This window comes from Anas acuta, chromosome 4, assembly GCF_963932015.1.
Source record: "Anas acuta chromosome 4, bAnaAcu1.1, whole genome shotgun sequence".
Taxonomy (NCBI): Eukaryota; Metazoa; Chordata; class Aves; order Anseriformes; family Anatidae; genus Anas; species Anas acuta.
The window spans coordinates 62,008,660-62,080,592 of NC_088982.1; the positions used below are offsets into that span (position 1 = coordinate 62,008,660).

Below are 71,933 nucleotides of genomic sequence, written 5' to 3' on the forward strand. Positions count from 1 at the left end.
GCAAACAGCAAGTTGCTAATCGGCAGTTCTGCCCCGAGCATTGTGGCACACAACTGGGGAAAGGGATTGAGCAGAAATCAGCAGGCTCTTACGGGTGAATTCCTTCCAAAAAGGGAGGTGGGTGCCCCAGCCGGTCTGGGCAGAGAGGGCTTTCCATGGTGAGCTGCAAGGCAGCAGAGGGTCACCTAAAGTTTGCGAGCCGTGTTTTTCAGTGAGGCTGCTGATTTCGTGTGCAATGGATTTGGGGGAAATCAGATTTAAATGCGTTACCAGCACAAGGAGCACGGGCTGGCGAGTAGCATCCTTTAGAGAGATTTGGGAGTAGGGATGAAACATCTCACTTTTCCCTGTTTGTCTAAAAAAGTCCACGTACTTCTCAAGGTAAGAGGCAGAGAAGGGTCAGAGGCAGAGAGGGCAAATATTCAGCATGGTCAGCAAAGCTTTCCTGCTTGGAGACCTCTATAAGCGAGCACTCAGCAATTGAAGAGTCTGAAACCAGAGGTCTCCGTCTCATTCTGAACCCATGCCAGGCAGAAGCTGTTGCAAAAAAATCCCTTCAAATAACAGCACAAATCAATTTGCCTTGCCAGACTGGAAAGTGCTTGAAGCTTTCCCCTCAGCTGGCTTCAGAAAAGTGGGGAAATAAACCCCAGAAAGATGTCAGCAAGGTGTTGCACAGCCACGTAGGCCTGTTTGCAATACATTTCTGCTCCTGTCTGCTGCTTCTCGCTTGGCAATATTGTGATGGGATTCTCCCATATTAATATTTTAAATGAATAAATAAATATCTGATGAGATACTGTGCATTTCCGCTATCTTTTCATAAATTCTGCAGAGGGTAAAAAGAGAATTAAAGATAAGATTAAAACTGCCTGGGTGATGTATTTCTGTGGCGTGTGGTAAACTCTCTAGGCGTTTATGCTGTGCTGTCTGCGTTACAAGTTACATCTATTTTAAAAAGCACGTGTACGTGTGTGTTTATGTCTCTGTAAATATATATGGATCCATAAAGGCCACGCAGGCTCTCTGTCATCAGGGAGGGTCCTGATTTCTGCCGTGTATCTGTTGTGATGCTAATAATGATAGGCTAGAGCAGCAAGCTGTTTTTAAAGCATCCGTGTGTCATACAAGCTATAGAAGCATGTTTTCACTTCATTTTGCTCTGAGTCTGCTTTAGGAAATAAGCCAGATGTATGGGGGTTGGAAGTCTTCTTTTGTTATGTTTGGGGGGAAATTTAATGCTTTTTCTTTTCTTTTCTTTCTTTTTTTTTCCCTCTGGCTCTGCATTGCAGAGCCCAGTTCTGGCAAGAGAGAATGCTGAGCCCTTGTTCACAGCTAGTGAGAAACGCTGGGCAATGAGAGATTAGGGAGAGAAACTGCCTGATCTCCATTAATAGAAGTGGAATCCCCAAGAGCCTGTCAGAAATGGTGCTGCACTCCAGTGCAAATATTAATATTACTCGCAGCATTACAACTACATTGTTCTGCTGTTAGCCTGGATCGTGCCTGCTGCACTGACTTTGCTCCTAGAGTGAAGCCCCCAGCTTCTGCAGGACCACACCGGGGTTCCCCCCACTGTCACGACTCCTCCTAAATCGGGGAAAAATCTCGCATCCTCCTTGCAGGGCCCCTTCCCTGCCCTCCAGGCACACTGGAAACAGAGGCTTTGGGGTTAAATTCTGTTCCAGCCAGGCTGTGAATGTCTCTGGAGGACCAGAATCTATCACAGAATCTATCACAAAATCACAGAATCTATCATATAATGTATCATAGAATCGGTCACAGAATCAGTCATAGAATCTGTGATAGAATCACAGAATCTGTCCTAGAATCTGTCATAGATCCAATCTATCCTAGAGTCATAGAATCTGTCACAGAATCGGTCACAGAATTAGTAATAGAATCATTGAATCTGTCATGGAATCATAGAATCTATCATAGGAACTATCATGGGAACTATCATAGTATTTAGAATCTATCGTAGAATCTCTCAAAGAATCTCTCCTACAAATCTATCCTAGACAGAATCTATCCTAGAATCTGTCACGGAATCATAGAATCTATCCCAGAAGGTGCCGGCCGGGTTAAAAGCACAACACAGTTGTCGTGCACCCCATGCGTTTGTGGACGATTGGTGAGGACTGATGGCTGAAGACCATGTAACCTGCTTAAATTTGTATATTTAGAGGTATTTCTGTTGTGTCAGCTGAGATTTCTTTTAGTCACTGTATTACACGTGTGGTTTGTGACATGTGAGGATGGAGCTTTGTTCAATATTTCTGAATGGCCAACATTTTTCCTGATGGGTAACATACAGCCAGAAAAGAAACTGCTATCGGGAACAGCAGCATTATTTTTACCTGGAAAGCTCTTATTAAGAATCAACTGTGACATCGGATCATTTTTCAAAATGTTTCTCTCTGAAACTTTATTAACTTCCTGCTGGCTCTCGTAAGTCATTCCTCAGCACAAACCAAGAAGCTTCCTGTCGGGTAGCTCCGTTCTGCGGGCAGGTGGAAAATTCTCACCATGTCTTGGCCAAGTTCTGCCCTTGACCTTCAGATTCATGCAACGGGAAAGCTCCTGGCTAAGCCGTGGAGTCACCCAGCCCCTGAAACCAGCAGCTCCCACACAGCAGTCGCGGAGCCACGGGAGGAGATAATTGCATTGTAGTTTCCGAAACATTTTTCTTCTGTCTGCTCCTGTATTTGTGCACCCCGTTCCTGGCTACCTGCATTCATCAACTTCACTGTTGTAATAGGCTATTGCCTGCACGCTAATAACCCCCTGTTCTTTAATGTTCTCTTTCTATTTAATTAATCTATTTATGATAATAGTATGTCTCATTTTGTGCTTTCACTCTAGAGGGTGTGTTTGTATTATCCTGCTGTATAGTGTTGACTGGCCCTATTATCATTTATCATTAAAGGCAGCAGCAACACTCTGGCCTGGCCTGCCAATAATTTTTCAATTAATTGCTTAGTGCTTGCTTTTTCTTTGCTTTTGGTCTTTGCCAGTGCCTTATGAGGTCTTTAAGCTTTCTGATTTATTTTTTTTCTTTAACTTAGCAGCTGTGCTTGCTGTACACCAGGGGATCTGCAGCAACCTGCGGTGTTACGGGGGTAAGTGGACGGCTGTGAGCCAGCAGTGCTCTGGTCCATGCCTGGGTTTGCTCCTTGGGGCAAATGGAGGCCACGAGGGGCAATGTGGTGTGGCAGGGACAGATCGAAGCAGCCTGGCTCAGGCCTGGGGACAAGAGAAAAGAGAAAAAGTGCAGGTGGGATGGCATTAACCTTTAATGGTGTCATTTCTGAGAAAGGGACTGCTGAATTTGACTGAATTTACAGGCTCCTGATGCCCAAATGGGTCCCCCTTGCGATGGGGAAGCTGTTTGCACCCAGGGTTCCTCTAAACATTGGCACCACAGAGGTCGTTCCCATTGCCTGCACCCATCGTGAATTATTGCAGTGTTAAACGAGGGCATGACACCTGAACCACAGCACGTAGCTCCCAGCTTCCACTTTGCCACCACGGCACGCGTGCTGCAAGGACGACAGCTCTCATCCCACGCATCTGTGCGCACTCTGGTCAGGCTGCTTGTGTTTGCCCACATTTCAGCCCTCTGGAGCAGGTGAATTTAGAAAACAGAATAGCAGCAGACCACTCAGTGTGTATATTGAGGGGGTGAAACACCCAGAGCTGATGTTTTGTAGGAACGTTCAGGTTTTCTTTGTTTCCAAGTACTTCTTTGTAGGCTTGACCTGCTTACCTTGAATTATTTTTTTTTCCAGCCACATGGCTACTTGTTTCCTTCCAGATTCTCCCAAGTGTTTTATTTTTAAGCAGATGCTCTTCTGGATCGCATTCATGCCAAGTTTTGTCTTATGTTCTTTATCAGTACAACAACATGAAATATTTAATAAGAAGTTATCGCTGTGGCCAATATGAAAGATTAAATAGGTCTGTCGGCCTCGGTTCCTGAGGAGGAAACCTGGTATTCAGAAAGTCAGAATAAACAGCATCAAATACACAGATGCAAAAGCAGATGAAAACATGGGAAGATCTGCTTGGTGCTCAGCAGCTTCTCCCTTCTTCATGCCAAAGGCAGGGAGAGGAAGGGAGCTGCATTTGGATCTAAATTTGCTGTGTTTTAATTTAAATCAGCGTTCCCCTGCAAAAGAGGGAGCAGACAGCGAGTGCTTGGGTGTAGGAGCCCTGTTTGTAGGATCAACTTGCCACCCAGCTGGCCTGTCTCTGCTTTTATCCTGCCTCCTGCATGCCCTCGGCCTTTCCTTCTGCCCATGAAACCAGCCGGCTTTTCCCCACGCTCCCCTGGGTCCCTGCACGTGTGATTTGAGTCTTTTTGGTTTCCTGCAGCAAGGACTTGCTGAAACCACCTCCATGCTGAAAGCACCGTGCCCGGCAGCTCCCGGCATGTCAGCTGGAAGCCCCTCAGGCTGGTGGGCAGGAGATGGCTGGGGCAGCCTCGCACAAGCACAGAATGGTTTGTCTAGACAGGAGACATGCTGAAATAACCTTCCCGGCAGCAGTGCCGGTGCCAGGTACCGGTGTGCCTGACCCCACTGGATGCCAAAGCCCATTTTCCTGGGGGTCACGCTCTCTGGGGCACACGTCTGCCTTTCCCGGTGGCTCATTTCAGCCAGGAAGGGGCTTCTGTGCTGGCTGCCCCACTCGGGAGAGCTGTTCCTTCCCAAAATAGCTGAAGACGATGCGCTTGGCGTGTGCTGGTAACATGAAACAAGCAGATAAAGGATGGGGACGGCTGTAAGAAGCTAGCAAACAGTATCAGTACTCTGTGGCTATAATAGTGTTTTAATTCCTGTAAAAATGTGTACGTGACAGGCAGAGGTGGTCTCCGAGGGGACTGATAATCCCCGCAGTGTGATAAGGCACGTGTATTTTTCTTCTCGTTTTGCTATCCGTATGATTCATAGAAAGACCAAAAAAAACATTTCATTTCTCACGCACGCACTGCACTGTACAGTTTTTACTGTGAAGGCCCTTTGATCATCCGCTTAGCTGCTACTTGCTTGCTAACATCTTCACGGGTTTTCCTTTGTGTGCTAATAAAAGCTGAAATTTACTATTGGCATCATTACATTAAAAAAAAAAAAAAAAAGCATTAAACAAGCAAGCAGGGCTATAAAGCTACAATGATTTAAAATTGCTGCCGTGCAAATTGATCTTGTAGGTGCACGAAACTAACGCAACGTGCTTTTGTTTTATTTAGGTCAGTGTGTCGTTGTGAGAGCGTGTCCATGTCAGATCGCTGAAGGATGCCCCGGCGTATGGAGTGCCCTGTGTACGAGGTGTGTACAGGACGCAGTGGATAAGGTATGTGGTGAGCCCAGCTGGCACATGCCAGGCTTGCAGGGTTATCTCGTGTCTTCTGGTAGCCAGTATTTGGAAAGAAGTGGCCTTGAAGGATGGGGAGGAAGCATTGCTGCCAACATGGCTTTCTGCGACAAGAAACTGAGGCTAAAGCAAGGCTGCTCCAAGTCTACAGGGGACAGGTGCCAAGAAACAAGGCAGCTGAGGCCAGGCCTACTGCCCCCTCCCAGTGCAGGCATTTTGGGTTTCTTCAGTTCCTTCTGGTCAGGAAATTACAATCCCTGCCAGTGAGCAAAGGCCCTGGCACTAATCAGCAGTGGCCAGCCCTGCCTGAAGTTCTGCCATCGCCCTGAAATACTGCGAGCAATAGAGACCCCGCAATTATGTCTTCTGCTTTCCAGAGCTGCGAAGTCTCTCAGCAGATAAGAAGCTAAATTCATTGAGTAAATTATTCCACTGTAAATTATTCTCTCAACTCTACTGATTAGTTCTTACCTTGGAGCCCACTTCCTGCCTGCCTGCCTGAAGAAAAGATAAAATATTGAATTATACAGTTCACTTCACAGCACTATGCATTCCTAATCTTATAGGGATATAGGGGCAGATCTTCAGATGATGCAAATCAATATGAATAGACAAAATCAAGTCCTCTCCTGAGCAAAGCTTCACTTCTAAACTCTTTGGACCTGAGTTGCTTTATGCTAGCTCAGGGGCTAGCCCATTATTCTCGTAGCGGAGACTCGGTTTGCTTTTTCTTTTTCTGCTGTTGTAGAATTTTCGGTAATTACATTGATTTTACAAAGCAAAAGTACACCGTCCTCTCCAGTGACCTCCAGGTAGAGTTTGTGATTTATTTTCAAAGGGTGAATAAACATTAACTCCTTTTAAAAAGTTTTGTCTGTCCCTAGGAATATCAGATTCTGCTAAAGGTGATACTCTGCTGGGTTTGATCTGATTTAATAATGCAAAACTTGAATAGCAGCAACAAATGTTATTAGATCCTAGCTCATGCTATCTGTCCATCAAAATATTATGAAGTCCTGAAATTATTAATAACGTTATTATAATACCCAGGAAGCCGCAGCTGTGAGCAGCTGCTGTTTCTGGATGCTTATTTAACTCTCCGTGACCACGCTGCCAGTGTTGTTTTTTCATTTACCCTTAGTGGTTGCATCCTGCAAGCTCTCTTCCCATTCTTCGACCGCGGCTTTTCCTCCCTGTCTCAACTCCTGGTCACATGTGTCTATCAAAAATAAGCACTCCCCATCTCCTTACATGTGGATGCAGAGCCCTCTGGGGGATCCATCCCCCAGGGAACACTGGCAGCACAAAATACTCTGGCTTTTACTCTCGTGGGGCATCGTAGTGGGACTGCAGGACTGAAATACTACTGGTTTGGGCTGCAGTGCCTCAGTGTTTCCAGTTTTGCTGAATAAGCAGGTTTCTATTAGGAGAAACGTTGTGAATCTGCCATATTTCAGGTGCATTTGCACGTGCAGTCATCTTCGGTGGAGGCTAATAAATCCCGGGGAGAGCATTTGCAGTAATTGCAGCTGGTGGCTTCGTCGCTTGGCTTGTCCCTCTGCTTCCCTCTGTGCGGAGGGATGGGCGCCACAAACTTGCTGCCAGCGACACGCAGGCACAGAGCAAGCTTTTTTGCATTTGCGTGGGGAAAGGCTGTCATGAGTTGCTTCAATGGTGAGATTTTCTTTTTTTTTTCTTTCTCCCAAGTGCTGCTTGTACAGTCAGACAAGTGACCTTGGCCGGAGCGGTGTGTGCGCATCACGAATGGGAGGCTGGCAGCTTTTGTCTGGTAAGCAAATCCTGACGGAAAACGGCAGTGGTCAACAGCTTGCACCGGTGGGCAAATCCAATAGGCTTTTTGAGGGGGCAGGAAAAAGATTGCTAGAATCGACCCCAGCACCGCACTCCATCAAAGCTCAATATCTGCCTCATTCTGCAGAGGCCTTTGGGCTCTTTCAATAAAAGGTCCCACTCCCCCCACACTCATGGTAATAGAGTCCTCTCGGACTAAAACCCAGGAGCAAATTGGAAGGTCTTTTGGAGTCAGTCCCAACTTTTTTTTTTTTTTTCCTTTTTTCCCCTGTATGATGAGCATTTGGTTTGAGGGGGGGACACTGGATGAGATGAGTACTGCTGCTACCACAGTCTCAGAGATGATTCTGTATGCGACGTGCTAAAGCCTCGCATCTACTGGCTGTGAGTGTGCAGCAGCTGAAGCACCATGAATAACCTCAGAAATTTGGATAATAGTGGCAGATAAAGAAGCATTTTTCATTATTTGAACGCTTTTCTGTGTTTCCTGGGACTGCTGCTTCTACCCTGTGCACCAGGTTTGGTTTCAGGTGTTCTCCACTCAGGGACCATGAGCACAGGAAGCAGAGCGAGCCAATTTTTGCAGTGGTTAAGCACGGGCACACAGCTTCAGAAACTGTTTTCTTCATCTACAAGTCCCTCAGGACTTTGCACACTTGGACCTGGTGGGCCCAGGGCTCTTCAGCCACACGATTCCTGTCTGGTGTAGCTGCTTGCACACTGCTCTTCTAACAGGCCCGCTTCCCATACCCATTTTTCATGAAACAAGGTGCTTTGGTGGTGTGTTTTTTTTTAAATCATCCATCTTCAGCACACACAGCTGCAGTGCTTAGTATTTGTATGGGCCGTGGAGGCTGCAGTCATGCCACAAAGTCCCACTCTAGACCAGGACCCTGAGCATTTGGTAATCCTCTTAACAAAGTTAATATCCCCTGTGCTTCTACGATAAGCAAGAGTGAATAGAAATTCTCAGTCTGTTCTATATCTTAAAGTTCAGGAGAGAAATTAACATACTTGTATAATGAGCTATATTTAAATAACAGCATTGTTTTTTAACTGGAGAAATTTTTGTGCTATTTTCCTTCCATAATGGTATCTCCATTTACCTCTGCTTTTCAAACTTTCCATGGAGTCAGACATCCTTTGATGCTAATTCACAAACGCTCGGTAAATTCCCATCGCTCCTAATCCCTTCGCCTCTCATTCTTTATAAAATGTCTTAATGCCTTCAGCTAGGCCCATTAGCGCTGGAAACATGGGTCTCGTTGGCCCCTGGCTGTATTAAAAGGAAGCAAGCGAGGGCCTATTTATAGGATAATCTCGCCAGCCATCTAATCCTCTTTCATTTGGGTTTATTTCCTGTTGGTTTTGTTTTACCTCTTAAATCAGTGCATTCTGGCACTAGCCATTCAGGGCACATTTCCACGACTTGGCCCCGACACCTGTGATGCTGACCCCATTACACAGCTCAGGCTTTCTGATCAGACATCCGTCACCGCTGCTGTTCTTCACAGGGGCAGGAGCAGCACGTCGGCGTGGCCAGAGGGAAAGCTGCTCATCCAAAGAGCTCGCCTCCAACGCAAACGCAGCCTTTCTTCCCTCTTCTTTCTGTGCTTTCTGATTGTTTTACGGTTGTACAGGGGATTTTTAATTGTCAAGGGTTTGCATTATGTGCAGTTTATGAGCAGCTCTTGTTCTGGAAGGTGCGATAAAACGATGCAGTGTAAACGTTGCTCGTTTGAACAAACGAGAAATCAGTGTTGACACCAATTTAGATGCCACCGGTTGAAAATGAGTGGTTTCAAATTAACTTTAAGAAGTCAAAGCTGTTCTGTAAAAATCAGCCTTCCCTTCTGGATGTAACGCAAACAACAACAACAAAAAAACAGACTTCTCCACTATGTGCTCAGCACATAGTTTTTATTTTTCTAAAATATCATTATGCTCAGTCAAGACAGCAATTTGTAAGTGCTTACAGGTTGCAGTTATGGACCCTCTTAAATGTCTAGCCTGGTACTGATTAGTTAGCACTGATTGCTTCTACTTTAAAGGAAAACAACCCTCCTCTGCACACAGAAACGCCTTGATTTCAGGGGCAGAAGGGACAATTGACTTGCTTTTCCCGTTCTGTAAATGGACCGTTGTATTTTTCTGATTTGTTACTTCTGTGAAGTGGTTAATTTTTCCTAATTAAAAAAGATCCCTATTTTCTAAACAGATATTCTCTGGCTTCAGCATCCAGATGTTTCATGTCACGTATTTCTTTCCTGGTACTGAGTTCTCCTGGAGATTCGTATGAAGCAAAGACACGATCCTCTTCCCATTCCTGTTTCAGAAGACTCTGCAGGACATCCATTGTGCCATAATAATGTGACAGTCATTAGGAACGCAGCTGGTATCACGTAAGTTTTATTGGGTTTCTCCTGTTAGAAAAGCTTTGCTTTAGCACAAGTTAGTCAGAATAAGCGCAACAAAGCTGCCAGTTTAAAGGACTAATAGTGGTCAGGAACCCGCCGGCTGCTCATTGCTGAACCCCAGTGTCACGAAGCCACGCTCTGCTCCATTAGTGATCGTGTTTGCATTGTATATGGTGGCTGTGGGGTGGAGAATGGTGTGAATCTGGTAGTAAGACCATGGATTTAACACCCTGGCAGGGGTTTCAGCCTGGCTTCACCACAAAATGGGACTAGGTGCCTTCAGAGCAGCTTATCCAGCACCCTGAGGAGGCAGCGCTCCCTCTCTGTGCCTGTCTTCTGAAACCTTAACCTCTAAAGCTGGTAGGAGAAATCCTGGTCCCAAGGCTGTGTCTTGTGGCAGTGGGATGTATGATCCAACTGGATTTTTAATCTGTGCATCTAATTCCAGGAGTTCTGGTTGATCCCAAAGTCAGAAGGCTGCCAGGCTTGCTGAAACAGCAGCAGTGCTCTGTTCTGATGTGTTTGAATGGAATATGGAGAGGTTTGTGTCTGGACACCTCCAGAAGGACAAATTTAACCCGCTCAGGTAAAATGGATTAGGGCAAGGTTCGAGTTGTGCAGAATTCCTTTGAACATCTAAAGCTCCTGTTGACAGCGGTGTGCTTTGTACATGAATTTGGCTCAGCAAGATGGGGATTCTGCACTGCCGTTTCCAGAGCTCGTGCTGCCCGAAGGATGAAATGAAGCTGTCACGGACGGAGCCCACCAGGTTAGGTGAGCACGTATCCTCTCTCCTGAAGTGTGACACAATTTTTAATCAAAGCTGATGCTTTTTGTAGAGTCCTGAATTTTGCCAGCTCTGTAAGGCTGCAGACAGCTAACGTTCCCACCTTTGTCAAACTAGATTTAATGTATCTGGGAAAAGAGGCAATCTGATAATGCATTGCTGCTATTGACTTAGAGGACGGAGCAGGAGGCTTGCTCCGCTCACGTGGATCTCCCAAGGAACTCGATATTTGACTACAAAAGCTGAGACCTCTTTCATCCAGGCACACTTGATTTTAGAGGTGATAGGAAGAGCACCAGCCTTGCTTTACAGCTCAACTTCAGTGATTTGTGTGTGGCTGTTGCTCCTTTCTTTGCTCTGCCATGTGGGACCGGTCACTGCTTGAATTAAGGCATCAGTAGCTGTGGACTAAACCACCAGGACACCAAATTTCTGTCCTGTCCGCAGAAGTGTCCCCTCTGCACTATCACAAAGCTACACATGTTCCTGCCAGTGCCTTGAACAACAGCTCCCAGGCTGCCAGGGCTTCCTTGTACGACAGACACTTAAATACTAAGGGGTGGCAACTTCTGTGGCTTCCTCTGGGGCTCAGGAATCACACATAAGATTCAGAAAATAAGTAGTGGGCTGACATGAAATTCAATGACAAAAAGTATTAGGCTAAAACTGAAGTGATCTGAGCCTGCAAGCGTTCTCTGGGTATTTTTATTTTTATTTTTTTAACCAGAATACAATGCTGCTGCACCTTGTCGCGAAGCACTAACATGCAGCAAGGGCTCTGTCAGTACACTGCAAAGCCTTTGTAAAGTGTTTCCCTGAGAGCTGTTTTCTGAGGAAAAAGTCTGAGCCTGCATGAATAAATGATGCGCTGCTAAGTTTGTCCAGCAATACCTGCTCTGCAGTACAGCAGCCCTCGGTGATCAGCTGGAAGCCAGCGGGCCCTCCAGAGGCTGTTGATGCCCAGGGCAGAGTAGCAATTGTTTCTTCCCCTCTGCTCCTGGAGGTGCACGATGCTAAAAGCAGCGCTAGGAATGAGATGCAGGCTGGAGAGCAAAAACGTGTCAGGTGTGCCCGTTCCTCTTTCAGATCCTACCACCACCTGTAGCGGTAGCATCCCGTTACTCCAGGACAATTCCCTGGATGTTGAGGCTCATAGCAAAGCTACTGATAAAGCACAAGTCCATCAGACTGCTTTGGACATCAGCTTTGCTTCTCCTTCTTGAAGTGCAGCCAGGGGATCCCGTTGGCTGCTTCTTCCAAATGACTTCCTAACACAATGCAGTAGTTGAGCACATTTCCAATTAAATGCAGCTCCTTTATAAAACAACGTTCAAGTTGCTGGCCTAAATTACTCCTTAATTAGGTCATTTTTTCCTAATTGATTAAAAATAGGATTTCAAATTAAAACAGAAAGATTGAGTAACATCACACAAATGATATTATTCAAATTTGAAAGGAAAAAAAAATCATCAAAAAGAAAGAATCATTATATTGAATTGCAGATCAGCTGTAGATAAGACATTTGGGATTGTTCTCCAGAAAATCTATTATTTTCCAGCTTTGAAATTAGGGCAAGGATGCAATCAAATAAAAAAAAAGTTTAAAGCCCAGAAGAAAAAAAGCCATTACAATGCAGCTGATCACATACAAAATTATTATTACATATCATTTGTAGTCTGGTAGTACCTAGAGACCCAGCCTAAGACTGTGGCCCAACAGGCACTGTAGAAATGAGCCCTGCCCCGGAGAACTTGCAATTAAAGTCAACAAACCAGATGATGGGACAAAAATTAGAGAGCAAGAGTTAACTTTCAAAGCCTGCAAGAAAAGCTGAAGGTAGCTCTAAAAATAAAGCCAGCAGGTCCATTGGCCTCTTCTGTTTCTGAAAAGCCACAGCTGCATGCTGTTGTGGCTGCCAAAGGCAGCTCCAGCACAGAAATTTGGTGATGGAAACACTCTGAAATGAAATGTGTAAAAAAAATAACGCATTTTACTCTCTACTCCACTAACTTAATTCCTGCCAGCATCATAAACCAGAGCAACAAAGCTCAAATTTCTGTTTTTGCAGGGTAGATTATTTTTGTTTGTGTGTTTGTGTTTTTTTTTTTCAGGGGGCTAGTAGTGGGATGCTTGAAAGACAACAAACCTAGACAGACTGACTGCAACTCCTAAAACCAAACACAGGTAAAATGATGTCTGTAACACTAGACAATTTAGGGACATCTGTGTTAAAGGATATTGACTTCAATGAAGGTCTGTCAAATACCAGATTCTCTGGCTTTGCAACTGCCACCCTGATTATCTGAGTTGGGAAACTAGTCCTGGGTTGAAGTTCTATCTGTAGATAATGTTTCACTGAATAATTTCTTTAGGAGAGAAGTACAGCCTGTGTGCTCCTGTTTTCCTTCTCTTCCAAACAGTTCTCTCTCCCAGCTCTGTCTTCAGTTTGCATCCAACACAGCACCTGTGTAGGTGTCTGTTTTCATGTCAGGATTAACACTGCATCTCTGCTGTACTCGTGCTTTGCCTGCATTCTCAAACAGTGTATCAAAAACGGGTGTCCATCTGTTCCTGTCCCCTTCAACTTCCCATTTTTTCTGTTAGGGTTGGCTTCTTACTCTCCTTTTTCACCCAAAATGGTGTGTGGCACCACACTGGACAGCTTTCTGCCACCAATCTTGTTATGTCTCTCTCTTAAGAAAGTTTAACCTATTTAGAGTGTGCAGCTACTCTTATTTAATTATATGTGATTTGACTTCGCATTTGTTGAATTTAAACTTCATCTTCCATTTTATCTGTCAGTTTCTGGCAGCTCCAACTATTTGCAATCAACTTTTAGCTTTAAAACCTTGAATAATTTAGGAACATAGGCAAGCTGTGTTACCTTGTTATGCACAGCCTCCCACCAGAAGCTGAACAGGTTGGACCCAAAACAGCTCTGGAAGAAGACTAGCACTAGCCTGCCTCTATTCATTCCTGCTTCTTCTCTCTATCAATTACTTTAATCAGTGATCTATGAGAAGACCTTTTGTTTATTACCACGCCTGCTCAATTTTCTGAGCTGTCTGTGAAAAGCTTTGTCAGCAACTCTTTGCCTACCTAAGGAGAACGCACCAATGACCGCTCCTACCTGCATGCTCACCGATGCCTTCAAATTGTGGGGCATGAGAGTCCTTCCCACTTCCAGGTCTGGGCACACAGATCAGCTTCCCCTGAGGGTCAGAGCAGAGCAGCCTTTCCCATAACCAGGCCTGAGGTCAGAAATGAGTGATGTTGTTTGGTAGCAGCTTGATGCTGGCTGGACATGTGCCAGGGAGAGGATTTCTGCTGCTGGGACACAGCTTGATCTGGCTGAGTGTCCTGACTTCCTTCAGCAAAAACATGTCACCACTTCCTTCTTTCCATGTATCATTGAGTTGTTTCTGTAGCTTCTCAGAGTTTTCTCAGAGCTTGCAAGTCTTAAATATCTGCATTCCCTTTGTCTCCCAGGCAGCAGCTGAACATTGATCAGACAGAGGGAGTACAAAGTTCTTGTACTGCAAACTGTTCCATAATCCTTAAACAATAATGTTAACATCTGAACATCTTTGATTATTGCAAGTGTCTCTGTCAATTTCTATTTTCCTGTGAATTTAACTCTCCTTGTAAGCTGTCTTTGCTGACTATTTCTAGTCCAGCTATGAAATGTGAGGAAGAACGTTGTAATAGGAAAGGCTGTGGCTGTGGTCTGCCTAGATTTCAGTAAGGCTTTTGACACCATTTCCCACAGTATTCTCCTCAAGAAACTGGCTGCTCATGGCTTGGACTGGTGTACATCTCATTGTGTTAAAAACTGGCTGGATAGCCGGGCCCAAAGAGTCGTGGTAAATGGAGTCAAGTCCAGTTGGAGGCCGGTCACTAGTGGCGTCCCCCAGGGCTTGGTGCTGGGGCCGGTCCTCTTTAATATCTTTATCGATGATCTGGATGAGGGGATCGAGTGCGCCCTCAGTAAGTTCGCAGATGACACCAAGCTAGGTGCGTGTGTCGATCTGCTTGAGGGTAGGAAGGCTCTGCAGGAGGATATGGATAGGCTGCACCGATGGGCTGAGGCACATCATTTAGTCTGGAGAAGAGGAGGCTCAGGGGAGACCTCACTGCTCTCTACAACAATCTCAAAGGATTCTGTAGCAAGGTGGGGATTGGGCTCTTCTCCCAAACACCACGTGATAAGATGAGAAATGGCTTCGAGTTGCAGCAGGGGAGGTTTATGTTAGATATTAGGGAGAAATTTCTTTACTGAAAGGGTTGTGCAACATTGGAAAAGGCTGCCCAGGGAAGTGGTTGAGTCACCATCTCTGGCGGTCTTCAAGAAATGTGTAGATTTATAATTTAGTAGCATGGTTTATTGGTGGACTTTAGTACTAGGGTAAAGGTTGGACTAGATGATCTTACAGATCCTTTCCAACCCGAATCATTCTATGATAATAATTTGGGGTGCCTCGTAGTCTGTTAACAGCCAAGAAGGTAGAAGCTAGAGAATAGAAATGTGGATTCGCTTGCTGCTGGAGGGGTAAAAAAAAAAATTATTTTAATTTGGAAATGCAGAGGATCACCCAACTCCTGTTACCTTTTCATTTTTTCTCTATGGCAGTTCATGACTTCTGGGAGCACATCCGTGCAGCCTGAAAGTATGTGCGGGAAGTTGCCAGTTTCCCAGGCAGGAATTTGCTAGGCCTATAACTCAGTGAATGTGGTATCTCAAAAGGAGAAGAGCACACCTCTCGTGCTGCAGTTTTGAACAGGAGCTCCCATATGCTGAGTTCTACGAACTTTGTTATGTATTTGCAGTGCTACCATCTATGTGTTTGCTGTAAAGCTGTTACAGAAGCTGTTTTATAGCAGGATGATATCCTTTTCTTAGTTGTTTCTGTTCAGTATGAATCACACTCTTGTACCAGCAACCAGCTCTCCTTTGCCGCTGCTGCCCAGACTTCTTTCATTGACACCTTTCATTTATTTCCACCACTCCATCCTATGGTAAATGTGTGTCACTGCTTTCTCTCCCACTTTTCGCTTTCTCTTTTGGTAGGTGGGTATCACGCTCTACAGCACTGACCCCTTCCCTGGCAAAACCATACCTGCTACCTTGTCCCAGCTGGCTGATCCAACAGTAGACTGAAAAAATCCAAGGACGTGGATTGGACTGGATCTTCTCTGCCTTTTTTTCCAGAGGTAAAATTAATTCTGCAGAACATTTTGACTAGCCCCCAAAATAATGCAGTTTAGAAAACTGTTTGAATAAGACTGTCATGATTTAATTTTTCAAGCCACTCCAAAAATAAATGATTTATATTTTCAACACAAAGGATTTAATATGCTTTTCAGAAAGATATTTCCATTTCAAGCCACTGCTGAAATGCAACCTCTGTTTAACAACTATATTAGTTTACAGTATGAGGCAGGAAAAAAAGCTTCTCTGAAATGCAGCCATTTTCACTCAAAATTATCCCTTTTAGGAATCAAAAAAACCACAACACACACATGAAAATCTGCATGATTTTGGTGCATGAAATTGGGCCAATTATATGACATTTAGGGGGAATATTAACATTTCTCATCCTGAGAGCTATAAGTACTTTTCAAATGTCTCCTGTGGCATCTTTAATTCATCCTCTCGTCCTGAGATTTCTGTCACCTGAAATGTATTTTTACTGTATTTGTTGTAGCTATTCAGGAAGTTTAACGCTGACTTATAAGAAGCTTTCTTTATAGCATCAGAAGCCTCTGGGCTGTGGGTAATGTGAACTTGGTAGTACAGATCAGGCTTTGTTAAATTCTCCAGTGCTGAAAACCGTGTCTGGATCCAAGTATGTTTAATAAAATTGAGTTTCAGTAAAGGTGAAGTATTCCTATCTGATTATTATTTTCTGATAGGGTGGATTGAGAATAAAATTTTTAGTAAAGATTAGGATTATTCATTGTATGTTTAGGTCTTTATGTCCACTCATGCTCAAAGTAAACTCAAAGCATGCACGACTTTCGCTGCTCGTGCAAAATGTTGTCACAAGAACATTTATGACAGTGATTCTGAGGGTGCTGACTTACATGATGTCCTCATTTCTATTTTAACAACCTGATGGGACCGCAAATGAGGGCAGAATCTGGCCTACTGAATCATGTACATTGGCTTTTATTTAGCGCTGGCTATCCCTCCAAATCTTTTCCTACCTGCTTGATAATTGGATTTAAATTATCTTTAATTACATTGTCTGGGGCTTTGTTAATATCAGCCTCTAACTAATTGTACTGTATTTTTGGGTGCCCACTTAAGATTCCATGAGGTGAGCAGGGCTGAAGGGCAAACTCCAGAAAGCTGCATCACTGCAGTCTCAGAGTCATTAATTTTGTGCAATGATAACTTTGTACTCAGAGAGCAATATTCATTATAGGCAAGAGGGGAAGCATGCGAGTCCTTAATTAACAGTAGGATATCATCAGCATAAAGTAATAGTTTAATGTTCTACAGAATCAGTGTTATAGCCTTTTAGACTGTTGGTTTTTCCATTTCAGACAAGGCTGACATAAGATTGTAATTGTCTGGCTGCCATTACCCAGCTCTCATTACTCTCCAGGCACTGGCACATCACCCCATTTCTTCTGAGTGACCCACACCTTCCATTCAAGCACCCAGATAACTGCCCAGGCTTCCCAAGAGACCTCCATTTCCAACGGGTACATCAACAGCAACTGAGTTTTTTTCCCCAAATCCAACTCAACCTGCTGCCCGGCCTCTGTTGCTGCCTGGTGTGAAATGAATGTATTTTATTTTCTTTGTAGGACTTGAGGCACCATGGAAGAATTATCAGAAAGCTTTCTGGAGAGCTTGGACCTGCATCCAGCCCCAGTTTCGGTCCAGGAGCACGCAGCAGCTGCAGAAGAGCAGCCTCCTCTCCACTGCCACTGCACAGCTAAGAAGCTGAATTTCTGCCCCTGCCTATCCCCAAGGAAAAGAAGGTAAAGCAGCAGCTGTTGTCATGTCTCCTTTTGGGGGATCTAGCTTCCAGAGATTACAGTACTGCTACAGTTTGATGGCTGAGTTCTTCCCAACAGCAAAAGGGTTCTGCCTGGACCAGGCAGCAAGGATGGGTTTTGACCTATGTTATGTTACACCTGCGTTAGTCAGGAGCAGCACCTCTAGAAGGACACAGCTTCCTCACTGAGGCCAACCCTGGTGGTGGCCCCCTATACCCAGCAGGCAAGGAGTCTCTTTGCCAGCACTGAAAATAGCTGAAGGATTCACTTTCGGGGAGGCTTCCCAGGGAGACTGACCACTCTGGATGTTCCTGTGCAGCTGGGGCTGTGCATTAGTCAGCCTTGGTGGAATTACTCTCTGAAAGCAAGACGCTATCACCACTGTCTCCTCAGCCTCACAGCTGAGGGCTAGGATTCCAAGGCTAATTTTCATTGAGGCATAGGAAAGACAAAAAGATGTTTCAAGGTTAAAATATTCGCTGTGCGTGCCAGTGAGGAAGGAAGGAAAATAATTCCCAGAAGACTAATTCTATGTGAAGGGAAGCACTAATTTTGGAAATGGCATACCTTTGCTCCATGGGGGGTAAGTAATACTCACAGTTCTTCAGGTGAGCTCCATACTGTGCTTCAGGAAGAGAAATGACATTGAATCCTTCCTTCCCCTTCAGTCTCAAGAAACTAGTGCCTTCAACAGAGCACTTAATTTTCACTAATGCCAAAGCCCCTGTGAGCACAAGTTATCGGTATTAAATCATATATTTCTTCTTGCATCTGGGCAAGATTTAGAGTAAGGAAAGCAAATGTCTCAGACAAGACTAAATGTGCCTCTTCTGCTTCTATGGATGCCTCTTCACGGTAAACTAAATGAGTCTTTTCTTTTTTATTTCCTAGGCTGTGAGGTCTCTTAAGGAATCTGCTCCTATGTATTTGGCCAACGTGTGGCACTTCTCTCTTCACTGAAGCAGACTTAAGGTATGACTTGCTCTGAAAACACATGCTCTTTAATAACAGAAGCCAGACACCAAAGAAATTAGAATAGGTAGTCTCTCTGTGTCATTTATTAGACTAGACCATTGAGAATTGCTTAAAATAGAGCTTTTGTTCCTCATTTAAGTCAAATTAGTCTATTATCAAGTCACTGTACTTCATACATGCATTTGTGAATGCTTTGATTCAGGTATTTTTTTCTGAGACTATTATTTCTTAAGTAAATCCTGTTCATTTTTTTTTTTTCTGAAATAAACCACCAGAGCATATTGACATAATGCAGTATTGCTTTCACTCCTCCATGAGCTCTGCTATAAAGAAAGCATGTTATGATTAGAAAGCATATTTATACTTGACTCTGCCCAAATGGTTTCCTTACACAAGTGTGTAATGAGAAGAGGACAGAAAAAATAAACATCTGACCTAAAATTAAAATTCTATTGAAATTGGAGCGTTTATCCCAGCTCTTAGAAAGGACAACTTCAAATAAACTGCGAGTTAAATGAACAAATTGCTGGGGCAATCTGCAGCAACTTACACCTAGCACCCCCAGCAGTGAAGCAGAATACCCTTGTGGGGAAGGCTCTCCTGAAAATGTAGTTACCTGCGTACAGAACCAAATATAAGCCGAAAAGTAGAACCGCTTTTACCTGTGACAGGCTTCCTGGAGATCCCTCATAGATAGCTGGATGGAGCAGCAGTGACAACTCTTCTGTGTCCAGCAGGCAGCAGTAATTAATCTGTTTAGTGATGTGCTCTGGGTCAATGGCTTTGTCCTGCAAGAAAAAGGTAAGGGCTAACTTATGCAGGAATAACCGCAAAACTTAATGAAATGATGAAAAAAAAAATCAATTTTTTTCAGCAGAGTCTGGTTAGGCCTGGGGTAAACTTGCATCTCACACAGAGCTCACACTGCAGGGTGCAGTTAGCTTTGTCCAAGACTTCACTGCCAACTTGGCTCACTTGTTTTTGTTTTCAAACCAGACCAGAATTCTTATGAAGCTTTGGCTGCAGTACTGCTCCTTCAGTTCTTTTACCACCTCGTTCTAAGCCCATTCTGTTTTTCTGGATTGTTTTGAAATGTTTCATCTCCCTAACCCCAGATATCTGGTCAGCACTTTGCCCAAGTTCACTCTAACCTGAGGAGTGTATGATACTCGGCGGACTTGGCATTTATGCTGTGCCCACTGCAGCTCAGTGTGCACTGAAAGTGAAACCAGTGACAAAATCCCTGAACTGCGGCTTGACAAGTCATTTTAAAAATTTCTCTTTAAACCTACCTTACAGCAGTCCCTATTGCAGAACAAGTTCATCAGCATCAGAGGGTTGTTTTATTTTTTCATGTTCTGGACGGTTAATGAATACATCTGTTTTTTGGAATTCAGATGTTCACAGATATAGGAGATGGATTTACATCTGCAAAAAAGAACCAGCTTTAGAAAACACTGAAAATACCTTGCGTGATCCTTGCTGTTTGTAAACACCCAAACATACCCCACTTATTTGAACAAAGGCAATATCCAAATGCAAATTGAATGAATTGCACTGTTTCTTTTTAGGAAAAGAATGTATTTATTCCCCATATGAAATGGATTTTTTCTCTCTGCCTAGTCACGATGCATCAATTTAAATTTGTACAATGCATTCTAACATTCACATATTTACATACAGAGCCTCAGACTTCTTTCAGACACCCGTGTTGTTTGAATAAATGTGCCTCCTTGCTGACATGGCTATTTGCGGGCTGCAATGCAGGCCAGAGGAGACAGGTTAAGAATGCTTCTAAGAAAAGCAGTAGAGGCAGAAGGAGCTGCAGCACTGGCAAACTATAGTCCCAAACTGAGAATCTGACAACTCTACAAACAGTGCTGCATCTAAGCCACGTGGGGGATGACAGACCACTAATGCCATCCCACAGTCACTCTATCAGCCTAGAGGAATATTTGTTCTTTCAAAAATTCACTGGGAAAGAGTCCAAGAGTCTGAACCTTGTGACCACTTCCTACAAACGGTCCTGGACGATGGCAGCATCCCTCAAACACAGGCTGCACAACATGCCCGCTTACCTGTGTTGAAATACAGTGGATACGTGCAGTGGGTTGTGTTCTGAAAGGCCTCCATCCATGGCTCACAGCTACCTAGCTTCATAAGTCACTGGCACAACACGTTCATGTTCAAAATGCTCAAAGGTATCACTGAAAGAGTGAATTAAAAGACGTTCTCAGGAAAAGCAGTAAGTGTACTCACAGAGCTGATCACAGCCAATACAGCAGTGTATCTGGATCAAAAGGGAGATACTTTCTTTTTGAAAGGGCCCCATTTCTTAACAAAGCAACAAAACCACAGGTGTTTTGTGAATATTCTTACAACAGCTGTGATTAATACATCCTGCTGGATGTTAGCAGGGTGCTAGGCTAGAAATCAGGGGGCTCTCACCTGGGTTCCTCTGACCTGGCCCTGAGACATATCCAGGATTTTCCAAGAGCAACTAACACTGGATAGCCAGCTTGCAAAATAGTGCCTGATCTTTCCTGAACTGTAACAACAATTCCTTGTAAAGAATTCTGAAGCTGCAACATGGAAATAGCTATTAAAGAGACTTTTTTTTTTTTTTTTTTGACATTTTCTATTTCTGCTGCTCTGGTGTTTGATTACATTTGAGACATGGGAATATACAAAAGCACATGCTTATTGTGGTGCATTGTTTACAAGGTCATTCTCATGCGTGCCTGCTCCCTCGCTCCCACATAGAGCCACGCTCCCATTACTGTTAACATTTCTGAGGCAAGGAGATGTGCTGGTTTATGGACCATCTGTCAGGCAGTGCTGGGGCACCGTATATTGATGCCATGTTTGTAGCTATCTCTTATTTGAAACAAAGTTCAGTTCAAAGCACTTGCAAGTACAGAAAGGGGAGAAAAAAGATGTTAATGTGTTTAGATTACATTAAAGTTTTAAGATTAACTAAAAGAAAGGGAGAAAAAAAGTCTGCTAATGGGTAGAGCTCAGTGGAGAGGCATTATTATATTACTTCTAATGCACATAAAGCATCTCCTATTAAAAAGGGATGGCAGTTTTACATCCTATTAAATATATCAAAGCTGTACTTCAATTACAAATCCTTTCATATGCATGTTTTAACAAATATGTCTTTGATAATAGAGTGCAGCAGTAGCTTTTTAAATGCTAAACAAGATCCCTACAATACAGCTCAAAGATAGAAAAGGAAAAGTACCAGGAGAAGGAAGGCCTATTTGGCAGGGAAGGGAAGGGATGTATTTCAATATTTTCATTTCCTTTGTAGCTCACAAGACAGAGTTTACAAACCATTCCAGTGTGCATAGTAGGATGCAGATAATATAGCACAACCTGCAGACTGTATACCGAAGGAGTTTGGCAGGATGCTATTGTTTTTTCCACATCGTTATCTTTGAAAACAAGCTGTGTGCTAATAATGCTAGGAACAACAAAAATAAAAGCAAGCCATGCTTGGCTGAGACCTGCCTCGGAAAACGTGAAATCTCACCCAGGCTCCCCCAGAAATACCTTCCCTAAGGCGAGGAGAATCTGTGTGCCCAGAAGAGGCCACAAGGTGATGATGCGCATGGTCCTAGCCAATGAACAACTCTTCTGCAAGCCACCAAATCCTGATGCTGCCCTAAGAAAACCCAGCAAGTGAAACAGTGCTGTGCTTGAGGCAGCCTGGCATTGCCTGACCCAGGGGGAATCGCAGCATTAGAAGGATCAAAGCAAACCAAAGAGGGACCCAACATGACCCTGAATTCAAGTGAACAAGCCCCTTCTGTCCCTACAAACAGTGACGAGGGCTGGGCAGTGCACTCCAGAGCTCCTCCTAGGTTTTCTTTTTTAAGCAGTCTGCCTCTGTCATCACTTTCCTATATCCGGACCCCTGGTACCAGAGGGTTAGCATTGCAGAACTGAGCCTCCAAGATGCTGGAGTTCAGCTCCCTGTTTCTAATCCTGCCTACCCCCAGTCTTACAATTATGCAAAACCCAAGCTCCCTTCTTGCTCAGGGTGGACCAGAGTCACGACGTTAATTAGCTCAGGCAGCAGGCTGCCACAAGCCAAGCTCCATTTGCACGGATCAGGTATTATTGACATCTGGTAAGGGAATGAGCCCCTGCCTATGGAAATGCATATGAACCCACAATTAGCTTTTTCGGTTTCCTGATGAATTAATTAAATAGAGGTTCATAAATCTTAAAAAGGAGGCAAAAGATTTGATAATAATAAAGAGCAATAATAAATTCTGCTTAGCCTTTTGTCCCCGTGGTGGTGGTGGTTTTTTTTTTTTTTGGTTATGGAGATACGGAAAGCTGTAGAGATTTAGTAAATTAAGTCACTTAGCTAGGAAATAATGATGAGCAGCAGCACGGTAGTGCCATAACTCTGATGTTGGCAGTGTCAAGCACCGGGACTGCCACAGCACTCACGGTGACAGGCGAAGCTGGGGCTCCAAAGAGCGAGGGAGGCATCGTGCATGCTCTGCTTCCTCTTCAGCAGAAGGGAAAGCTGGGTCCAGCCTCCTTCCTTCCCTTTCCCAGAAAAACACTAAAGCATCCACAGGGAGCAGGACAAAACCCACTGGCGCTGCACGTGCCCTACACACCGCTTCTCGGGCAAGCAGGGTTCACAGGACAGCTACCGTCCACCTCAGCCTGCAGCAAAGATGTCACCCAAAGGAAATGCTGCCTCCCTTTGTCTCCGGGCCAAATCCTCTGGGTGCTATAGATCAGTATCACACCGTAGAAGTCAATATTACAGATTCCAGCTGGTTAAATTGGCTTCAATCCACTCAGTCAATGAATCAGATGCTCAGCAGGTGATATACAGTGTTTGACTTGCCTAAGCAATCATTATGTCCGGAGACTCAGAGATCTATTCTGGAGTCTAAGCAAACAAGATAAAATGTGTTCCTCTCTTGGCCTCATATATATCATTTCACATTAAAAAGATTTCTTGGGTTGGACGCATCAGCATTACTTCCAGCAGCTCCTGGTGCTGAAAACTGACAGTACTTAATAGTTGTGTTTATTTCTGCTGATTTTTTTTTTCCAGCTGCCTCTATTAGCACAATGGCTAAATGAAAATTCAAATCACTATGGTGATTAGCTACAAATATTGCTTTTTGCAATGGGTTGGGTGTCCCAAGCAAACAAAGGACCATTCTTCAGTGTGCTGCAGACAGCACAACTGCGTACCTCACAGATGTTTTAGTGCAATCAGCTTTTCATTGCTGGACTAAACATAACTTGTGCTACAGCTGAGAGAAACAAGTGACCTGGGACAGGAAGCAAAGGTTCCCTTACCTGGCACACCGTATTTCCTCCCCTGCAGACACATTGATTACCGAGGGGCTGGGTACTGAATGAGGTCCTGCTTAGCACGAGTGTGGCTGGAACAAGTCCTGTGTAATTAAAGAAAGGAACAAATGATCTGTCTCAAAATTTAGTTACTAACCCATAACACTGTAATTCACGGCCAGGTGCTTTTTCTGCAGCTTTTGTGCATAGGGGGAAAAAAATAACAGCTGAAAGCTTACCGATTACGCAGAAAAGAAAGAAGTTGTTTCTAGAGACACTGGGAAAACACTGCCGTCTCCTGAAGCAGGAGCTGGGGCTTCAGATGTGAAACCTACCTCTAGGACAACAGCAGCTGGGGAAGGCACAAGCTCCTCAAGAACTGGAACAGGTCTGCAGAAGAGAAAACACAGCACTGACCATGTAACAGTTTGGAGGTTTGCAAAAGGCTCTTGTGGATAGGAATGGCAGAGCCCGTTCCGTGTGCGCTCAATGGGCAGTGTAAGTCATGGCTGAGGGAAATTTGGATTAGACACGTTCTAAACATCAGAGAATAATTGCTGCAGTTCTTCTGTAGCTTATTTCTGAGGCTTGACAAAAAACATCAGACAAGGCAAAGATGGAGCTGGTGTTGCTTTGAGGAACAAGACATCAGACGAACTCTTAAAGGTACCCTCCCATCCCATCGTCTGTTAGCTTTGAGGATAATCTAGTAATTCATTGGTAGGGCCTTGGCCCCAGGAAATCCCAAACCTTGCATCCAGAAAGAACAGAAATCACTCGTAAGCAAGCATTTGAACCACTTCTCTGTTGGTTTTCTCATGAAGCACAGTATTTGTTCAAAGTATGGAAGAAAGGGGCAAAGAGCAAGCACTTAAGAGCATCCTTAATCATATCAATTGAAATCTGTGGTGCTTGAGCACATCCTTATGTGCGTTGCTGAGCTGGAGATGTAATTTTTAAGGCATGAAGTTGGAATACTGGAAGAAGAGAGGCAACCCTGCACGGAGAACAGGACCACTGCAGGGCTTCGAGATAACCCAAGAAGAAGAACAGCAAATTAAAAGCAGGGAAGTATTTTAAAAAGGCAAAGTAATAGGAAGGAGAGTTTTAAATACATAGCCTTTGACTGCAACACTATGGGAGAGGAGAAAAAGACTTTCCCAGGATTATTTCCCATGAAAAATCAAGAAAGATACAATCTATTCCCGATTTTGTCAGTAGCTTGCTGTGATGCTGTGCAAATCGTTGCCTCTTTTTTTTTGGCCTCATTTTCCCCACTGTCTGTCTATATTGACTGTGCAGAGAGTGATCAAATCAATAAATGAAGCGTCTGAACTACCTGGGAGGACACAGCACAGGGCAGAAGCCCAGCCTCTGCCTAGACCTGGTCCACGGGAGTGTTATGAGGGTCCCACCCTTATTAAGATTTCTTAATATTAATAAAAATTTTGGCAACACAAACCGATGCTTCAGTATCAAGAGAAAACCGTGGCTACAGTAAAGACCTTCTCAATGCCTCAAGGTCTAGGCAGGCTCTCAGACACCTTTTTCTAACTCCCCCTTGTCTCATAGCCCGTAACAGTAAGGAAGTGAAAAGGAAAAGACATGATCAATAATTAAAAGGCTGGAAATGAACAAATGGAATGAATTGCTCCAAAAAGGGGGAGGAAAGAAACCTGAGAAATATCATCTATCTTTATCTCTCAATCTGGCGGAAGATTTGCAAACCATCTTTAAAAAGAGAGATTCTGAGGTTACACATTCACTGGTTCAGGTTTCTGAGAGATGCAGAGTTTTTTGTTGTTGTGTTTTTTTTTCCTTTTTACATTATGCTTTCTCATTTTATGACACTTCTCCGACTTGAATCACTCACAGCAGATGGCTCCATGAATACTGGATATTTCCATAAATAATGACAGATTTCCCTTCAGTCTCCCCACCCTCCTCCACTCCACATGCCCAAGTCTTTTGTGTGCGAGCTGCAGCTCCACATTCAAATTCCGGTCAGCAAACAAGCCCATCTAGTACCATTGTCATTCCTGCAAGCCCACTAGAATCGGTAAAACAATGAACTCATCATCCCATCTGATTCAAGAGCGTTTTTTTTTCCCAAGCAATCCTTAGATAGAAGGGAAAAAAATGCATGCATTTAATGGAATTGAGTGCTTTGATGAGTGGCACCAGAGAGACACTGCAGGAAGCATCCTGGTGCTGTGGATGCCAGGTTACCTGCTCGGTGATGGCAAGGACACGTCCTCAGGTTCTCTGAAAAGCTTTGCCACCAAGGAAGCTCTGAGAGGTCACAGCAGGTGAGGAACCGGCCCTGCATTTAGTCTTCTTGGCACAGGAGGGATGGCCAACAAAACGAGGAGCCTCGAGAGTAAAAAAAGGCGTGTGAAAATCCTCGCTGCTGAGGCATGGCTTCTGTTTGATCTACCTGCGATAAATGCTGTGCGGTGCTACTGTCTTCCAGAGATAAAAGCAAGGTGGCTTTTAATTCAGGACATGAAGAGGAAAATATTAAGAGATTCTTATCGGAGCAATAATTTATGGTTAACTTATTGCTTCAAGTGCTCATAATCTGCCATCTATATACATTTCTATCAAATGACCCTGTAAATAATTAATAGATCTAATTCTGCCAGTGTTGCCAGGGCAGGTTTCCCTGCAGAAGGTTAATGCTATGATTTAATTCTTTATTTATGTGATTAGCAGCCCCAATCAGGCTGTTTTAATGAGGTCGCAGGCAGCGGATCATCTCAGCTGCCTTGCCTGGCAGGAGCCCCTGAGCCCCCAGTGCCTGAAGGATCCTCAGCTCCACCGTGCTGCCTGTGCAGGTGCCTCATGTCTCATTCTGGCTGGTACAGGGGAGCAGATTTGGTGCCCCAGCAGAGCGATGAAGGCTCTCTGTCCCTTTCCAGGTGGCCTAACCCATATAGGACAGCTGCAGCAGTCCGGGTGAAACACAGAGACACAGGAACTGCTGCCGCACATCAGCCCCGAGGTGCGCCTCTGCCACTGCCTTTTCTCAGAGCATCCAGAAGAGGCAAAGACAGGAATAGCGCTATAGGGAGACGCAGGGTAATATGTCACTCCAGCACTGCCTTAGGCTCCTCCGTAATACTTAGGGGTTGGATCAAGTCCAAGCGACGATCCTCCCCGCGCCAACAGGAGAACCTGCTGGTTATTAGATGCTTCGTGCTCAACGCCAGGGAAGGCATTGATACGAGTGCAAGATCTCATAAATCTGCATTTCTGTGGACACAAAAGCTCGAAGCTCACAACGAAAGCAGAACCAGAGTGCATTTCTTTCATTCCCTCAGCCATTTTTTTTTTCCCCATGTTTTTCCCAAACCCAGCGAAAAGAAAGCCTCTCTCCGCGCTGCTCAGGGAGTTAAGGGCCAAATCCCAACGCTCATTTTCGGAGGGGCACCTGAGGCCAGAGCATTCACCCTGCCCCCTAACCTCCCACCTGACCGGTGGCCTCGCTCTAGCTGCAATGGGGTGGGCAGGAATAAGGGAGCAGGGAAAAAGCACGACCCACCTGTGTAGGACATGGCAAGATCTCTGTATTTGTTATGCACAACCTCCGTTCACGCTGGTTGAGAACAGCTTGGACGTTGCTTTTCCTTCTTTTCCTCTGTCAAAGGTGTCTTTCTTTCTCTCTGCTGACCTGCTCTTTTTGGTTGTTTTTCTGCATATTTTTGTTGTTGCTGATTTTGTTTTTAATTATTGAGCCTTGTTTCCCCAGCCAAACTGCCTTCAGCTTCCTGTTCTGTTTATTACACTCGGCGCAGAAAGGGATGAAAAGGAACGAACCTTGGAAGAGAAACAAAAGCCTGCAATAAGCTGTATTCTCGCTTACCCTGTAGCATGCTGACTGGGAACAAGGAGAGTTGCCACGCTGACATATACGGCCCAAAATTGGGTTTGCCACGTACAGAGATGTTAAAAGAAGCTTTTCACTACTTCCCTCGCGGGCTGCCACTGCGCTGTGCCCTCCGTGAGCGCTCTGCCACTTATCAGCATGGGTATAAAAATGTCCTTTGGACAAGAGGCAGCGCAGGTAAGCTCTGGAGAAATCAAGGCAGGAAAAGCAGATAAAAAGCTAGCAATATTTCTGTCACTAGCTCACAGGCAGGTTTATTCTAACAATTTCCACCTTGGCGAGAGCTCCAGGTCACTAAAACAGCATCCAGAGCAACGAGGTAAAGTGAGCGAAAAAGCTGACACAAAATTCAGTGATCTCACAGAAATTCACAAACTTCCTCCACTTCCGTGCATCGGGCAGAGAGCTCATGCTCAGGCTGAGCTCTCTTCTGCTTCACTCACACTTGCTCAGTTCCAGTGCTAAATCCTGCTAAATAATAAAGAAAAGGAAATGCACAGCGTGTAAGATAAAGACTGGGCAATGCAAGGCTGCTCTTTTGATGCATGACTGCTCCCCCTTACCCAGGCAGGGAACGTTTGCCATTTGTTTCAATACATCCATGCCTGATGTCACTTCAAAAGGAGCCGTGGAGGTGAGGGCAGTGTTCTCCCCGAGCAGGCAAATAAAAGCGAGGGAAGCGCTGAGCCCACCAGCACTGCCTGCCCAGGCTGCGCGGTACCGCGGGGCTCAGGGGAACAGCTCGGAGAGCTCTGCTAAAGACCCCGCTGAGGCGGTGTCACGTTCAGAGGAACATCCTCGTTATTCTCCTGCAGCAGCAGCAGCTGCAGGGGACCCGGGGGACGGACAGGGAGGGAGGGAGCAGAGCATCCAGCGGCCTCCCGGACATCTTCACCTACGGCAGCAGGCAGGAGGCCGATGTTACCCACTCCGTTTGTGCTGGGTGGTTTGCTGGGGGATGGATTTTTTTTCATTTCTATTTGTTTACTTATTTATTTTTCAGGAAGTATTTATCTTCTGACACTTTTCTCCTTGTTTTATTTACAAACAAAATCTCTCTGCTGAAAAATCTCTTGCCCCCAGGAGATCTCTTTGTGTTTTTTTTTTTTTTGCTAGGAGAAAAATTAATGCAGAAAGTGCAGACGGATGAGACTGCCTTTTCCCATACCTGCCACTAATTCATAGGGCACATTCCCCTTACCCTGTCATATTTTTTACCAGTGTTGTTTGCAAAGTGCTGTTCTCTCTGATAGTACGTCTTAAAACATCTGTTTTTATCCCCTGAAGTTTCCCTCTTCAATTTTGCATCCCGATTCTCTTAAAAAAACTGCAGCCAACTCTTCACACTTCCGTATCTCCTTTCGGTAAGGTGCTCGCCTCTGTGCCTGCCTTCAGACTGGGAGCGAGACGTCTCCATGCAGCGCGGGACACTCTGGAGGACAAAGCAAACCCAGCTCTTGGATCTGCGCCCAGGCTGACCTACATCACAAGGTGGGAGAGCTGCTTTTTATTTTGGGGGAAACCCTGCTTCTCACACGACCCAGGGCTCTGTGCCACTGCAAACATTTCACAGAGGAGCCACCAGAAGAAGGGAGACCACAGAAAGGCTGGTTTACCAGGTGGTTTGACCTGTAAGTGATTGGGTTTTAACACAACACCAGGCAAACAGAGGCTCCTGATGAACCAAAGGTTCAGGTTCAGCAGCTCGTGGAGCTGAGCTGGACGGAGCAGGCCCTCCTCCCACCTGAAGCAACGTGCTTTTCTTAGCTAAGCTTAGCTTAGCCCAGATTTTAGGAGCTAGGGAGGAGAAAAAAGGCTCACACTGCACTTTTTTTCTTCTGTATCCAGCTGATTTACCCAGGGCAGTAGTGATGGCTCGGTGTCTTAGGGAACGCACAGCCCACATACTTTGCATAAATAATGGATGGTGCATTATTAGTACTTAATATTTAAGTACATAAACAAGTAAAAGAAAATTGAATCAAAATATCATGATGGGACTGACTTGTTTAAATACTGCAGAAGGTAAGGTTACTTCAGCCTTCTTCTACTTCCAATTTGTCCACAGATCCCAAACGAAAACCCCGAGGTGTTTTCCCAGCCACACTTCTACTGCCACACAGAACAAGAGCTCTGCCTAGTCCCGCACTCTGCCTCCCTCTGCACGACGAGCAGCCCAGCTGCCTGGGGGACAGCACAAAGCCAGGACGAGCTTGTGGAAGGATGTTCCTCCAGGCTGTTCTTCAGCCTGAGAACTTACGGACCTAAAGGTGACGTCTTCATATTTTAATCATCTTTAATGGATTTTTTTTCATCCTTGAATTTTCCAGCTCCTTTTGGAAGCTAACTACTGCTATAACCTAATGTACCATGCCTCCTGTGACAAGGAAGTCCCCAGCCTGGTTATATTTCAGTTTACCATCTGACTGCACTCCCCATTCTCCACACGGTTTATGAGCATACTGAACCCTGTGGGCCTGACCGATCCCTACAGAACCAGACCTGTGACCCTCCTCCACTGTGAAAACCTAAATCTTTCATTTCTACCTTCTGCTTCCCAATTTTAATCAATTTTTTTTTGAAGCACTTCATTGCTATTGCACGGCACCTGCACTTCTTAACTGCCTTTGATGCTTTTTATCTCCCCATGTATGTTATATCATACGTCTGGCCCATCCACTCCTCCAGGGCTACCCGACAGATTAGTATGCCGTGATTTTCACTGCAAAACCCTGGCTGGCTCTTTGTCACTGGTGTTTGTCGATGCTCCCACATTTTTATTATTACAGATCCTGTCAATTTATTTATTGTAGATACCAGGTTTACCACTACTGAGCTCTGGGAGTCTTCCAGGAAACACTTTAAAGTGCTGTTACACTGGCCCTTTTCCTCTGGTAGCAGTGCATGATGTGAGAGATGCACACTGGAGTCACCACTGCACCTATTTCATCCGTAATCTGCCAGGAGAGGCATTCCACTGTGGGAACCTCCCCACGCTCCCCCATGGCAAGCATCATGAAACATTTCATTTTTCTGAACACTCCTTCTGCATATTTATTGTTTATTGGTCCTACGGACTCTGGCAAGCTTCCTGCTTCTCATGTATTTGAAATGGGATTTAATAGGGATTTTTTTTTTTCCTTTCTGTAAGTTTCTCCAGTTCTTCTGAACTTCCTTATTGCGTTTTTCTGTATAACCTGGGTTTATGAGCCCTTCTACTTTTCTCATTTGTCAGACCCAAGCTATTTGAAGGATGCCTTCTTGCTTTTAGTAATATGCTTTTCCTGCTGTTTAGCCATCTTACTTCCTTCTGCGTTTTTGTTTTGTTTTGTTTTTCTTTCCTCAAGGTGATCTTTTCTGATAAATGGGATGCATTTGCTCTGGGACTCCATCACTGTCTTTAAATAGTCTTTCTGTTACCTCTTAGGACTGAACTCTTCTAGCCTCTTCTAGCTTCTCCTGTTTGGAATTCAGTGTGACAGCAGTGGATGTTTGCTTTTCTTGCAGGAATGCTTCGTCTAAATGTGTTACGGTCCCTGTGGCAGAGCAGGCCTTTGACAAGAACGTGATGAACTAAGCACACTCTGCTGGCCCGAATTTCGGGGGCTGCTTCAGCTCTGTGGCTTCCATGACATGGTCAGTGATGGTCTCAAAGGACAGACTTGGCATTGTACCCTGGCAGGGCACTTAGCCTAGCTACAAAGGGGTCATGGCAACTGTTCATCTTGACTGTGTTTTCTGCCCTCCAAAGCACTCCGAATGTCACAGTCACCATCACCATCGTGGTCAGTCCACGGATAATTTGGGCCTAATGCAACATTTTTCCTATTTAAGCCTAAAACTGAAATTTGAGTTACTGGCAGGGCTGTTCTATTGATCTGATTTGATTCCAAGCTTTCTTTAGCACAAGGCACCACAATCACACCACTACTTGACTTTGTCTTTCATGAACGTTGTGTTTCTCAGTCTTACAGTGCTCCATGACCCTCCCTCTTCCCTCTCTGAAGCTTTCAGTAGGCTTGGCAATTCAATACTGTGGCTTAGAGCTATTTCTTAGGCATTTATACAGAAACACACGACCTATCGCTCTGGTTCCATACTTCTCTGTGGCCTGCTTAAACAACGCATTATTGCTGCCAACTGTTGATTACTTTTCTTGATTGATTGTTGCCTATTTCTCCCCTGACCTTTAATTTAAGGACACAGAACTGTTACGGTTTCATCTCTAGGCAAATGTAACATCTCAGAGTTCACCTGTGTTCTAGAAGGAACGAGTTCTGACTTAGCTCCTCATGCTGCTGTGATGTTTTCTGTATTCTGTAGGCTCAAAGTCTGACAAAAGCCTGTGTAATAATTCCTGGGGACATCAGTGAGAGTTGCATCTTGTACATGCATCACAAGTACAGATCGCATCTTAAAATCTTTCCTCATCTCCTCTTTAACAAGAAAAGGGCAAAGAGAAGAGCTCATACCAAACAACTTTGTTCCTATCAAAGACCACGATATACACATACACTCTCATGTGCCCACTGATAATAAACTTGTATCACACAGCCAGCTCTAAAACAGTGCTATGAAGTGACATTTAGGCTGGGAAGCCTTAATTTAGGCACCACAATGATTAGAGTGTTTTAATATCATAATAACTGATAAATAGACTATGTGTCAGACATTTCATTCCCTTTTAATCAAAACTCCTAGTCTGCTAAATTAATCACCCCCTTGGGGTACAGTAGCAGATTTCCAATTTAGTCATAGAGCATCATTAATAATGAAAAGTTCTGCAGGCAAATTCTTCTATTCATGTTCTTTTGTATGATCCAGCAGGTTTAAAGAGACAAGACTGAGAACACAGAAGACATCAACACCTTCCAGCAATCCAAATAAATAAACATCATCTTTGATGTCAATCCTGTAACGACACTCCTCCTTGAATATTAGGGATATCACAAAACCTAGCAAGACAGCGGGAAGAGTTTTGATTTTACTAAACGGTATTTACAAAATTAAAGCTAAAATGCATGAGAAATGGAGAGTAACGTTGCATTTTGAATAGCTCCTCTATTGTGGCACTGTAAATTTGGTTTCATTAGGCTGACTAATTTCAGAATTAAACTGCATGTGCACAAGCATTCCTCATGTGGTAAGCATTCTTTTTTTTTTTTTCCACTAAAAACTTGTAAGAACATTTTTTTCTGTTCTGCTGAATTTTAAACAAACTTCTGTGTAAAGAAGAAATTACGCCCCACCCACTAGCCGATGTGTTTCATTTTCTGCTCAAGTGATCTCTAACTACATATATAAGTCCTTGACTTGTTTGATGATTGTGGTATTTGGGGAGAGTGACTGGCATCAACTATATGCAGGGCTAAGGGCAACACTAATTTTGCTGCATTTTAGGGAAGCGTGTTCCCTTAACAACCCCATTTGCAACTTCTTCTGTATGCAGAACGGCGGGCTGACACTGAGACAGCGGTATCTCCTACGGACACAGGTCCCACTACATTTTTAACTGCCCATGCAGTTCTGCCTGCCTACTCTGCTACGTGCAGCAGTGGCACAGGGACTTAGTAAGTCCATGTAGCCCTCTTTTGCCATCCCCACCGCTCCCCACACCATTATCTTTCCACACTCTTGCCAGAATCAACACAGCGAAGGCACTTTCAGGCAGCCACCAGCTACCTGGGATTTACGAGCTGACAATCTACAAACACTCCATTGCTTGCAGCATATATTGGGCTATCACACTCAGTGTGCCAAAAAAGCAAAACACATTCACCTCGCTTGTGCTGGGATGACAACCAAAGTAAGCACATTGCTTATTCACACAGACGGGGCTACAACTGTTAGCACAGCAAGTTTCTCCATATATCTGTCTCCGCATCTCTGTTCAGAGATCATCTCTGCCTAATGCACTGCTTAACTTTACGCCCCACGAGCAGGCCTGTGCTCCCTGAGCAGGAGAGCTCTAGCTCGGAGCAAAGAGCTGATTAGAAGATTCCTCTCTGTTCCTGGGGCTTGGAGGAGTTTCTCCAGGTGTGTGAAGCTATCAAGTAAAAACCCTTTGGCAAATCACTCCGGTGCGCTGACAGCCCACACCACTCCTATCCCTCCTCCACTGGAAGAGCTGTAAATGTCCAAGGCCAGAGAGTGCTGCTGAAGCAACAAGCAGGAAGGATTTACGGCCGACAGTAACACCTGACCTCATCAAACTCCACTCCAGGCCATTTATCACTCCTCTGCAGGAAAGCAAAAGCATGAGAACTGGGGAGGGATCAGGAGAGAAAGAAGGAAGGGAGAGGGAATCACAGACACTTTAGCTCCACTAAAAGGTACAGAAAAAAAAAACACCAGCAATTCAGACAAGTGCCTAAATGCCCTTGAAAGCCAGTGTCTGAGGGAAAATAAAACAAACCTAGGCATTAAGTGAAATGGATTTAAAACAAAAGCTGAAATTTATCAAAGAGCCAAGTAACCCCTTGTCTCTAAAGCTCCACGGCAAAGAAAAAGGATCTGTCTGGGACAAGAAGCAGATATATCTCCCATAACAGGTGAGAGAATGCAGAAGTGATGTTACAAAGCCCTTCTGTTGAGTGGCAGCCCCAGGGAAGATGACAAACCTACCTTTGTCCTGGGGGACGGAGCCAGCAGAGCCTTGTGCAGGGAGTCATACGGGACGGAGTCTGACAGCTGCGGGGCTTTGCTTCCTTCCAACGGTGGTGTAAAAACCCAGCAGACACACAAGTGAGGGGACAGCTGGAACTACGTGGTTCCAGGTGGAACAGAAAGATCTTGAAACGACAGCTGGGGGAAACTCGAGCACTCTGATCACCTGGGCCTTTTGCTCGAACAAATGTTGCTCCAGAGGAACATTTCTTCATGTTTGGCTCACTGCTGACATGCACCCTGGTTTCTCTCCCTCCGCTCTGTATTTCTGAAAAGCATACACAAAGATAGGTCACGAGAGGTTCCTTCAGAGCAGGAGCAGAAAACCTCTGAGTACAGGGAGTAATGAAGGAGAATGAAGACTTCATAGGAAACGTGTGATTTGTTTCAGTCTGCCCTTCCAAATCTCAGCCCCCCCGGGGATGCATTTCAACAGGTGCCTAAGAAGAAAAGCACTCCAAACCCTTCTGAAAAACCCGATTTTATCAAAACAACCTGAAGCTGAGAGGCACCTTTGTTTTGCCTGGCAGGAACAGTGCTGAGAAGAGGATTGCAAGAGCACTTACCAGCCTTCCAACCACACACATCTGCCTAATTAAGGCAGCTGGGACCACAGTGGCCAGTGATACCACCAGGAGGCAGAGAGCTGTGCTGCCTCGTAGCCCCCGTCCCTTCATACTGGTGATTTCTGCTGAACCAATGTCTGATGTCACAGTGTGAACATGGAAATCTCCACTGCAAACAGCCTCGAGGATGGGTACTCTACTCAAGGTACAGCATGCCTCTTCCACTGTCTTACATTTTATATTGCTACTGATTTATTTATTTTTATAAATAGTCTTATAAAAGCTATTTCTACTGACTTTCTGCCTCTGGAGAACCTAACACATTTCTTGCACTCCCATTAGTTTTTGCTCTGTTACATCTGCTTAACTTAACAAACTCAGCTGACTCATATTCGTCAAGCTACTGCTTACTATTTCTCCCTATTCTGTTGCTGACAGATGCTGTACACCATCTCCTGTCTTATCTTCAGCATTACTTTGAAGCTGTTTCTCTAAAATCAAAGAGCATATATGAGTGGAAATAAAAAAATAATAAAAAAAAAAAGGTTTTATTTTTCTGTGAGAGGAGTTTGGGGTATGAAAAGCAAGTGGCAAAGAATTGGGCCCTAGAACTGAAAGCTGCCCAGCTGGAAACAGCCCCTTGGGAAATGCAGTTTGCCTTGGTCTCTTGCTGATTCTTGCCGGTGGATTTGGTGAGACCACGTCCTCCGTGCCCAACACAGCCCTGACTTGGAGGGAGTAAAGCACAGAACAAGGCAGGGTCTGGGGGTGCAGCACAGCAGGCACAGCCCCGCTTCTCGGCTGAATGAGATTAAGGCTACAGAGCTGCAGCTTCCAGCAAGCACCCTCATTAACCAAAATTTCTGAAAAGCGCACTCTCTTCCCGAAATGTGTTATTTATTAAAAAACCAACAAGATATTTTCCATCAAAAGACAGCATTGGCTGACTTTTCAGTAATCCTAGCACCAGACAAATTACAACATTCCTCAACCACAGCTTTCCAACCCAGTAATCCTACAAAGAACTGCACAATCAGAATTTTAAATGCCCTGGGAACTGAGTTAATACCAGATGGTATCCAGCTATATTCATCATTATAATTTCCTAATATTATATTAACATTTACTAGTTTAGCACTTGAATCATCCAGCACGACACTGCTAAAATGTATGTCCTGAACTCCATACTGAGCAGAACAGTTTTGACTCTCTCTCCTTGGCTGTCATGTCTTCAAGTTTTTAATAATCGTGATCTTTTAACATTTTATGGCCTTATGAAAAGTGCAGGCTTCCACATATAATATTATTTTGTCTTTTCAGTTACAATCACAGCATTAGATCAATCTATAGGCACTTCTGCCTTTTTAATAGCTTCTAGGTTTTTAATAATATCAGGATGAAAATGTTACTTTCTTTTCGATTGAGTAAAATATGGTTCATGAACAGATCAGGCAATTTCTACACGGGTGAATGATCAGAGCTGCCAATTTGCTTACGTTGTTATCCTTCCTGACAGCACAATTGCAAGCAATGTTGGAAATTTCCTCATATCCAACCTCACAGTAAGGCTGTTTTCTAGTACCAATGCAGTAAAAGTTATACGTGGTTGCAGAGATCTGCAATGGTTATTTTTATGGTGTTGTTTTTTTAATGTGTAACATATGTTTTCAAACTCTGTTGGTGCACGTTTCCCTTGGAAGAATTCTGCATTTTTTTTTTAGTGTTCGGCAGTAAAAAGCAGTTTCCTCTCCCACTCTTCCCACTCTGTGCCTCTCGTGTGGGAAATACAACTGACTGACCAGCTGACCTAATCCCTGCTCTCCCAAGAAACGAGCCCTTTTCCAAAGAAAAAAAGAAACAGCTCACCAAGCAGCGTTTTCTTGGCTTTCCAGTGAGTATTTTGAACAGTGAAACTCTTTCTCTTTTCACTGCAATATGAAATAAATAACTCATGGAGAAACATTATCTCGGTGGCCTGTCTTTGCCTTCATACTTTTATTCTGGGCACTCTTACACAGCAACCTCCCCAGGCAGTGGAATTGAAGGTGTATCACCTAAGTCTGACCCTAATATGATTCCTCATAAGATGAGGCATTTACCTGCATATGAAAACAATCCAAAACCAACATCTCCAGCAGAAAACACTTTGGAACAGCTATTAGCTGTTAACTTTAAATTAACCGTGAGCCAGCTCTGCCAGCCCCAGTCAGGCCTTACCAGGACTTCTTATTCTGTCAGAAACACCATTGTTCTTTTAACTTTTTTTCCAGTTATCCTTCTGCCTTCCTTTTTGCCTTTCTTTGCTCCCTGCACCAAGCAAAGAGGAATAAATGGCCCCTCTGTGGCAAAACCTGGCCCATGAAGAAACGGTGGTCTCTGCCAGTCTGATAAGCCGCAGGTCAGACCCCTGCGAGGGATGCTGGATGAGCTGGTGGCTGGCATCCCTCCATAATGCTATATAAAAGGAGACGCACCCTTTAACCCTGCCAAGGTGACATCAAGGCTGGAAGATACTTCTGTGATCACTCAGTCTGATGTCCTACGGATAGGATTTCGCTCTGTGCTTCTTAGATCGCGAGGAAGCAATGTACAAAAGATGGCTTTGAAAGCATGCAGCAGTTTCTAAAACACCTTTCTCAAAAACACCATTAATTAAAAAGAAAATTGACAAAAGTGCATGACATCATATTTTTTTTTCCTCTGAAATGGGGTTATCAATAATGTATCATTTGTTTTAAAGGAATGGATGCAAAAGTACACAGGTAAATGGCTACAGTAATTTACTGTGGCTCCTTATTGCAAGGCAGGCTAAATATACTTCTCCAGAGGTTTTTTTTTCCTGCCAGCAAGCATCCTTGTTAGTGTGCCTCCTATCCATCATATCAGGGAGTTTGGCTCCATCCCCCACGACACAAGCAAGTGACCAACCTGCAGTGAGCACCCTGCAGTATCCAGGAGGACATTTGCTGTTCTCTGTTGTAGTCACAAAACATGAATGGCAACGACCTCAGTGTGCCCGCACAATGTAGGAGCTCAGCTATCATTTTCAAAGTGGAACTGGGTATTTGGGTGTCAAAAAATCAAAAGGATTCAATTGCAAAAGTGCTGTCTAGTCCAATTCTCACTGGACACAGCAATATTTAGACATTCAGTACTGTCTAAAGGATCCTAATGCCTCAGTGTGTGCTGAGTCCCATGCAAACGAGGTGTCTATAAGGATCAAACCCCACAATAACTCTAAAAATGGCACACCTGGGGTGCAAAATTACTTGGTAATTGCAGAAAATATGTTTTGGAAACTGTTATAATTTGGGACTAAAGCCATGTCAGCCCCTAGCCTCCCTGCCACGGACAGCAAGTGGCAGCAGCTGGGGCCTGATGCCATGCCAGTATTTCACTTCGTTTTTCCATGCAATGTATTTTCGGTGTGGTAAAATGAACAAAGAAATCACCAATCCCAAAGGGCAGCATCGTGAGGACAAACTGTTTACATTAACCATAATAACCGTGATCTTAGTTTGCCTACCCAATGCCTTCTGCAGCTACAATTTAATGTCCAGGAGCCTCCTGAAAGTCTCTGCTTTTGTCCCGGGTGGGCACCCTGTGCGCGGTGGTGAAAGATGCCCACCCCTGCTCAGTCAAACACACGCAGGCTTTCTTTTGGGCAACATTTGGCCATGTTCACTGTTATTCTAGGTCCCCAGATTCTGCCAGGTCAAATGTAAAATGTTATGATTTGCTAAACAGCAGCAGAAGAAAAGGAAACGTGGAAGCTGGTAGCAGATTTGCCCCAACAGGGGTAATAAAAAATTTCAAATCAAGTCCCTGCACTGTGAGCCTGTCCTGGGCTTCCCCTGCGTGGCAGGTACCAGCTACTACAGAGCAAGCTCCTTTCCATTTTTCCTGCAGTCATCCACTAACATAGAAATATATATTAAAAGTAAATCACAACACAAGCACCAATTTACCTGGAGGGCAAGAGAAAATCTGACTGGATAACCCACTCTTGCTGATGTTCATGAGACCAAGGCTTCAGTCCCTACTCTTCCCCCACACCTGGTGAGTAACTTGAAGAGATCAGATAAGAATAGAGGGGTTAATTAAGAAGCAGCAATTTGTATTATATGCCAGCATGATCAACAGTCCACTGAAATCAATGGAAAGGATCCCTGTAGTTAATTCAAATTAATTAACCCAACTAAGATTGACTCTTGAGTGCAGATTGCAGCAAGCCAGAAATCAGAGGCAGAATTATATTGTGTATAACTTTATGTAGGAGATTAAAAGCAAATATATAGTCAGGATAAATGAAAAAATATTTTCTACATATCCTTAAAATCACATGTAACCCTTTGCACGTTGAATTTCAGCTGAAACTACCCAAAGAATTACTATAAGCCATTGTGTTTTGCAAATAAAACAATAATAATAATTTTTAAAAATCAAAACACACACTTCCTTTCTTTTAGACATGAAGAAAAGCATAATCATTAAAAACAAAATTCTCATCAAAGAAAAATCTTGCGCAACAGGAATGGGAAAGTAGAAGTGGAACTTGCCATTCTGAAAAATATTTTTTTCAGAAAAAAATGAGCTTCAAAAATAGGCTGCACCTGGCCCCTGGCCTCACACAGCACAGGTGCTTCTGGTGACAGCTACTCACTGCCCATCTTAACCCCTAGGTCCTTCCTTCCTAGGCAACCCGAACATTATTCTGCCAAGAAAAATCAGTGCTGAAAAGAACACAGAATATACCTTTGCATCCAATGAGCTGGCGTATGAAATCAGATTTTCTAGTTCAGAATAGCTGAGAACATTTCTTTAAGCTTGGGCACTGGTCAAATATCCCCTGGATTATCCAGCTGGTCGGAGGCTTGATGTGTGCCAGGCTGGGGACAAGCCATGCTCACGCTGTAACTGTCCATGCCAGCAGTCCCACACCCGCCTCCTTACCCTATGGTAAGGTTTGCAGGTTGGCAAATGGATTTTCCAAAGTGTCAAATGACCAGCAACTCAAAGAGGCTTATCTTTAAGCATCCACAATGTGCAACTGAAGTTACCTTTAAGGGGAAGACAGACAACAACCCGTATTAGCTGGGTATTTCCCCAGATCAAACCTTTTAACAGAAAGACACAGTTTTCATGTACTCACCCTAACAAACAAAGTTCCACCCAAGCTGGCTCAATGTCCTGCAGCTTGTCAGGCTGTCTGCTACTGAAACCAGGACTGCAGGGTGCACAGCTCACGAGTCTTCCTCTCCCAGGAAGCTCCCCACGATAAGGAAATTCAAAGGCTCTGGGAGTTTCCAAAGGGCTATGCAGCCAATAAACATCCTGCATCTCTATAAAACCCCTGATGTCTTTCGGATGAGATCGTGGAACAGGTTCATTTTTCTATTTTTCCCTTGAACAAATATCACACAACGGGTAAAACAATATGGAAGCTTTAAATCCAAATCAATGAGCCGTTATTACCTCCCCAAGGTCACTCCGACAGTTTTATTATCAAAGACACAGGAGCAAATGTTTCAGAAGCAATGTGGCAAAAGCACCTATGTATTACACCTCTGTGCATGGTGTGAAGCTAAATTACTTCAGATATTGCATTGGTGATAGTTCTGGTAATATGTTTTCAGACCAGGTCATGTCACATCCACGGATTATGTATGGAACTGTCAAAAACTTCCAGAAAACCTTCACTGCTTTGTGCATGCATCTGTGCGCTGGTGGCCAATTCCACGATATCACTTATAAAGGGCCAACAAGTGTAAATGTGGGAGAGCAGCTAGGATTTAGTCTTGCACGTACTGAATAGCAACACACATTGACTCCTAACTGATCATGACCAAGAAAGTATCTACGTTACATCTTCCAAAACACTAGAAAATTAAAGGAAAAAATACAAGAATATTAATATAATCCGTTTCATAGCAAAGTGATGCAATGATCCTCCCGTTTTTCCAGTGAAAAACACTATTTTTCACCAGTGAGAAGTTTTCCCACTGCAGATCCCAAAATCCATCACCAGTCGGAGGAAGACAGCCAGCCCCCTGCCACCACCTGGTACTCCTGCTGGCGATGGCGTGTGTTTTGCTGTCTGACTTAGATGCATGCACACATATACACACGTGCACACACAGCACCTACACTTGCAAACACACCAGCACCAAGCAAAAAAAGCTCTACATGGTTTTCTTTTGAGAGACGTGCCCGAGCCAGATGGAAATATGCCCAAATGCACGGAAGGAGCTCAATGGAAACATGCTGGCGGGGCTCAGCTGGGTTTATCTACACTGTTAAAGGCAGTATCGGATGGTTTTTTCTCCTCCTAGGAGTCCCAGGGAGGCCTGAAACACAGGTGGGAAATCCTGGTCTGGGAGCAACTGAAAAGCACAGACTTTCCTTCATTTCTTGCCTGTGTAAAACTTTCTCCGCTCTCCAATTTCTCCAAGGAGCTTTTGTTATGATTCTCCAGCTATTCTCTGGTGCCAAAGAGGGCAGCAAGCAACTAGGCGGTTGCTTTTAGCACACAGAAAAACATAAGCTTTGACAACTCTAGTCTTGGAAAACAATAGCTCCCTTCCTCTGCAAATTAATTTTAATAACTGTGGCTAGTTTGCTGTGAGTCGAGTAGTTTTGCATGAACACACACAATTAAATTAATATGCAAATGTTCCCGTTCCTCTGAGAATACTAAGAGGCATTCTTTGCAGCATGGGAGACAAGGAGGAGGGAAAAGAAAAAACTCCAGCAGCCCCCAAAAGAGGCTTGTTTAGCAGGGTGGGACTTGTCTGTGTTTGGCTAAGCCACTGAAAGGGGATTCGAGCCTCACTGAAACAATGCTTGCTGATGAAGCAGAAATAAAGGAGGAAGAGGAGCCTTTGGAGCTAAAGGAAAGAGGAAGAGACCGGAGCATCCCAAGTTGTTAAAACCTGACCCCAGCAAGTCTAAATCTTCACAAAGGTGGCATTTACTGTGTCGGGCCTCACAAAGGTTCCCATTCTTCCCTTGCCTGCGGGGACTCCCTCTTTCTCCATCCATGTTTGAGCAAGGGCCTCAGACAATTAGCACAGCCTCTGGCCCTTCACCCTCCGCCTGTCAATCAGCTCCCCACGCAGATAGGCCGCAGGACAAGAAAAGATGGTTTCCAAGCCGTTTCGCCCTTCGGCTCGTATCTATGCACCAAGGGGGGCCCGGGGATGACGGCCTGACTGGGAAGGCGTCGCAGGGCCTGGCGGCAGACACCTCCGCTGCCCGGGGCACCGCGGCACGCAGGCAGGGCCCTTTGTAGGGCCGGGGCATGAGAGCGGGAGCCCGGACGGGCTTCCCAGGAGCCTCCGTCCTCAGCCACAAAGGAGTCTGTGGGAGCTGAGAGGCAGGAATGACTTAGCAGCCGCCAAAAGTTATTGTGGCAAGCGCGACCCTTTCACTCGGGCCCTGGCTTGCTGGCTTTGTGGGCCCAGACAAAAAGAGCCGCTTCCCAGGCAGCAGATACATCACCGGAGAGAGCGTCTGTGTGACAGGAAGATTAGAAAGGAGCGGGTGCGTGGAGGCAAACAGGCGAAGATGTGGGGAGAGGAGGAGACGGGACACAAAGGTGCTCCTTTCTCTGACCACCTGCACCAGGCTGAGGGGAACCAAGAGCACCAACTGCAGTGGGAAGGCATGCGAAGAGGGGCCGGGGGGCAGAGAGAGGGCACAGCTCCCCGTTCCTCTCACAGAATCACAGAGTATTAGGGATTGGAAGGGACCTTGAATGATCATCTGGCTAGATGATGCCTAAATCGCCTCTCCTGCCAGCCTGGGAGCGAGGAGTGTGGGGCACTGTGAAGTGAGTGAAACCACGGGGGCAGCTGTGACACCTAACAAGTTTTCGCTCTCCTTTACTTCTTCCACTGTCCTTACTTCAGGCATGAGAGCGCTGTGAAGGAAGGGAACTGAAATTCATCCAGAAGAATCTGAAGGTCCTATTATTAGTTACACAAGCAAGTGTTTTGCTAGAAACTGTGCCCATTCCTTAAATTCTCATAAACACAACCGTAGGGAGAGGGTGCAAGTTATTAACGTCTTCTTCTGTTGTTGGTGTGCGCCTGCCATCCCTCATTCAGAGGAGCCCAGCGCTTCTGCGAATAAAAACAAACAACTTCCCTCTCCCCCTAAATTCCTAATACTGCTTAAAATCTCCATGAGATTTTAATAAAAAGGGATCCAGTTTGTTTTTCATTTACCTTCTGGTTTCAAGTCTTTAAGAAACAATTTGCTGTGCAGCTTTGATGGCTAGAATAAATAAATCATTAAACAAATCAATCAATAAATAAAGTGAACAAAAATAAATAAATCATACCTAAAAAAAATAATACAACTGACATTTTCACAGTCCCCAGTTCCCAGGAGCTGGCATAGTAAGGAGTGCACCAGATTGTGCTGTGCTCTGAGAAACACTAGAAAATTGTATTAATAGTTTTATGCATTATTGTTGCCTTCCTGCTATTATTACTGAGCCTTTGCTGTGTTTCTCTTTCCCTGCACACAACGTCTGCTACTGAGTCTCTGAAAAAGGAAAACGGGAAAAGGGCATTAATATTTGTAGTCACAGGCTAAGACTGCAGCATGTGATCTACTGTACAAACTGGAAAGGTAAAGATTGTGCCCTAAAAGGATCAGGCATCAGATAAGTGGTGGGTGGGAGAACACGCAGAAGCAGCGAAGCCATCGCTGGGCCTCGGGGGTCTAGGCCTTGATGGCAGAGGTGATGCCCTTAATTTTAATCTCCTTGAGGAGCACAAAGAGAAGAAGGATTTATGATACAAATAAAGAAATTACTGTGAATAAAATGTCTGTCTGGGCTACAGTGAAAAATGTTTGGGCCAGAGTTTTATTGTGTTTTTGTTTAACCTCCTCACACAAGGCAACAGAAGGAACTGAAGAGAACTGGCTCGCGGCACAGGGGAAACCTCAGCCAACACCTTTGTACAGACAGCAGAAGGCAAACACAGGCCACGAACGTTAGCTCGGTTCTCATTTCGAGTGGGCTTTGGAGTCCCAAAGGGATCTGCAGGCACAAATACAAGTTTTTTAATATGAATTTGCAGGTACTAACAATATTACTTCATGGGCACCAAGGTCCCTTCTGCCCTAAACCAAATACTCCACCAAGCCACTGAGACTGAAGTAAATTGCTAGGAAATACTCTATTTTCTTCCTCGTCTCAAACTCTAGTTTCTGGGGAGCTTTAGGCCAAGAGCTGAAAACAAGGAATCTAATTTAAGCATAACTCCCCTTTCTTGAAGAGAAACTGCCTGGGGATGCAGCAGAGGTGCAACTGCAAGCTCGGCCTGCTCACACGGGCAGAGCGTGCGGGCTGTGCGCTGCGCCCTGCTGCCCAGCTGCTTTCCAGACAGCATTTCTCTGCAGCATGTGCCTACAGCTGGCCCCACACTTCAGTGCTGAACCACCTAAAGTGGGAGCTCCTGCTATCGTTTCAATAAGCCTTAAATACAGTTCAGCCCCCATTCGCTTCCTTTTATGACCGCTGCCTGTTTCTCCCTGGATAGCCCCTCGTTTTAGATGGCTGTGTCTATATATTGATCACCTGCTGAGGAGCAGTTAGTCAATTTTGAAACTTCAGACCTTTGTAGTTCAGCCTGTTACTGAGCAGCATTTATTTTTTTAACTCTGAAAATGTGGGTATCTTAGAAATTAAAAGGTGTGACCTGAGTCAGGTAAACTAGCAGAGAAATAAAACCTATAATAGCAGACAGACTGTGAGATCCCCTAGAATGGCTTTCTGAAAGCAAATTCTTCCTGCGAGGGCACTGGTAACAGTCTGTGGTGGATAAAAGCACTTTATTATTAGACAAAGCGTGTCTCCTTATGAAAAATCACAAAGAGCAGATGAGGAGGAAGTCAGTCAATTCAGAACCGTTTGCATTTATACAACCTCCAGGTAGGTAAATCTTGACTTCGCACTGGCCTGAAGTGGCTGCTCATTCACCTCTGCGAAGGAGATGAACAGTCAGACAGTGATAAAATGAGAGAGGACTGAAGGACAATGTATTCTCCTGACCACGTGGGATAGCAGAGAACGTAATAAAGCTACTACATAGAGAATAACCAAGGTAAGTTAATTCAACAACATGGGGGAATTAGACCTGAATTTTCAGCAACCTGAGAGAAGTTAAACATGCAGCTCCTAATGTGTTGGCAGGGGAAGTGGGCTGTGCCTGTGCTTGATACCTCGTTCTCCTGTGTTTGTTAGGAAATCATGTCCTTTCATGATGGGCAGAGGCACTGAAAAGACATTCTGGATCTGCCAGGAGCTCCATATTCTCATTTCCTGACACCCAGAAAATGGAAAACACCAAAAACCTCGTAACACTTGAGACAAAAACCTTTGTAAGAGGAGACAGAGTCACTGTGCTTGGAGCTTGTATGGCAAAGGGCACACATACAAGAGTACAGAAACATGACCAACACTGTATGGTCTTGGCCAACGCACACAAGGCAGGTGACTAGAGAGAGGAAGAAATCTTTCCTCTTACCTTTCCTTGCCAATGCTGCCTATGGCTGTACCAACGAAGGTGGGAGCAAGCTTCCAGGCCTCTCATTCCCACCCTACAGCTTGGCCAGCTCTCAGACAGCATGGTTTCCTCTCCATGCAGCAATGATGTCTGTGACTTGGATAGAAAAGGCATACTTCGATCATTATAGGAAGGCAACCTCGTTGATGGCTTAGCCTGTGATCAGGGACAACCACACCACAGTAACATTTCAGGTTGTGTTGGTCTGTTGCTCCCCCCAACCCACAAAGCTAGAAACAGTTGTTGGAATTAAAAACCTTCTGCGATGACTGTGTAGAAATCATGCGGTTCCATGGTGAGCCACTTGGAAGTAGAAACATGACAAATTGTGCAAAGTCCTCTTTGAAATGTATTTTTTTTTTTTTTTTTAAGAGCAAAGACAGCTCTGTTGTTCTCCAGAACAGACTATGGCTTGCTACAGAATGGTTGCATTAATTAAAGGCAGTTTTGAACTTTACAGATCAGACATGAAAAGCAAGCCAACTTGAGATGTACCTTAAAGGCAGTGCTGTCCACAGAAACAAAATCATGATCCTCAGAAAACAACGTCCAATGTATTTGCAAATATTTAAGCCAGGCTCTTCTTTATGATTCTATGAAATACATCTTTTGACCGTCCCTTACCAGCCATACAGGATCAAAGTTGGATCCTTAATTCTATGATAATGACCTGGCAGAGCAGAAACCCTCAAAGCAGAAAATGCACTGATCCCTGCTTCCTGAGCAGAGATCCTGAGCTTGACGATCTTGAAAGTCTTTTCCAGCCTAGATGATCCTACACGTGGCATTTAATCTGGGTGGAATTCCAACCTAGATTTCAGCTGAATTCACATCCTTCATCTTTTTGTCCTATATTTTGCACAGAATCAAAGGGAAACACGAGACAGAAAGAGCAGCTGTAAATAAAATAACTCTTTGTCCACGTGGTGAAGTGCTAGCATTACTGAAACAGGAGTAGGTACCTTTCAAGCAATTTAAACAGAGTAGTTCTAAAAACAGGTGTTTATGTAATAGCAAACTAATGTTTTTCCAAAGCAAGTTTCAACTCAAAGTGCCCCTTATTAGATTTGATTGGCTGCTACGTAAGAAATCACCGTGATCAATCTTTTAGTTAATCTCCCTCGTCCTTCAAGCATCACAGTGACATGGCTGGGACATGCCAGCAGTCGCAGATGCTTCATTAAGTAGTTAATCGGCAATAGCTGTAGGGGTAATTCAACATTTTCCAAAGAGTTCAAATAGCACTTTAGGGTAAAATGTGCACCTCCACTGATATCTTTCTGGGTTGTTGTGATTACGAGTAATTAGGGTTCACCATCTCTCTTCCGAATAATAACAACACATTGGAGACCTGTGAATGCCAGGGAGTATCTAGCACATCGAAGCCATATTTTTACCAGTAGATGTATGGGGGTGTGTAGTCTGCACCAGAGGAATTTAGCAAGAGTGCTCTGGTCGTGTATTAGAGAAAATTTTCCTTGCTGAAGAGCCCCGCAGTGAATATGGCCTGTGTAAATTCCAGTTGCAGGATGTGAAAGCAAATAGTGATTTACTGAGCAAACTAAAAGTTGCCATGCAGTAATGTTCTTGGCTCAGATCAAATGCTTGTCTAGGTGAGGATCCCTTTATTAACAGCAACATAAACTTCTAGCAGCTAGCGAACATTTGGATGGTTAGGCCTGCAAAAAGCATAGTTAAAAGCCATTAGAAGCAGTGAGCTTCCAGCAAACTACACGTATACAATTGTCTGACTAACATCCCCACCAGACACCACACTCTCCTCTCCCTCAAGCTGTCAGTGGGGCTTGTCAACCATCTATCACATGCCCAGGCATGAAACAGCGTGGAGTTTGCAAAACAATCCTCAGCTCTTGGACCGTGCTCATCCGGCACAAGCCCATTTTTCAAAACCAAGTTTCAGACCATGACGTGCATTCCCACTCTTCACCGTTCAAGGAACACAGATGTTCATTAGAGTAAATAATTGCATGATTAATATTAGAGTAATGGTGTCTCCGAGCTGTGTTCTTGGACCACCCCGTGGTCAGTGCACAGAAAGATGGGCTGCATCCCCACCATGCAGGTAAGATTAGCATCACGCTCATTCCTGAACCTCACTTAAAATGGCTGGGAAGGCTCAGTTAAAGGAACAGCAAGTTTCAAACATCTTCGGGTGAATATCCTTCAGCATGATGGTTGTTTGCTCTTGATTCAAGCAGCTTTTGGCCTTGACATCTATTTTCATTGAAGTGGCACCCCCTGACTCTCAGAACATTTGAAAGTGAGAGAGCTCTGCAGAGACACCCGTCAGAGACTTTAGTCAACACGAATTATGTGCCAAAGATGTCGTGCTGACCAAGCTGAGTGGCACTCAAGGGCTGCTGGAGATGCCAGCGCTGGTGTGTGTGTTTACAGCCATGCAGAAGGAGGACAGCATTCAGCCCTCTTGGAAGATGCAGCTAGTGGAAAATACAGCACTGCTCCATCGCTCCTGTGCTTTCCTGCTAAATCGAGCTGCTGCCATCACTAGCAATGCTCTCTTTGCAAACAGGAGTGCTCGCAAAGGGAAAGCTCAGGCCTGTGACACTTTTGCTCATGTTGCAGAGGGTTTCCCCTGCAAAAGTTCCTCCTGGACTTACAAAGCACCTGCGCAGTAGGCAACATACACTTTCGAAATGTGCTTGTAAGCAAGAACACATCCTGTGAATCTTTCAGAAAAGTACTCTAAGCTAGACTCCCAGAGCACCTTCCCAATGCACCCGTTCTCCATCTACCTACACATTCCTAGGGGTTTTTCTCAGCCCAGTTATAAGGCTCTGGGGCACAACACTGGGAGGTTGCTCACAACTGAGCTGACTTCTGTTCATATACACTGCTCTACCCTCTCTGGAAGTACAGGTCATCAATTTCAGTTGGATTTTGTGGCCACTTAAAGCTAAGCATGCACTTAAATATTCTGTGATTCAGATCGTTAGTGTACAATTGCCTGCTCTCTGCATGTAAAAAGAACATAAATCTGTTACTGTGGATCAGAAAACACCACTCCAGCTCAGTAACTCCATCTAATAAACATCTTGACCGTAATAAAGTTCGTTCATTTGAGTGATCTCTGCATGTACATATAACCTGGCTTGATGAGCCAACCTGACGCTTCCAACTTTGGGTGCTGTTTTCAGAATATAGACCAGCCCTTGTTCCCTCCAAGGTATGTGGCAGGACTTTACTGCAAGCGCTGAATGCATCCTTTACATTTAATTAAAGCTTGAAGCACTCTCTGTTTTCCAAATACTAGACTGTGAGAGAGTTTTCCTGTTTTCTGTTTGCTTGCACTTTAAGCAGGTCTTTAGAGCTTCCCATATTTTTCTTCAAGCACAGATGCTTTCCTATTGACAGAATTACAAGGAATATATTTTTCCTCATCTTCCTTTACAACTTTTCCCCTCCTACCATTTTGAGAATATATTCCAAGATAGCTGATGTATAACTCTAATTTCACGTTATATCAACATTATTTCCTATGTTACAGAACGCATACACCACATTATTTACATTGAACTGCTAGTGGAATCAAATGAAATGAAGATTAGCATTGTATGAAGCATTGTACAAGTATTACCTCTGAAAAGATCCTGCTCTGTCCACCAAAATCTGACACATCTTATTTCATAAGCAGATGCTAGTGAAGAAAGACATTACTGAGAAAAAGGAAGGCTCTCACTCTCTAAAATTTGGTAATAGTTTCACTGGGGTCAATGAGTTCTCACAGATGTGAGCCCTTCACACTCTTTGCCACTGACTGACACCCAGAAGGACGCCAGAAAGAAATATATCCCAAATACACACCCACTAAATACTGCTAAATACATGCAAATTACCTTAAATGATGATACGACAGAGAGGTTTCAGTGAGATTGATCACTAAGAGCTGCACCGTAATATTCTTCCACTCTGCTTTGCTCCTTGTGCAGTCATGTCCACAGTGATCAGGCAAGTCACCATCCTGCTGTCCTGGAAGGATGCTGGCAGTATCAGTCAAAACACATAAGGAAAGCAAGGCTTTCACATCACCTGCTGGCTTTGCAGCCAGTTACACCAGCTTAGCCTACTGCAACTGGAAGATCTTCCTGCAAAATTTAGCAAAACTACTGAAAATGCTAAATTAACATCGAGCATGCTGTGAACCTGCTGTAATTAACTCTGGTACCTTCTGAAGTGTGGATGCAGCTTTACTGGTGTCTCACGCTACCAGAGCACCCTCTGTGCTCGTTCAACTAACAGGCTTGCACCAATCAAACCATCTTTAACTTCTGTTTCGCTCTCCCCAGCCTCTGATTTTGTCTGTCTTGCCTGCAGTGCGCCCACAGAGAGGAAAGCAATACAGGAGACAACTCAAAGGGGACTGCTGAATTGAACATGTTGCCTCTAAGGAGAGGCTTTGAAAACAAGTTTACTTCTGAAGCTAGGAGAGAAAAGCATAAAACTTGATGCAATAATCACAGGATAAAATTCAATAGTCTGTACCACCCGAGAGGTCAGGCCCAATGATGGCAATGCCTTGAAAGCATGAAAATGGAGAGCTGCTTTAAGATTCGTGGACAGGTCAATAAAATTTACACTGTTTATGAAGTGCTCCTGGTAGACATAAAATTAACTCTCTGTAGCTTCTTGCTCATTCCTGCCCTTTGTCATCTCTTTCCCCATCCACTATCCCTCTGCTAGCGCTTTGTGGCCACGCCTGCCAATCACGCCTCCATTTCTTCTCCAGATGCCCTTCACCCTGCTCTGCTCCCTCACCCATTTGTTTGCTCTCCCATCACCCCACGTAACAGCAAACATATATCTCACTCTGACATCCAGCTGTGCCACGAAAACATACTCTCTACATTTCATCATTGTCAGCCTCCTCTCTATTTTCTAGTCCCGAGGGAGGCACATCTGAACAAAGGTCTCTGGAGGACTGGTGGGGATGGACTGGCAGGGGCTGTGGCCACTGGATGCCAGCGCATTCAAAACGTGGGCTAAATAGGTTCTGAAGCTTTCTTTTCATATTTGATTATTGGCTGTTTCCATAGTGGTGAATATAGGCAGGAAAGCCTTATCAGACCTTGAGCATCATATCCCTCAGTTAAGTAGTTTTCGTTTGAAATGCAGTTTCTGGAATAAATTTGACAAAAAGTTTGTCAAATATTGGCAGTTTGGGAAGGAAAAAAGAATTTGGGACACATTATACTAAAGATACTTCTGAGGTCATCTTGCCATCATCCCGCATTTGGAAGAAACTGTGAAAAGGCGCTAAACCCCGAACACCCCATGCTACATTTGCCTCCCATACAGAGCGGCAACCACAAAACACTCTGCTAACGCACAGCAAACTGAACACGTACAGCACAGGAGACCAAAACCTACAGCACTATAAACAAAGCAAATGTGAGCACAGCACGATAATTCCTAGCTCCAGCTGAGGAATGCATTAGGTGATAACTTGTCACACAGCCTCTCCTCCAGCATGTGTATTCCAGCACGGAAAAAGCGTGGTGTTATTTTCATGAGCCAGAGGCTTCAGGAGATGTCATTTCACAGTCAAACGATTATGTCCAAGGAGCAGTCAGGAAACCACAAAGGGCAGGAGCTCCCCTGGGGAACACACTGACGGGGGGACAGCTGTGAGACATTTGGTGTGTAAGCCAGGACTACTCAGGATTCCCCCTTGGTGGTAGGACAAGGGGGAATGGGCTAACGTTGTGCCAGGGGAGGTTTGGGTTGGGTATTAGGAAGAACTTCTTTATCAAAAGGGTTGTTAGGCACTGGAATGGGCTGCCCAGGGAAGTGGTGGAGTCACCATCCCTGGAGGTCTTTAAAAGATGTTTAGATGTAGAGTTTAGTGATATGGTTTAGTGGAGGACTGGTCAGTGTTAGGTCAGAGGTTGGACTAGGCGATCTTAGAGGTCTCTTCCAACCCAGATGATTCTGTGATTCTAAAAGGATCTGGCCCTATAGACTACCTTACCGTGCTACTCTGCTGGCTGAAGAAAAGCCATTTTTTCAGCTTGTTAACTCTGTCCACCACCAGCCAGACACATCTACTCACAACTACCCAGCTTGCACAGAAGTTTTGGGTCCTCTAGACTTGAAGAGATGCAGAGAGATGCAAACAAACGAAGAGTGGGATGTGGTCCAGCCCTTTCAGCAAGTTGTGAACACTTAAGCTGGAGATCCTTGGGTGGTGGCTCTATAATATAAGCATTGAAGCTACGTCTTCAGCAAAGGGACTGCAGTAGACCAGCATGTTCTGGACCTGTAAAACATCTCCGGCCCCACAGAGGTGACACCACTCCTGGCATGATGCTTGGGTTGACACCAGAAGCCTTCTAGGGCCACGTTTTACACTGGGCATGGATCTGGGATGGTTTTCCAAGGACCATGAAACACCCAAAGGGTGCTCATGGCATGTCATGTCCTCTGTGACATTGAAAACTTCCCCCAGCATGTCTTAGTTCAGAGAGGAACTGAATGGGAATTGGAGCAAGACAGTGGACTGCTCTGATCAATCCAGAGTGACGGATTTTAGTTGGAAGCCATCGCTTATTTATTTTTTCTTGAACTGTTTGCTCGTGATAAGATTTTTCAAGGCTCCTGACAGAAACTGCATCAAATTACTGTATAATTTAGTGTTTCAAACACTTTTCCTTTGGCTTTATATGTCTGGTCCACTCCTGCAGTAAGTATTAAATTGAGAGAATTAGTTCTCTGGCTGACAAAAACAAAACCGAAACACCCGTGGTCAACAGAAACCAATTCCCTTTCCCTCTGGGTCTCTTCCTCTCACTTTGAGGGAAGTATAACGCACTCTCGATTTGCCAAAGTATTTCAGTCCAATGAAACAAAAGCCTGTCCTCTATGGGAGGAGATCTTTTTTTCCCCTTTAAAAATCAGATATTAACTTAAGCGAAATGTTATTTAGATAAGAGAACCTGAAAATATTTCAAGCTTTCCTAAATTCTAATCAACCTTACCCTCTTTCAGCTAAAAGGTTTGACTCAAATTCATAAATGTTCTTGCTAACACGAAAAGGTTCTTACTGTCAAGAAAAAAAAAAAAAAAAGAAATAAAAAAGAAGTTTTGTTTCAATGCTTCCCTAATTTTCGCCAGAGGCAAAACTGCCACCGTGTTCACTGGGAGGAAGGCTGGATTCCTTTGTCCTCTAACTCTCTTCTGAGGTTAGTAATTCTCATTCATTGTTCCTCCTGTGCTGGGGAACAAAATGCTTAGTTTAGTTTCACTCTTGTTTTTTTTTTTTTTGTTTTTTTTTTCTCCACTAAAGGCGGAGGTGGACAATTTTAAACGTTCATCCATCCAAAAACAGGTAAGAAGCTTCTTCAACATTTCACTTTGGAAAAGTGAAAAATTACTTTTTTTTTTTTTTAAATCTGATCCTTTGTTTCAGTAACACTGTTTTGTGGAACACGCAAAAGGCAAGACAGAGTCCTCAACACATTTTCAGGGGACAATATCAATGGGGTGAGAAAGTCCTACCGTTAGGGGTAGGACAATCAAGATCCGACCCATTTTCTGGTTGCCCAAAAGGGCAACTGATTTCCCTTCAAGTTCAATAGACAGACAAGGCCCCGAGAAGAAAGCAAGTCTTTTGGGTTAAGCATTCCCGTTAGAAATGCACTGTTAAGATTTTGCAAGCCAGTCCTCTGGGGGATGCTGTTAGGAAAGGCCAGTTGCTAAAAAATGATGTGTCCAGGTTCCTCCAAGTGCCTTCACCTTCAACAAGAATGTAGGAGTTGCTGTTTCTCCTCATCAGGTCTTGACTCTATAAAAATTCCTCCATTTTCTGTGACTACAAATCTAGAAGTGATTCAAATTTCCTATGGGAAATTACAAATGCCTTTCATTTAAGGAAATTCATAACTTTTATTTAGAAATTATCATTTTGATTTGTACCTTTAATAGAATGGAATACTGTAAATGGATTTGCATATTAGATTGTAATTATGAAAGTAAAATTAATTACATTTAATACCGTCTGTGTAGGCATTTAATGAAGGAACTAGAAATTCAAATTTGTCAGTTGGAGCCCAACAATTTTTTTAAGATACGAGCTGTACCTGGGAGTGCATTTGGTAGCAACTGTGTTCTGAAAATCTGGCTCCTCAATGCTTCCTGTGCCACCGTGTTTGGTTTCTAAATGACTGTATTTTGCAAAGTTTGGGAGTCCTAACACTGCCACGACCAACCTTCACCATTTAGTTACCATGCTATGTACCTGGCAGATGTTCCTGTACCCAAAGCTAGCCCTCAGAGATGCAGCAGTTTACATGTTTCTGACAAAAGGAAAGGATCTTCAAAGCACAAAGGACTTGGAAATCTGTCCCCAGCTGAAGAAGGAATGGGAGCTCAATTCTGTTAACAATCCAGCCATATAAATCCTGGCTCGTGCACATGCTGGATTTAGTTTTTGTTTTACCATTGTAGCTGAAAAACTGCAATACAATTCCCTGCTGGATGTTTAAAGCCTGGGTAGTAGAGGCCCTTCAGAAAATTCAAATGCCTAATTCTCACCCAGGAGCAAACTTTTATGACAGTTTTTTAAAGCTTCTGAAAAACAGTTGGTTGCAATGATTGAAGCTGAAGTGAGATTCACATCCATTTTCTAATGCCTTAAAAATAACAACAGGAATAATGGCCCTTGCACAATAGAGTTGTAAAAAATTAGAGGTTTCACCAAAAGAGTTATTTAGATGAGAAAATTATAGCTGCACGTTTGCACATCTGCACCTTGACAATCATATCCATGAGAATGTTGTAATTGCCATGAATTATGCAAAATGCTAATTAAGAAGTCTAATTCACTAATCATCTCACGGGGTCATAACTGGAGCTGAATTTTATTAAGGACATACAATTCTGTGAAGTGAATTTCTGCACTATATGTCTATTTCCAGAGGAAAGGAGGGAGGGCATGCAGTCTTTGTGGTTTATTTGGAAAGAAGGGATTCAGCAGGAAGCCTTCAGGGCAGCCCAGCCATTGTGATTCATTACGTCTTATGAACATTTTTGTGCCTCAGTTTCCCTCTGAATAAGACCAGGAGACTACTTTCTTGGACTCCCCAGGGATCTGTGAGGCTTACTGTGCTCACCTTCGTAGCCCATCACCTTTGTGATGTTGCATAGCCTTTCAGAAAGCTATAGAAAGCTACTTAAAATTTTCTGAGCTTGCAGACGCCTCTGTCAAAAAAGAAAAAGAAAAAAAAGAAAAAGAAGAAAAAGAAAAAGAAAAAGAAAAAGAAAAAGAAAAAGAAAAAGAAAAAGAAAAAGAAAAAGAAAAAGAAAAAGAAAAAGAAAAAGAAAAAGAAAAAGAAAAAGAAAAAGAAAAAGAAAAAGAAAAAGAAAAAGAAAAAGAAAAAGAAAAAGAAAAGTGATTATCCTGAAGCCAGGAAAGAAGAAGAAACACACCTTGGCTCAGGTTACTATTTTGCTATGAACAGGGATCATCACATGGAAAGACCACTCTAATTTGATACGGTGTATTTGCAAAATGTCACTGACCCAGAAATGACAGAGCTAACCTTCAGAGATTCTCCCGAGGCAACGTTTAACACTATAAAACTACACGACTCCCTCAGCTTAAGGAAATTGCACCCATGTGCATGGACACAGCACGGCAAATCCTCGGAGGGAAACGCTGACGTGAGATGAAACCCGCAGGAATTCTAAAAAAGATCTCGGTGCCCCTTTCCTATTAAAGTTGCTGGTGATGGAGGCTTTTGGATCCATTAGCTGGTGCTAAAGATCTCAGTTACAGAGGCTGGCTATCACATCTTGGAAATATGGCAGGCAGGCAGGCAGATGATAGATACAGACACAGGCAATAAAGCCAGCTCCTTTCTCCAGTCCTTGTGCTATCGAGTTTCTGAGCTGTCCTCCAGTTACACACGGTGCACGCGTGCTGAGATGCATGGGACTGCTAATAGGATTATATCAATGTCTGCACCAGCCTTCCTAGCAGAGACAGATCTTTCCCTGCCGCACAGATCAAGGCTTCCAAACGTACGTTTGACCTAACGAGAAATTCACACCAAAGTGTTTTGGCAGGCTACAGAAACACACTTCAGATTGAAGGTGGCATAAAACATTCGCTGCAAAGCAAGCTGCTTTATGTCATCCATCTCGTGGATAAAGCAGACGTGGGGATCTACCTCTGCCGAGGGAACACATCAGCCCTGTTACACCAGTAACAGGAGCTGACACCGATTTCACAGCTACCAGGGGAGCTTTCAAAATTGGTGACAGTCAAACATCCGTTCCCCTCTTTTCGAGGTCTGTCTGCTTCTGCAATGTATATTCCAAATTATGACAAATTTACAGCCAGAATGCAAAAGGGTTAAAAAAGTCTCAGGACTCGTCATAACTTTGTCCACTGGGAGCATGCAGGCTCCAAGGGAGTCCCTGCTGGATGCTGCAGGAGATACCAACAAGGCAAGTACTGCAACCAGCGCTGACTCTCGCCCACTCAGCATCTTAGCATCCTGCTAACCAGGAGAAAGCAAGAGCAAAAAGATCTCATAGAGGAAGATTAGGCCACCAGAAGAAAAGGAACATGTGAACAGGCAACCCTTGCAGGGAAAGTGTTTTCTCAGCAGGATCCAGCCACCAGGGCTTGCTAGCTACAGCCTGGCAGGCCTTTCGAGAATTAGAGGCTTGCAGGAACACACCACTATTAGTGGGGACAGAGGGAGTTATGTGGTTATAAGCCAAATCCTGATCTGGTGTAAAGCAAAATCCGCTAGACAGAGAGGATCTAGCATGATATTTTCTGGGATGAACGCATCCACTTTTCAGCCGTGGACAAAGAGGAAGGAAATAAATGATAAGCACAAAAAGTAAATCCAATTAAGAAAAAAATAGCTAATGTTTTCTTTTCATCTTTTCTCATTTGCATCTCTTCATTTAATAAATTAAATTAAATTAAACTAATTTCAAAATATAATCAAATACTAAGGGCAGTCTTGCAGCATCTACCAACAAAATAGCTGGAGGATGCTCCATGAAGAGGGCAGAGCAAGTAATTTTTCTCGAACTGACTGCTCCAGTATTACTGTCAATTAACAGGACGACCAGGGAACTCAACGCTGGCAGTGTGGTAAACACAACTCATATCATTTTGCAATTCTGCTGGCTTGGCTAAAATTATTAGTCTTCATTCACACGCTCCCGTGCTGACAGGAGCGGCCAGGTGAGCCTGTGGGTCATAGGATGAAACTGACAACCAAGAAATGCAGATTCATTGCACGGATCTGCCCATGGACCTGCGGCAGGAGCCAAGGGAAAGTTATTTAATCATCAGGCTGTGAATCTAGGATATCATCTGTGTTTTTTCCACCCTTGTGCTCCAGTTTGTTGAGCTGCAAGCAGACTGACAAGCTCCCACTGTGTGTCTGTATTCCACCTAGCACGAAGCGTCTCCAGCTTAGGAAAAAGCCTCTAGGATAGCACGAGCCCTTCAGATGATAAAGACTCATTAACCACTTGGTTTTACATCTGAAAGATGAGCTTTTGGCATTCTCAGAAAGGTGTCATGACTGTCAATTGCTAAATACTTCCAGCGTGCATTCAGTTTAGCTCATGATCACTGTCAGCCAAAGGAGGAGCGTGGATATATGATAACACATAGCGGAGAGACACCGCATAGATGCAAGCTGGAAAATGAGCAGCGCAGGTTGCAGACAGGGCACGTGCTGCTTTTGCACAGTGTTTCATTCCAGGGCAATTGCTTTCTAAAAGGCAGAAAGAGGAGAGGGAGTCAAAGCTATATAAAGGAACTGGACTGTAAATTACCACCACGTTGTCCCTGCTACAGCTGTCCCATAGCTGTTACCACCTGGGCTCTGACAGTGCCCAGAACTGACCAGTGTGAAAGGAAGCTGAGAACGAAACGCATCCCTGTCCAGTGCTCAACTTGGTGATGTATCAAAAACACACACACACACAAAAAAAATAAAAAAAAATCCTTAGAGAAGCAGATGGACATCCCACCAGTGGAGAAGCTTCAGAAAATATTGCCTTTGTCCTATTCCAGAGCAAGCACTGTCCTAACAAGATGTGCTGTACGGCACCTTCTTCAGGTGAAAAATCCAGTCCTTGAAAAAAGGCCCAGAGAAGATTTCTAAAACATTAGTTAATTTGCGCTTGGCTCCTTTTGTTTGTCCTACCCCATCGGATTCTTCTCAGACTCTTACCATGCCCATGATGTCTGGCTAAATACGACCTAAAATATTCTTCAGGATATGTCACCATTGCTGGGGGCTGCCTAAAGCCAATACCCACTCAGGATCTCCTGCTCTGTGGCAGGAGTTCCCCAGGCAGCCCTGGCCCCCTGCCATGCACACACTGATAATTCAGGGATGAGAAGGTTGAACACATCGAGAGCTGCCAGGTAACACCCAGGGATTCTCCTTGTTCTAAATCAAAGGAAAAGGGAACAGCTTCTATTTCTTAAAAGTGGCAAACAGCACAAAAAAAGGGATGGGGAAAGGGGAGGAGATGTGTCTGCTGACCCTTGGTGTGCCTTTGGGTGCCCATCGGTTCGAGAAACCGTGCCCTGATCTTTAGGTGTGGGCACTGCTGAGCCAAGGCTTCCCCTGATGAGAAGATGCAATATTAAAAGTGCTACACTCCTGCAGCATTTGCAGCGGAGCTGAATGAAGGAAGCAATCAGTTTGTTCTTTAGGAGGAATAATCACAAAGCAGCAAATGGCTAGAAGTCAATATTTATTAAACTGCAAGCCAGTTGCATTTTACGAGCGCCAAAAGTGAGAACATTATTATAAGATCTGATAAATCAAAGCACTGAGAGTAAACACACTGTGTAAGCTACAATTATATGCCTCTGCAAGATCAATAATTCAAGAGGTTTCATCCACATTATGCATGATGGCCTATGGGAAGTTGGCCTCTTGAGAGTGCTTGCTTGGACTGAGAACAGATGCAGGGGCTTTTGAAGAATTCCTGTCTCCAAATTTCAAGCGGTCGGCTATTATACTTTCAGAGACGCAGGAGCAATACGATTAACTGCGGCGGGTGGGAGGGCAGCTACTTCTCCTGTGCTCACACGAGGAGCAGAAGGCTCCACAGGGGACGTGGCGCGCACACACCCCCACAGGCCTTACAGGCAGCACCTAGCTCCTCGGGGAATGCTGTGCCTTAAGGATCTGCTCCGTGCTAATTAAAAACCAACACGGTGTGCTAAGGACCCCCGCTCTGCACTGAAGTATCCACTCCAGCAAAAGGAGCTCAGGAGAAGTGCTCCCTTCGCTCCTCCTACGGCCTACTCTCAGCACAGCCTCTGGTGAATGTAAACTTTAAGCAAATGAGCTGTTGTTTTTGTCACTGAATAAGAGCAGGGCCAGTGTATTAGTATGGAGCAGAGCAGGAAGGAGGAGAACTGCCCTGCTTTCCCTTCTGGCCCCACCACCTGCAGGGGTGATGGTGCTCCTACAAGGCCCCAGCCCGCCAGCCCCACAGCAGGCCGCAGAGAAACAACACCAATGAACCCCAGAGACACCACTCCCCAGTTCTCCTGCTGTTCAGCCAAATTGTTCCCCATCAGCAGCAAAACTCCCAGGATTTGAAGGGAGTTACTCTTCTGCCCCTATGTTTTTGTATAGTCCCCCCAAAACCCTTCAAACTGCTCTCTTGCGCTGGGTGTAATCAATACCATTCCTCCTTGCCCTCCCTGAGACACCACTCGCATTTCTCGAAAGAATGCTCTCGAATACAAAGGCTGCTTGACCTTTACGGCATATCCAGGGCCTGTTTATTTCTTAGTCTTCTTGTTTAGGAGGGTACCTGCCTTGCTGTGACTCACTTACAGGCTGCTGGAGTAGCCTCCATGCTGAGTCTACTGATTAGCCAAAGATTCATTTATCAGCAGATGAGGTTATGAGGTTGTCTTAGCTACACTCCCCAGCAACCTGCTTGATACTGATTTCATTTGCAGTAATAGTACCATAAAGTAAACAGCCTTGCCTCTGTTATTTGCTTTAAAGTAATCAATGCAGTGTGCAACTCATTCACTCTCTGGCTTAATCAAATTAACTATATTTGTTCCTCACTTATTGCTATGGATTTCAGTCCTAATTAAGCTCCTAATCCATGAAGTTGTTTTCTTCCTGGGATACTATGGGAAAGGCTGTTCCCACCTCCTCCTCCCTCCCTCTCACAAGGTTATGTCAATTGGAAAGCTGTTTCCTTAAAGAAGATGCACTTACTTCTGCTATCAAGTTGCCAAAACTCAATGCCATCGAGCTTCTAATTAAAAATCTAAATAATTTGAAAAGGGCTAAATAAATAACTCCAGAAGGGTAGACAGTTAGGCGAGCTCATCAAAAATACATTGGCATATGCCAACGCAGAATCTCATTTCCTAAGGATGGCTTAGTTTTTAGGCAAACTTCACGTGGTGTAGTTCTAAAACCAGACTGCTTTAGGAGTACCGTGCTTTCCTAACAAAACCGGAGGAGTGCTGTCCTTGTTTCCTCCCAACGTCCCAACTTTTGGTACTTCCTGGGGCCTTAGTCCTGCAGGGAGATGGTCTCCTTCAGGGAGGGTTGAAAGCTTTCTCTGCTGAAGTTGTTTTAATGTTGGATTCTCAAAACAGTAAAACAGAGGTACTTTCCTCTGTCAAACAGTTTGACTCGCTGTGACTTAATAATTTTGGTGATCTGCACATTTTATCTGAAAGAAGCTGCCTGCAATAGGTAGGTAAGTTAAGTTTGTTCTAAGGGCAGTAATTAATGTTTAAAATAACGCCAACTACTGCCCATTACCACGGCTATGAAACAAGCCAGGGATGGCAGCGGTGACAACGGCTTGTGAAAACCCCCTGCTCCTGAGAAACCGTAGCCCTCAACTCCTCACAAAATCTCATCACGCCAAACCTGTCCACGTAACTGCAAAAGCCCACGTTTTACAGGTTAATCTCTCAGGGTTGTTCAGCTGAGTGTAACCCTTATTAGCTGTGTCTTGGCATTTAGCCTAGGAAAAGTATATTACGATGCTTTAAATAAAATAACAGAAAATTAGGAGGAATACTAACTGGGGATTTTTTTTTCTCTTTTTTATTTTCCTGGTCATGTTTTTTGAAAAGCAAAATAACAGCAACGCAAGGACATTGTTCACTGTCACTTGCAAAAATACAAAAAACCTAAAAATTATTTAGGTATTTTGTCTCCTACCAAGGAAATTCCAGTTAACATATATTATGTGTTTGTACAGTAGGCTACATTTTATACAGTAATTCTGGACAATTACAAATGCTAGAGGAGGAGGTCTGAATGCATTTGCAGTCAGTGAAGCATCAAGAGTGTAGCTAAGAACTTGGTAGCTGTGCTACATGGAGGCTTTTCGGCTCGCAATTTAAATAGGATTAAAATATAATGGACTGTTGTTCTCAAAACTCATGCAAGCAAATACATATATCCTTGCTTTCATTTTTATGAGAACTGTGGAGCTGATGAAAGAAACTCCAGAGTGCACTCACTGAAAACGGCTGGGTAAGCCTACGTCTAAAAGCTTTCCCATAGAGTGATGGCACTGCACAAAGCTGGCCATGTGCTGAAGAGCAGGACGATGGCTGGGACTCAACAGCCCTACTCGCCATAAATGTAACTGCAGCTGTCCTTCCCCAGATGTAGTGGCACTGCAGAGGCATCTGTGATTTCCACGTACAAACACACCAGCCAGCTACGTTGCTGTGGTTATTACTATTCGAGCTATGGTTATTACTTTCTGTTCTGATTACAGCCGAATAACATATGCACTCTTTGTATGCAGATGGACAATGCTGTCTTCTAGCTGGCAGCTACCATCCTGCCTGCAGAGCAGAGGGATGGATCCTGATTGATTTTAAGCACTTCTGAGTATCCGTACGAAACATTACTACCCCAAGTCTAATGTTTTAAAACTTGGATGCTTTAAATTAAGCCATTAAATCCATACTTACTCAGTGCATAAGTGTCCTGAATTCCTGAATAGCTCTCTAAATCAAATCTACCCAGACCAATCAATCATATCAGGACTTTTTTTTTTTTAGCCTCTCAGCAGGTGCCATGTCAGGGAAACCTGTGGAGCCACAGGGCTTAAATTGACACTGGAAGACCTGATCTCCTCTCAAAGCCACTGGGTTTATGGAGAACCCCTCCTCAGTGACCCCAGGGTGAACAGTGCTGCTGGGTTGCCACTTGCAAAGCCCCTGGCAGCAGAGCACTCCCTGGGCACCCTACGTAGCCTTCAGTTCACAGCAGACACAGCACTGTGCTGCTTTGCAATGAACGTCATAAGGACAGAGTTACGGTATTTTCTTCTTCTGTGCCCTGATCATCACACGCAGCCTGACAGCATTTCGCAGTGGTTCAGCAATGAAATGGAGCGTATTTCTGTGAAATGCTCCATTAAGCAACAGCAGAAAATTAACAGGTGCCACAAAGTGATCAGAAGTGACTTGCTGTCTCCTCTTGGCTACAAAAAAACAAACAACAACAAAAAAAAAAAAATAGGTTTGGAAACTAGGTTTGGAGGGCAAAAAGAGGAATCATGATGTAGGAACAATAACTGTGGAAGACACCAGACAAATAAAAGACTGCAAGGAATTCCTCAGGTTCCGTACAAAACCAGGCAATGTGATGGTAAATCTTGTTAGGAAAGACAGAAAATGCATTTTGCCTTGAAGTAAAAAAATCCCCCCTGGTCATTTGCCTCAACCTAAGTTTATCTCCCCAAAGGCCTGAATACTGCCTCCTGCACCTTGTTACCCGTGTTCTCCTTCTCCCCCTTGGTGTCAGAGGTGACTCTCACCCCAGTGAAGCCATCTCCAGTTCATCCACGGTCCCCCCACCCCAGCTGCAAACACCCACCATAATATTCCCTTCAGTGAAGGCAATCAGAGGGCTACTGGCAGAGCTTTCAGACATGAGCATCCCTCTAAGCCAGCCTTGCTGTGTCACAGCCCTGCTCGGAGAGTCCCAGCCCCGCTACGCAGAGCGCAGTCAGGAAGCTGTTGGCTGAAGCAGCATGCAGCTTATCGGCAGGGCACAGCCAAGGCACCCGCTCGGGGTTGCCATCGCCCCAAATACCCTGCGTCATGGTTTCATAGCACCTGCCTGGAAACTATTAATTTCTCCCCGGGAAACGTTCTCAGTAATACCAGCTCCACGCGTTTCCAGGCACTCCAGGCACAAAACTGCAGCCTGCTCCAGCACAACAGCGGCTTGCCATGCCAACACTCACCTCCTGCGATGGGCCTGCTAGCATTAAAGCCACGCCAATCTCTGCCACCTCCTGAGGCTCATCCCTGCCCCCATGGCTCCGTCACAGCGTCGGAGGGAACGTGGAGCAGGAGCACGACGGGATGGGTTTGAGTTGGAATTGCTGCTGTCTATCACGGCTCAGCATCTGCATGCGCACAGTTGCACGGACTCGCTGCCTTCCTGCACTTTTTTCTCCCCCCTTTTTTTTTTCGTATCTGTCAGCTAAACCAAAGATCCGAATGCAAAATGCAGCACTTGGGAAAATTATGTGGGTTTGTGGCACTCCCTGGAGGGCTCTGGGTCCATGAAGCAATGAATGGATTATAATGAGACATAAATATAGTACTTTCATCTGTGACAGGATCCTATTCTGCTATTCATATAATGTAAAGGCAAACTGCCCATTTTCTCTGGACCAGTAATCTGAAATCTCAAAGAGGGAAAGAAAAATAAAGAGAAAGCATCTCCAGGCACAAATTAAGCAGACAAATATGCAAGACAACATATTTAGCAGCAGCTTTGGGAACTCTGAATGAGAAAAAATAGGTGCAATTGTCTTTTAATTATTATGAAACATAATACTGGAACAGCTAGATCAGAACAGAAATACCATATTCAGGGGAGGAAATGGGCACGCAGTTGTACGTATGATTACACTTCATTTTTGTGACCCCTTTGAACCTCTTTTGCTTTAAGGCACTCAAACTCCATTGCAGGTTTTACAAATTAGAGTTATTTACCAAAATCACTGTCCATCTAGAAGAGGTGAGCCTTTCTTCTTGCATGTATCACCTTGCATTACAAACAGTTTGCTGAAACCTGGCTTACCTGCTCAGCTACAACATTCCCACTGCCTACTTGCCTGCTGCTGCTAGCACCACCAGCTACTCTTACTTTGATAGCGTGCTTAATATTGATATTTTCTGTATCCGAGCTGGGAAGCAACCAGCTTCCAGGCAGCCTGCTGCATGCCAGGTCTGAAAAACCTGTCAATCATCCTCCTTCAAAGCAGCATTTGGATGAACCAGATGGACTACCCCTGCTCTGCAATCACACCCGCTGAAAGGATCCATTGCACATGGCAAGTTTGCATGGGTTAAGCTGAGTGACAGCAGACAGATTGCTGATTGCCAGTAATTACAGGGGGCATCTTCCCGAGCTTTTCTGCTTGAAACGGGAACACCCTTTTCGTACTTGAGGCTGAGAAAAATCCCGACGTGGTTGCCCTCATTGTACTGCAGTGGTAACTCCCCAATACCTGCACACCCAGCTGATGTTAAAAGCAAATAAAGAGCAGGGTAGCCCATGCTTGCTTGCCTATCTGTTTGCAATATACTGTTTGCAACAGCTCCCCAAAAAGGCCAGCAGACTTCTTCCCTGCCTAGACCACACGCAGGCAGCAGGCATTCGCAATAAAAGCACAAAGACATTCTGGGCCAGTTCGATTCCTCTACAAGAGGCACACAGCACAGGGATTTGGGGATTGTGAAGGAAGAGAGTGTAAGTAACAACATGCAGAGGTCAGCAAGGACTAAATCTCCCGAACTTTGGATCAGTACTGCAGCACGTACCTCTGGAGACTTCTGCCTAAAATAACAACCAAACATGCATATATATTGAACCGGTGCGGTCTGCCCGCTCCAAGAGCCCTAATAAGCACACAGCTCAAGCAGAGTGCTGAGCAGAGATGCGAATGCCAACATGTTTCCAAGGCTGACAAAAAAAAAAAGATTCCTTCTTGATGTTCTTCCCAGCTGTTGCTAAGAAGTTTTCTTTTTTTTTTTCTTTTTTTTCTTTTTTTCCCTGCATTTGCCAAGAGACCTTTCTAGAGAATTTGCATATGGATATTACCCACTTAAAATGGAAGAGAAATCATGGCTCAAGTGAGATGATTCTCTGGTATTGACATAACTGGAAGAAAACAAGTGGCATCAATGAAAAGCAGTGGCTGAGGTTTTCAAAAGCAGGAGGCTGCAGTAGCTTGTTTTCCCTGTAATGGGGACTGCTTAGAGCAGCGTTGAAAATCGGGCTACTTATTTTGCTATTTCAGTCCATCCGAATAGGAACTTAGCACTGACCCAATTAAGAAATAAAAAAAGTTTTCATATGCACTTTGTACTTCAGAATCCCCCCTGTGCAGCAGTGTCCATTATAAAATGTTTACACTCACATCAGAATAGCAAAACCAGAGTTTATATTCAGCTGTAGTGTCTTCGTTTCCCATTAAAGAAAGTTTCCCTTTCCAAACTTAAGACTCTTTCCTCCCCTTTCTACAGTTTCCATTTAATTTTTTTAAATAAATAAATGCTCATTTGCAATTTTAGACTGCAGTTTCCACAATAACCCCCTGCTTTCTTAGCAATGACTTTCAAAAGAACCTAAAAGGAATTAGGGAGCCAACTCGCCAGCATATAACTTGTTAAAGCATCATTTGAAAGTCCCAGCCCATATGGAGAGCAAAAACAGCTCTGCAGAAGCAGACTTTTGATCAATGAGGAAGCCAGTTTTCCATTATTCGAGGCCATCAGTGGCTCCCGGTACTGTAACTAACCCCACATGCGAGCAGTCCCGTTGACTCCAAGGGGATTGCTCATAGCTGAACGTTCACAATAATTATGCAGATCCTACGGAGCGTTTGTTCTCTCTCAATCTTGGAGAGATCTTATTAAGGTCAGTACTTTTATTCCCATTGTAGAGATGAGGAAATGGAGGTGATGTGACTGGCCGACCTGAATGTCAGAGCCAGGACAAATACCATGATGAATAAAGGGTACCAGTTATTACCACACTTCCAAAGTATTTAATTACTGGAGTCTCACAAGAAAATTTATGAAATAGAATCCATTTCCCCGTTCTCCCTCTTTCCTGAGCGCTGATTCCAGCTAATCATCATTCAGCCTTCGTGCCATCACATGAAAGATAACTACAGAGAGAATAAAAAGAGTATTTATACGGCTAAGGAAGGATTTACATAGCTGGTTCCTTAGGAGCTTTTACCATGTACTGGATCAAAAATCAATTTTTAAAAATTGCCTAAATAAATATGTATTTGCCTCACAGACAGTAATAGCTCATTCAGAGCCCTGATAGTGCAGTGAGAAAACAAAATTCGCTCTTGGATGTTAATACAGGGAATTCCTACTTCTCTGGAGGTGCGCAGGACCCCTCATCTACACCACATTTCCCAGTGTAGAGGCTTTGCTTCTCATCCAAGGCTGACTTTCTTGCTGCCTGCCCTACAAGTACATCCAGCTTTCAGAATCCAGTTTTCTTTTTTTGTGGCAGAATGGCAATATTTACCTTAAATTTAGCTCATCTTCCACTTTCACATGACAAGATTTAGTGCGACGTTAAGCATGATGTTGTTTCAGGCCTTCGTGCCTCTGGGCACTGCGAAGCGAGTAGGCAGAGCTGTGAATATGTAATCTTGGCAAGACTTTCACTTTCCATTTCCTTTACTGGCCACTAGTGGGATATTAAAAATGTAGTCCTGGCAGAACCAATTCTGTAAGATGTTTCTATCTCCTTCTGCCTAATTATTGCTTGGCCGGGACTTTTTGCTTATTATCTTTAAATTAATTGGGAGGGAGGAGAGGGGGATTTCTTTGGTTCCTTTGGTCTCCTAAGTATTGGAAATATTTTTTATTTTTTTTTAATTTGTCTCCGGCAAACATATCCAAAATGCCCGTGAGACATTTTACTCAAGTTTCCAACAAAATCTTCTCTTCTTTGATGGTTTATGGACCTCCATGTCTTCATTCTCCTCTGGTTCCCACACCAGAGTCAAGACTTTTTCTCACTCTACACAAAGCCTGGTGTTTCTTCCAAAGCCCACATCAGATACATCTACCAGAAAGACAATAACCCTCAGGTTCAGGTACCAGCACAACGCTCAGCACTCTGCGGTAATGCTTCCCAGCGTTATGAGTTCGTGTAACCCAGCCTTTGTTTTCTCCTTTAAGTAAACTACCAGCTACCCTGGGGTGGCTGTTTTCTGCAGCCATTCCCCGATGGTTTTTATTTAAACCAACTATAAATGGAGTCACTTTTCACTTCTAGCTTTTATTTGCTTGCCTGAGGTGAGTGTTGTTTTTTTTTTTTGCTCTTGGTTCGTTTTGTTCAACAGCTTTTTTTCATGGGCAACTTTCTGATGCCTTATAGCCTCCAATGGCCCGTGACTACCTTTTGGTAAATGCTGCTTGTGGAGAATCTGGCATCTAATTTTCTAAACCTAGGCAATCTGTGTGTAAAAATGACTCCAAAACTCACTTAGCTATTACATCAGTCAGACTATTGCACAGCCTTTTTGTTCTCTGTTGACTACAGATGGTGCTGGATAACCCAAATTAATGATTTATGCCATCTAAAATATGAGGTATGCATTAAAACATTTACAGTAACAAATACAGACACCAAATGCAAATAAACAGGGCTCTCCACAGGTCTCTCCTCTCTCACTACCCAGTATTTCCTAACTAAAACATTATTTTTAGTATTGTATCTGTGTGATGCAATAAGCCCTGCACAAATTGTCACAGAAAGTCGTGGAAACACACATTCAGGCTATAATGTGCAGTTACACAACTGGTGTTTTGGGAACCATCTCATAAAAACGTAGTTAGCACTCCTGGGGCTTAGTTTATAGTGGGATTCAAGCTGCATTTTATCTGGTTAGGATCAAGTTTCTGCCCTGGTTTTTAAGCTTGCTGTCTTGGCTTGGGTGTCTCTCACTAAGCAGTTTGCACAGAGCAATATTTAGTAGGGCAGCTTTCTCTCTATGAAACAGTTGCACTTCCAAACAGCTTAAGAAGGCTTAATAAGCAATTAGCAGATTGTAACACTGTAAAACCACTAGTAATTTGTTGTACAAGAAAAACATGAAAAAAAACATCCTAAGCAGTGACTTCATAAGATCTTTCCTTCATGTTTTACCACACGTTTTTCCCAAGTTATGACTAACTGTGTTCATCTTTCTCCCTTGTGAATTTTTCTTTCTTTTTTTTTCTTTTTTCTTTTTTTTTTTTTTTCCCCAAAGGCACTAAAATTTTCACAGAAGATGATTCATGACAGTGTAGAGATTTTACATCAGCAGGATTCCAATAACTATTACAGGGGCCTCGATACATCCAAACCAGAACGCCTCTCATGTTAGAAAGGCTTTTTGATGCTCCATGTTCTGCTGCCATGTCGGGAAGGACTAACAGGCTCTCGATACAGCCATGGAGGTAAAGTCTGCCCATCCAGACACACACAAGCCCACTTCGCCTCCTTTGTTCAAGTTAAATCATTTATAACAATTTAAAAGGTGGAGGTGAAGGGCAGGCAGCTTTGGGAATTACAGGGATGTAAATACAGCGAGACACATCACCGGATCCACCACCTCCAGAATGCCCTTGTCATGCTCTTCTCACTATAGGTCTGGTCCCCAAAATCTCTGATGGCCATGCTGCTTAGTGCTTATGACTTTCAGCCTAGGGACACCCTCCACTGGTCTGTGCTATTTGTGCAGTTAGCATGCAAGCCAGCATTCGCTCAGGTAGAGAGAGAGAGAAGGAAATAAGCTAAGAGCAGCAAGCTAGGCTTGCTATTGATTTAGGTGGCATTAATCCTTGGAAAATGCTTGCATGAAGTTCATTACTTAGTTTCTCTGACAAAAGATCTGTCTATTAAAGAACAGTGTCGCGGCTCCAGGAGTGCTGCAGTAAATGCAGATTATCAAGGGACACTCAGCTCACTGACACCACCCCTGCAGCCCCAGGAATGGCCCCTGCAGGAGAGAAAACCCCGGCAGTACTAACCCAAAGCTGTGATTGGGATGTTCACCTGCAGCATGAGGGCAGATGTCCCAGCTAGTGATAGGACTAGAGGGAATGGCCTCAAGTTGTGCCAGGGGAGGTTCAGGTTGGCAATGAGGAGACATTTTTTTTTCTGAGCATTTCTGCTCAGAAAGAGCAGTCAGGCACTGGGACGGGTTGCCCAGGGAGGTGGTGGAGTCACCGTCCCTGGGGGTGTTCAAGGAGAGGTTGGACGTGGTGCTTGGGGACAAGGTTTAGTGGGTGACAGTGGTGGCAGGACCAGCTGATCTTGGAGGTCTCTTCCAACCTTAATGACTCTGTGATTCCATGAAAAACAAAGCCTCTGAGCCACTCATTGGCTGCATTCAGATACCGTGGCCATTCAACGGGATTTTATAATAATTCCACCCATTGAGCAGAATATTTGTGCAAGCAGATGAGCACCCTTTTGAGGTTTATCATCTGGTGACCTACCTGTTAAGTAGTTCTCTATGAGCAAAACTTTGGAAACCACAGGCTCAGCGGATCTGTATGATATGAGACAAGTAGTTGGTAGGAAAATGGTTTAAGCGAACACTGCAAGCAATTAAGGACCTTAGGTCTGAGACCCTTTTCCTCATTTCTTTTCTTCCCTTCTCCTACCTCACTGTTTTTATAGTAGATTCACACAAAACACAGTAGAAGAACACTTGAACACGTTTTGATGTCAGTGCTCAGCCACAGCAATTTTTGCAGCAAATTATTCCATATTCCCTCTCAAAGGTACTTCCTGCAAACCACGAACAATCAAGCTACATCGCCCTGGATGCTTATAGAAGCAACATTTTAAATGCCTGCATGGCAGACCCACACGATCACCTGTCCAAGGAGAAGCTGCTGGACTACGTAACGCTGTTGAGCAAGGTCCCAAACTGAGCTTGTCCCAGCTCCAAGAGAAGGGAAAGGGGGAAAAGAAAAGAGAGAATCAGCACAAAAAAAAATTACAATTATCACACACATTTGAGTAAGCCAAGAGTGGAGATTTTTTGCAAGCAGAAAAAGACTTGATTCCCTGAATAAATAATTAATTGCAAATTATTCACTCAAATCCAATAAGGAGAAATAGCCTCTCTCTGCATTTTCCGAGAAAAAAAATAAATCCATAATATTACACAAAAGCAAAAAAGGGAAATATTAGAGGTATTATTTACACTCAGGCAGAATGGATTATTCACAGGGTGCTGAAAGCAATCTTTTCCACCAAGTGATGAATCGCGCTGTCAGGAAGCCAAATTTTCAGAAGGGCTCAGCACCCAGCAACTCCTGCTGAAAGCAGTCGTGTAGAGAAAACCCAGCCACTTCGTGGCCGTGCCTAAGTAAGAGCTGGCAGTTTTGGAAACCTGCCCTTGGCTTCCCTACTTGCATACTGTGCACCGTACCTTACACACACCAGGCCAGGCAGCTGCACGCTCTCCCTTGAATGTCATTTATCTGCAGAGTGACAAAGACAACCTGTGGCACCTCCAGATGCAGCTGGGGAGAGTATAAAGAGAAATCCCTGTATCTATCCTTCCTCCCCTTCTGTTTTTTTTTTTTTCCCCAAACTCCCTGGATGGGGCAATGCAGCCCTCTCTAGACAGGCTGAAGGCTGGCAAGGTGGAAGCAGTAAGACCAGAAGAACTGAGTGTGGTTTTAATAAAGCTGTCAGGGCTGACATATAGTATCTGCTGCTTTTCAGTTCTCCTCCATCTCAAGCAGGATGGAGGGATTATGCAGATGAGCCACTGCATTGTGCCGGGCTCAGAAACATTGTCCTGTATGCTTGGCATAGCCTGAATTCGTTTCTATACCCCTGAATGCCCACAGCTATGAACTGTCTTGGTGGGATAAACACCTTAACAAAGCTGTTTAGGGGATTCACTAAATGGCTCTGGCAGGCAAAAATGTTTCTAGTGGATGGCAGAACGTGCTCTCATCCCCTTCCCTCACTCTCAAACCTTTGAAGTTTTATTTATGATGTATGTAAAAAAAATAAGGCTCTTAATCAGGGTGCACGGGCTGTTAAAGCCACACCGCTGCTTTCACACAAGTGCAGAGACATCATCCCAGCCGTATAACCTTTTCCACTTTCCCAGCCACAAGGCAAGTTGTCACAAGTCTTTTGCTGCTCGTTCAGCTCTGCGTATGTTCACACTTCAGGAGGGGCAAAAAAAAAAAAGGGAGGGAAGCTTTCGACAAAGTGATTCAGCAACACACAAGGTTCTCCTCTCACCTGCTATATGCTGAGGAAAGGCAGCTTTGTGCGACTGTCATTACGGCAGCTGAACACAAACCCTCAGCCTCCTCAAGAGGTGGAGTCCTGAAGCCATGGAGTTTCTATGGGCAGTGCAAGACTTGAGCCCTAATGTCATCACTACGGCTGGGAGCAAGTCCTGTCACTGTCTGCACTGTGATTTCCCCTTCTGCAAAACTTCAGGCCCCAGAAGGTATTTTCCTTGGATAAATTTCGAAGCAGTCCCAGCCCTCCAGCCACCCACAGCCTTTCTCACCCAGCCTTTCCATCTGGGTTTCTTTTCCACTATCCCAACACGTGGTCAGGACAAACACTATGCATGGTCTGACCTTACCCAAGGCTCCTCTGCAGACACACACAATCAACAATGATGCGGAAGGCCATAATTACATGTTCTCTATCATTTATTCCTTTGCTGATTATGCTGATATATTCTTCCTAAGTCTCTGAAATTACATGCATAATAACAAATCCGTAACTTAACTTACCGTCTCTCTGAGGAAAAGCTGCACTAAAAAAGATTACACAAATTAACCCACTGTAGCACCACTATGAAACCGAACGACTATGAAATCGCAGCCGTGAGAATGCATCCCCAGCTGATCTTTATGTCTTTATAAAAGTTACATGCTACTGCAACCTGAAGTATTTATGAAGCAAAAGCTTGGGCCGGATCAAGCTTTGATACAGCAGAATTCCCTTATCTCAAGTTATCTCAATTCCTGTCCTGCCCTGGGAGTACCTGGGTTGATTACAACAAATCACGACTGCACGGACTGCTAAAAAGTAGTCATTGTCATTTGATTGTTGATCTGGTAGCTATTCTTTCTCTTGTGTGTGTCTCACAGGGAGAAGAATAAGGAGTAATAACACATCAAAACAAAGAAAGCTTAAGTACCAGGCTAAACACACCACCTTGTCTTCCATGTTTTGTCAGTATGTTAAGAATGAATTGGCAAATTCGACAAGACGGGTATTGAAAGAATTAGAAAAAAAAAAATGCCAACACTATAGGATCTAATCAAGGCAGACTGTACAGCCAGTTTCTGCAGATAAAAGGGCTACGTGTAGGTGGGCTGCATACTAAAACTCAGAAGGGCAGGCAGCCACTTGAGGCTTTTTCCCTGATTTTAGGGAA

General features: G+C 44.2%; 3 long non-coding RNA genes across 5 annotated transcripts; 2 read left to right on the top strand and 1 right to left on the bottom strand.

Annotated features, from left to right (window-relative positions):
- The first annotated feature begins 2,374 nt into the window (after nt 1-2,374).
- Nucleotides 2,375-19,686, top strand: LOC137856336 (uncharacterized). The gene is made up of 11 exons (XR_011096363.1): nt 2,375-3,122; nt 5,252-5,355; nt 7,084-7,165; nt 9,407-9,590; nt 10,054-10,379; nt 12,504-12,576; nt 15,461-15,603; nt 17,004-17,103; nt 17,209-17,385; nt 18,295-18,375; nt 19,050-19,686. It is a non-coding gene; the product is annotated as an uncharacterized lncRNA (long non-coding RNA).
- On the bottom strand, nt 17,380-38,922 carry LOC137856337 (uncharacterized). Its single transcript, XR_011096364.1, has 10 exons — nt 38,805-38,922; nt 34,229-34,538; nt 27,260-27,534; nt 25,945-26,088; nt 24,051-24,105; nt 23,722-23,819; nt 20,457-20,585; nt 19,671-19,806; nt 19,041-19,166; nt 17,380-18,127 (listed from the first exon to the last, which is right to left on the bottom strand). It is a non-coding gene; the product is annotated as an uncharacterized lncRNA (long non-coding RNA).
- Nucleotides 27,528-36,740, top strand: LOC137856338 (uncharacterized). Of its 3 annotated transcripts, none has more exons than XR_011096366.1 (4): nt 27,528-29,095; nt 29,673-29,874; nt 32,432-35,041; nt 36,558-36,740. It is a non-coding gene; the product is annotated as an uncharacterized lncRNA (long non-coding RNA). The 3 variants fall into 3 exon arrangements; XR_011096367.1 differs by having other exon boundaries at nt 27,528-27,781; nt 28,974-29,874; XR_011096365.1 differs by having other exon boundaries at nt 27,528-29,874.
- Nucleotides 38,923-71,933: the final 33,011 nt, after the last annotated feature.